Here is a 72,089-nt window from a genome sequence, read left to right as displayed (position 1 = left end):
TTATATTTAAAAAAATGACTATAAAATTTTAAATAATTAAAAACATTAATATATATATATATATATAAAATTATATATTATTTGAGTTTAAATTCAGTTCAACAAACTGGTTCAAATAATATATAATTTTACATATATATTAATATTTTTAATTATTTAAAATTTTATAGTCATTTTTTATATATAATTATTTTCTATAAAAATTTAATAATTCACCATATAAGTTAATAGGAAAAGATATGAATGATGCTCATGCATCATTAATCAAGCTTAATTTTTGTAAGTCAAGTTTGAAATTGGTCTAACTCGATTCACTTCTAGTCTTAATGTACTTAATAAATACACAAATTTGGAGTGATTGTAATCACTTTTAAATAAATTATAAAATTTGAAATCATTTCAAGAGACATTTACAACAAAATTTTATTAATAAAAATAAATATAATAAACTGACTTTATTACAAGGTAAATATTAAAAGATAAAAATTAATTTGTTTCAACAAATAGAATATTATATTTTAATTTCATATTTTATAATTTTTTTGTGATGTGTTAATGAGTAGTAGTCCAACTGTTTGTCTCATTTTAATAAAATATTTATTTATTTAAAAAAGTATTTATTTATTTTTTCTTCAAATACTAGTAGCTAATATCATGATTTAATCAAGTGGGTTAATAAGTCACCAAAAAAAATAATCAAGTGGGTTAATAAGAACTTTAATTACATGTGGGGCCTTCAATTTTAACTCTTATAGACTTGATAGGACTCAATATGCACGAATTATCTCTTTTTGGGTTACACATTAAATTTATTCTCCTTCAGTTGAATGACACGTATATTTATACATGTGTAGAACTATTTTGGCTTCTACACCATAGAATCCACCTTATTTTTAACGGTCTCTGATATGACTTCCATATATTATTGAATAGTTGAACTTGAACCCCAATAGGGGTTCCTCCCCTTCATATATTTTCAGATAATTACAAGCTATAACGCATAAATATTAATAGAAAGGAAGAGTAACGTAGATAAAGTAAACAAAAAACTGATGCTGTATAGTGTATACCCAAAAAATAAAATAAAATAAAATGCAAAACTGATACTGGAAAGCAAACGTAACTGATACATGGATCCTATTTGAATGCTATAACCATAACCCTCAAGAAAATTCAGCTTCTGGAAGGTTTGTTCTTCGTCTTTGAGACAAGTTTGGTGATGAGTATTCTTGATCAACGCCAGATGAGCCAACACTGGATACAGAAGAATTGGAGCGCGTGCTTGATACTCTATCAGAATTTTGCATTTGATTTCTTGATACCGGAGCATTTGCATTTTGTGATTCTGACCCTCCAGGTCTCGAGTTCGCCTGAGCTTCTTCAGCGAGACGTTTAAGAATGTTCATAACTGTCGGCACAAACTTCGACGAAAGGGATAGAAGACCAGGAAGCTGCAAAGAAAACATGGTAACTGACATCATCTCACTAGCTCTCTCTTATGTTACTTACTGCTTTTACAAATCATTTCCAACATTGCAAATTAAGACCAAAATAACCCAGTCAAAAAAAAAAAATTAAGACCAAAAAAAAATTGGGGAACAAAGTTTGCGAGAAAATTCGAAACTCGCAAACACACCCTTCGAACAAAATATTAGAGAGAATAGAGAATCCCAATTCAGGAGAAGAGTTAAAAGAGGAAGTCCAATCATACCGCGCCATGCCGAAATTCGCCAGCTATGTCCATTTGTACCCAAAGGGCCTTCCCGATTAGATAGGCAACAAATATAATCATCAGGTAAAGAGGATTTCTGTTTCACGCGTAAAGTAAGAAAACTATTAAACAGAGGGAAATAGGTTCCAATCCATTCCACAATTATGAAGAGAATTGTCTCGGATAATCAGCTAATTAGATAAACTCTAAGTATGATAACAACAAAGATACGAGCTCAGACTTAGGTGATGACTTACTTTAGGAGCAGCATAAATTCATTAAAACCAAGGATGACCATAGCCATTATTGCCCATGGAGGAGGTAGCCAATTGTTACTCCTCTTGTAGGCCTCCTGAACCCACAGCCAAAACAACCAAAAAAGGATTATAGATGTTACTCCAATAACTAATGCCAATTCAGCTTTATATAGGATTATTCAGTCCAGCAAAAGAAATTGTAGTCCAATATAATTTTGCACACTAAGTAAAAACCATCCCCTCTTTCTCAGTAACTAACACACAGCATGTACTTACCATACAGACCCTAATTTTAGCCAAAACATTAACAATCAGGGAATACTTATAAGCAGACAATTCGATTAAGTTTAAAATTGCAGCAAAGGTTCAGTGAAGAATAGTTTTTTATGCTTTTACCTGAGCTGAAATAGCCTGGGTAACTGTATATTCAGTTTCTCCCTGGAACTGTCTCCACAAGGACTTGCACTGCACCGGAGTGATAAGTGTGTCTTTTGGGTGAACCTACATTTATAATAGATGCTCAGAAATAATAGCTTTCTCTACAACATTAACAGGAATACCACAAATATTCGCATATAGTAGTACCTCCTCCCACGTGCTTGAAGCCAGTGGATCTGTAGGCCCTTCGATTCTATTTTGGGAAGATATTGCACCAGCAGGTCTATCAATGAGAGATGACTGAAGTACATTTTCAATGCGATCTGGCTTCTCATCCTCCAAGCGTATAGCAGCCATATCTGATAGAAGCTTCAGCGACTGATACAAGGCAGTAGAAAAAACATTAAATGGTGCTAAATGAAGTGATTTCTAGCATACTTGCAAGTATAGGCAAGCTGAAAATTTATCATCAAATTGGCTATTAATTACCGCAGAGCGAGCATCCCTAGTAATAGCTCTGATATCTTCTTTCCCAGTCCACACTCTAGGGAGTGAATCAGCATCATGATTGAACACAGTAGAGAATCTGAAAAGTACAACAATACCAGTAAGGTTCCAGATAAATACTATACTACAGGCATCCTACAAAAACAAAAACAAATGGGGACAAAAGACAATAACAACAGGCCTTATCCTGCTAGGTTAGGATTCACTGCAAACGTAATGAGCAAGTTTTATTTTTAATAATTTATCCTAATTTCTTGTCCTGAAAAATTCTGGCACTGACAATAACATCCTCTTGCTTGAAAAATTCTGTCACTCCTATATCATTCAGGGACTTCACAAATACATAGCAAAGCATCATGACTAGTTTCAATCCTTACTACTATCCAATTCCCAAACTCCAAAAATCAATCAATTTAGAAAATAAATCTTGCAAATTGCAATACAGACACATGATTGGTACATAGATTAAAGAATTGACAAGATTTATATTTAGAATATTGTTACCTATCCTTCATGCGAATCAGAATCTTTCCCGACTCTTCTTTTGCTTTATTTTCCACTATTTGTTTTGCATAGTCCCTTAAGCTTTGTTGCATTCTTTCAACTGTTTCTTCGTCCAATTCAAAACCAGAAATACAAGCTGAAAGTTCTGATACGGCAGCTTCAGTCTCACGTTTAAGAAGCTTCCTTATTGAAACCCAAGTGTCTTTTCCACCAGCTTCAAATAATGACTCCACTGGCTCAATCAGGGCCTTAGCCAATTGTTTCTGCCCAAAAAAAGGTCTCCCTTTCAGTGTTTGACAGAGATATGAACATCATCAAATGACTAATCTCTTATGAAGTGATGATACCATTACCTCAAATTTAGTTGTTATTTCTGATAACTTTGTGTCACGCACAGATGAAGCATGTGACTCAATATCGCGATGCAGTTTGTCTCTGACTTTTGATGCACTCCAACTAGCCTGTCTCACAGCAGCATCTGGAAAGTACAAACAAAATTACAAAAGCACCAAATAGAAGTGAGCACTTCACCAGCAATATGAAAGTTTTACATGATTACCAAGAAAAAAAAGATTTCAAGTAAATCCATATGAGAGAATATGTATCTTTAATGTGAGAAAATACGAGCATAAGATGCTAATGTAACTCATTTGAGAAAATAGGAACATAAAAAAGTATTTATCATTAATGATTCATATACGTCCTTGACACAATGACAAGGAAACTGATACCATCCAAATCTTTAAAGAACTTGATATAAATCAAACAAATGTTACTGCTTATTGCTTTTTTCTCCATTTAAAGTACTTGAATTCTCCATATGTGTGGAGTGATGTATTATTAACTATAACGGTGGGAAACATAGCATTTGAGATTTGGCAATAAATTCTAGAACATGCAAATAAAGTTACAGGTGACAATGTATATGCAAAGAAGGCATTCTATCAGACTATTTACCAGCAGATCCTTTTTCAAACTCTAGCATAATAGACTCAGTCCACATGCGAACAGATGAAGCAAATCCTTCTCCGTTGTTCAGTGATTGCTCTAGCTTAGCCTTAAAATCATCTACAGCTTTAGAACGTAGGTGCCCCAGCAATGTTGTATAAGCAGGGTATACAAACTGAAAAGTTGAGAGAAAAAAAAAAAAAAAGATCATATAAATTTTGTGTATCACACACAATATGAACACTCTGTCCACCTTCATAAGCCCTTAACAATTTTTCAGCACAGTCCATCGTTTTCACTAATTTTCTGATCAATAACCAAGTGCACTTGTGTATATTAAAGAATGTTGCTGCATTGTTACTTTTACATGATTGAACTCATTTGCTTAGCTTAAGATTTTAGAATACCGGGTTACAGAATCATTTAGACAACCCATATTGCCAGTATTGAAGTTTAGTCTAAATGAATAGAAAAAAAATTAATAAAGCAATTAAAAGGTAGCAGACAGTCTTACATCCAATGCCTTGGATTCTAATTGCTTTCGTTTTGCATTTCTCACAGATTCATCAAAGAATATTGCCTCCTCATCATATCTGTTGAAATCAGATGTTATCCACATATTAAAAAGAAAGACTGGAACTGTATAAGGTGATTAAATTACCCAAAACAATGATGTCAAATGTAATACAACATCAACTAAATATTTAAGCTTCAATGACAAGCTGAATCCTTCTCTACCCAAGTGGAATGAATCTGCCCCCCTCCCCCCCCCCCCCCCCCAATTTTTTATTCCATTGGAAGTGCTACTATTCGAAAGATTCAAACCTATTAAGCTTTTGAAAATATTGGAAAGACCATAATCCACTTTTTTTATTTTATTCTCTTTTCACATCATTACACCATACAAACTCTGAATAAGGTAAAAGACTATAGCAAAGCAGTGTTACCCCTCTGAGTGATCCAGTAACGAAATGTATCTCAATTTAATTCAAAAAATTATTAAATTTCAATGGTTGTGATTAGCATGTAACATTAGAATCGGTAGGAAAAGCTCTTAATTTAAACAGCAAGTAGCTACTAATCACAAGAATATACTTGAATACTAAACTCCCGGATCTGAAACTTACTGTGAAAGATAGGCATCAATAATGGAGCTCAGCTTTTCCCCAAAACCTCGTACTGGACCTGATTGAACAGCTTCCTCCAATTCCAACCAACCCTGGGCCAAATCATTCACGTTATGACTACTTATTATAAAAACAACTGATTTAACTTGCAATAGAAGGATATGGATAAGCACCTCATCAGAGCGTAAGCAGCTAAGCTTTTCATCAGCAATCTCTTCACAACGCACAGTTGCAACCATTACCTATTTATGGAAAAGAAGCCAAATCAATAAGAAGATCAAACCAATGTCACATCCCAAACATAAGCTAATAACAAACCTTATGAGCCGGAAGATCAAGGTCCTTGTTCTCTCGGATGACTTTCCATATTTGCTGTGCACTAATAGAAAAGGCAGAAGCAGGCACAACACCACGTCGGTCACCAGCAAGACCTCCAGGAGCTATAGAATGGAAGAAACGCTGCCGTAGTTGTGCGACCTGTATGAGTAAGTGTAACACTGTGATCCACGTTGGCCCGCAGAGAAGAAGAAAAACCAAAAATAAAACAGAAAATGTTCAATGCAGAAATGTTTAAACATCATTTATTTGCATAGATATTTATAGGCAAAAATAGTCAAAACCCAGTCTAATGGCAATAAATACTGAACTACTAAAGTACTCCAAAATGACAAACAAACAAGCATGCATAAAATCCTACAGAACTCCTATTTCAGGAAAGGGTACCTCCTCTTTGAACTTTTCTTCCTTGTCTTCATAGCTTGACAAAGCGGTAACCTCCACCTTTATTTGAAGAATCATTAATCAATAATTAGATATATACTTGAATCATTAAAGAGAAGACAGACAGACAGATAGATCCTCTTACATTGAAAAATTCACTGAGAGGAGTATGTTTATGAGCTTGGGGTTTTGGAACTGCATCCCAAATCTGACAAATTCATACCGCGTTAATAATTTCAGATGATGGAAAGAAGAGACAACAAAGGAAAATCCTCGGAAAATAAAAGGAAATAATACCTTTTGAATATCTTCTCTTAGAATAGGCTCCAAATTTTCAAGTGGGGTCTGCATTTACAGCCAAAAGAATGCTAAAATATTAAGTAGAAGTATAAACATACGCAATGGTATATTCCCAAGAAAAGACAAAAGTGTTACCCTTGTTTTATCACGTATAACAAAAAGCAATGTTGTCTTGCGGGGACTGAATAGACGCATCATGACCTACGGATAAAAGAAAGGCCATTATATGAAAATTCATACTCAAATCAACAAGAAGGAAAATCATGGCTGGAAACTACCTGAAAAACTGTTTTTAAAAGTGGTTTATTGGCTGCTTGCTCCCGACCAATATCATGACACCACCTGTGAATAAAATAAAACCTTCAATAAATGTTGAAGGGACTGAAAGTTGTTTTGATATATCTACTACAAGGTTTCATAACCCATGACATTTAAGTTCTTTTTACGACATTTAAGTTCTTTTTACACTAATTTGACCCAAAGGAAGGTAAGAAAGGATTTGGATGGGCTGCTAAGAACATGTCAGTTCTTGATTGATTATTCTAATTTTTTACCACTGGTTTTTTTTTTCCAGTTAATGGAACCACAAAAGGGGTCCAGTTCGCGATTTAATTAGCCAGGCCGTCCAGCTTTAAGGATACTGGTATAGCACCAAGATAACCAAGCAATTTGCAATTCTACCTAGGTATTTATTGAGCAATGTAATTTTCGAAGTCTTCATGAAATTACTGAGTGTAAGTCTGTTTTCCCAACACTCTGATCCGTTTGACCAATTAAATAAAGCAATGATCTATACTAATAACTTACATATTAATCAGAACAATATCTGATATTGCCAAAGCAAAAAGAGCACTCTGTTTCTCAAAAGCAGTATCATCCTGGAAGTTAATTTAAAAAAGAAAAACAAAACAAAACAAATATGAATTAAGATATTATATGTATCAGATGCACATCAATAAAAATGCAGGAAAGATGTCCTCGGTTCAAACCCGGGTTGAGACATCCTCATTTACATTTAAAAACAAAAAAGCAGGAAAGTGAAAGAGATTTGTTAGTAGAGGAAAAGCTAGGGCTCGGAATTTGTGATCATATGCAATTATGCATGGACAAGTGCCAGTTGCATAACAATGCACAGGAAATGGAGAAACAAAAAATATAAACTGACATACCTCGCCCCTCTCCCTTCCATCAGTACCCTCTAAATCCATAGCAATTGTGCAAGGTTCAATCCCCACACACTTTGCTATCCAAATGCCCTTAGTTGTTTGAGATCTGCAAGAATACAGTATTCAATCATTCTTTTAAAATAACCAAGACACAATAGACTGCATTATAGATGATGACAAATGACATCCAGTTTCCATCCTTTCTTTATACTCCCCAGCCCCCAACGCACCCCTATTTTCCTTGTAATGTTCCTTTTACTGTCCACAATACCAAGTCAATAATTTCAGAACCCAACCTTCCTTTGAAAGCATCCATCTCCCTGAAGCTTGTGTGGAAAAGATGGTTCATTAAGGTGCTCTTCCCTGCTCAGATAATTAAGTAAAAGCATAAGATTATATCACAGAAGTCTATTTGGGCATGTGTGTGTGTGTGTTGTTGTGTCTGTATGTGTGTGTGAGAGAGATAAAGAGGGAGTACAGCTAAGAAAATGCACCTAACTTAACACTGGAAAATGAAATATGGAAGATGAGATCACCAGTTAACAATGAAAACATAATAAGAGTTTTTAAGTTGCCTTTGCTGCATTCAAAGAACACAGAACTTACATTATTTTTTCTCCTCATCTGTATACGAGTATATCTAACGAAGTTATTTTTAGATTAAGAGCGAAACTTAATGTCTGACTATAATGTTACAACTTTCCTGTGGGGCAATCTTTCGGAGGTTATTTGGGAGAATTAGGCATGTCCTCTCCTCGAGTGCAGTTTATCATGGTTCACTCTGAAACAAGATTATAGTTTTGGGTCGACCTGAATATTATGCAGTGATATTGGTTGATTCAAATTTATGGTAAAATTGATAAGGCTTATGACTAATGTTCTTTTGTCGGTTTCTCTTTGGTCATCTGCTCACTGCCAGCAAAAGTTAAAGGAAGTAGGGACCCTTAAGGGGATTCTCCCTTCCATTCTTTTCTCTCTAAAATTATAACTTGAAAGCACACATTCATTGCTGAAGAACAGTTGTCAACATGATTTGACTACTTTTCAATATTTTTCAAATAAGTCAACATAGATTTGACAAAGTATATGACTTTATTTGGATTCCCTTAAAGTAAGTAAGTGCCCGTTTAGGAAGTAGCAGAAGCTACATTTTTTTTTCCACCGTCATTCTCACACAATGTTCCATCTGCTGGAAATACGGACCCTCCATCACCATTTTCACGTAATGATTCATCTGCTGGATGTATTGATTCTCCACCACCATTTTCAGACAATGTTCCATTTGAACAACCTATTGCATATATTCGTTTTAGGTATTTTTTTATCATTTTATCACTCTATTTTAATTATTAAATTTGTATTTAACTGTGGTATGAAATTTCAATTTTTTTTTATTTTTTTCACATGTGATTTTATTTTTAGATAGCTTGCTATTATTTTCATAGTTAATTATAGCAAGTTCTTGACCTCAATAAAGCAGAAGGGAGTTCTAATAGGAGTAAAATAAACAGCAACAAAATATACATGAACACACATTTTATATTTATTTTTTATTTTCACCTATCATATCATACACAATATTAGTGATTAGGTTATGTAAAATTAACATTCAATATTGAAAAATATTTGCTATCATCGTTATTTTAATATTCATTCTCTTGTGTAAACAAAAATTCTATTTTTTGAGTTATTTATCCAAAGGCTACAACTTTAAAATAAGTATTTTTATAACTAAAAATTCAAACACAAAATAACTTATAAGCTGCTATTAATAAAAGTTCTTATGCTTTAAACTCTTTTTACAAAAGAACTTAATTAAGTTATCTCAAACTGCGCCTAAGACAAATATGAGCAGTTCATCACAGAGAAAGGCAACTGAACCCATCAATCCAAGCTCACAAGTGATTGAACCCATTGATCTGAGTTCACCAATTTCCAAAACCCACCACAGAGAAGATCATTTGAAAGAACTTCAATAAGCTAAACCCATATCACTAGACCTAAAACACACGGTAGCTCAGAAAACTCAATCAAGCAAACCAGCCATTGATCCAACCTCGATAATATCAAAGTCCCACAAAACACAAAGAGGATCACTTGGAAGGAACTTCAATTCAACGAACCAAACCCAAAAACCACTAGACCTAAACAAAAACAGAGAACTTCACAGAACTCAATCAAACAAATCAATCAGTAACAACCCAAGCTAATTAATTTCCCAGAACCGAACTCAAAAACACTTCAATACAAGTTCAAAGGAACTTTCCCAAGCTAAATCCACATAAAGAAAAGATCTTGGAGAATCAAAATTTCCAAAGAAGCAGTAACCAATTGAAAGAATGAATCACACGATAACGAAATCGAAGAAACATACCGCTACTCTGAGGACCCATGATTGCAACAACGGCATAGGAAAGTCCGCAAGCTGCAAGCTTGACGTTCCTGATGAAGTGATCGAGGCCGGAGACGTTGAAGCCGCCGTCACCGTCGATGAGCTGGGTGGAGCAGCAAGCATCAGTGGCGGCGTCCATGGGATGAGAAGTGAAGGTCGGAGAGAGGATAAAAACAAAATACTCTGATCTGAGAGATGGTTTTGAGATTCTGTGTGTCTTCCCAGAGAGAAAGAGAAAGAGCAAGAAACACGAAGGAGTGTTGTTTGGGGTTTGATTTGAATGAAGAGAGAAGAGAAGAGAGAAACAAGTGGGTCCAACATTCTTCTTCGCCTCTCTTGTTTGTATCGCACGTGCCACTCACTGACGTCCAAATCCCCATACCCAATCAAACCACCTACTCTTTTTTAATTCTCCTTTTCCTTTTACCTTTTTTACTTCCTTATTTTACCATTTACCTTATTGTTTTTTATTAATATAGCAAAAATTATAATAAATCATCTTTTTAGTTAATCAATATTAACCAATTTTAATATTTAAATTTATTATATAGAATTTATAATTAAAATATATAATTTAAAATTTAATACAATTAAAATAATTTAAAAATATTAACCGACATTGATTGGAAAAATTAGTTGTCTATTATTATTCTATACTCTCATTATTCTCAATTTAATTGCATTTATTTAAATTTAAAACTAAACATCTATAGTTTCGAATAATTGGATAAAAAATGCTAGATGGGTAGTAGAATTTTTTTTTTTTTGGTCTGTAGTTAATCATTAACATTTAAAAGTATAAGTTAAAAGTATATTATTAAATTATTATATTAAATAAATTAAATTGATGACTAAAAATAATAAATAAATAAATAAATTTTCCGTTGAGCATTTCTCTAATTGGATTTGGATATGAGACGTGCATGTTCCGGAAAAGATTTGCATCTTTGCGTGGCTTTGCAACCAACAAGTTTTGTAAAATAAGTCTTAATTTTATCCAACACTAGCTTAAAATGACTCATGTTTACGTTGCCTAAAAACAGCTGAAACTGTTTTGTATTGTCGGAGAGATTATACATCTGCTCATATAGTATGGCATCATTTGATGAGTTCGGGACAATAGCTCCTCTTTTAACTTTAACCAATGTTCCATTAACTGAAACTTAGTTTAAGGCAAGGATCTTGAATGGTAGACACTCTCTTCCTAGTTAGCATTTGGAGTATATGTTGGATTATGATACGAATATAGCAAACGAGGAGTACATAAACAAAAGTCAGGCAGGGTTAAAAGGAAAGATTGTAACAAATTATGGACAGGTGGCAGCTGATTCACCTATTTCGGGCAGCAGGAAGAGGAGAAAACAAATAACAAGTGGTTGGAGAATTATAATCATTAGTAAATTGTGGTATGAATTCTCCTTTTCCTATAGCTATTTTCTTTTCCCCTATTCTATCCATTTCCTAATTCATCTCAATTTTTCAATACACCCGTTATTCTTGTCTCAGGTTACTGGTTGTTGGCTGCTTCCTAAGACTAGAGATTTTTGCACTATCTTCTTCTTTCTGCTAGTCATATTCTTCAATTCCTTTATACTCATACCTCTATATTGTGAATTGCTTACTGATACATCCTTAATATATTAATACCACTCTATTCGCTAAACTTCCCAAATGCCTTTTTGGCTCCCCAGAAGTCGATTATTTGGGACATACAATCAGGGGCAGTGGGGTTTACATGGAAACGGCTAAGGTTCAGGCAATTCTGGAATGGCCTCAACCCGCAAGCGTAAAGCAACTTCAGGGGTTTTTAGGCCTTACTGGATATTATCGACGATTTATTAAAGGGTATGTCTCATTAGCAGCTCCTCTCATTGATTACTTAAGAAAGACTCGTTTAATTGGTTGGGGCAAGCTACTCAAGCCTTTCGACAGCTGTAGCATGCTATATGCACCAAACCAATCTTAGCATTGCCCAATTTTAATATTCCTTTTGAAGTGGAGACAGACGCTTCAGGTACTGGTGTTGGGGCTGTTTTGATTCAACAAAAACATCCCATTGCTTATTTTTCCAAGAAACTACCTCCTACTTTACAAAAGCAATCCACTTACATCAGAGAGTTTTACGCCATCACTGAAGCCTTAGCTAAGTTTCGCCATTACTTGCTAGGCAAAAGATTTATTTTGCGCACTGATCACTAAAGCTTGAAAGCGCTCTTAGAACAAGATTTTCATATACCAGAGCAACATAAATGGCTTCATAAATTGCTCGGGTTTGATTTTGAAATCCATTACAAGGCTGGGACTGAAAATGTTACAGCGGATGCACTCTCTCGCAGCTTCTTTGGGGCTTGGTCTGCACCAAGAGTAGAGTGGCTAGACCAACTTCGTGCAAAATTAGTGGCAGATGAGGATCTCCGAGTATTATTGGCAAAGTGTAACTCCAATTCGGTTGAGGATTTGAATTACTCTTGTCAAAATGGCCTCTTGTTGTGGAAGAACCGATTAGTGGTACCTTCCAAAAGCACTTTAATTAGGCAAATCCTCCATGAATACCACGATAGTGTGATTGGTGGTCATGCGAGAATTGCTCAGACTGTGGAACGCATTTGTTCCATTTTCTATTTGCCTCATATGCAAAAGGATATCAGGCAGTATGTCTTATCTTACTGCATTTGTCAACAAGTAAAGGTAGAGAACAAGGCACCAGCTGGTTTGCTCAAGCCATTACCTATCCCTTCACAGGTATGGGAAGATATTGCAACGAATTTCATTGTGTATCTGCCAGTTTCATCCGGCTATTCAGTTATCATGGTGGTTGTCGACCGTTTGACTAAGTACGCTCATTTCCTTCCCTTGAAACAAGATTTTAATAGCAGGACAGTTGCAGAAACTTTTATCAACAATGTGGTTAAGTTGCATGATTTCCCAAAATCTATTGTATTGGATAGGAATCGGGTATTTATCAGCAAATTTTGGCAGCACCTCTTTCGCATCCAAGGTACTAAATTAGCATTGAGCTCAGCTTATAATCCCCAAACTAATGGCCAAAGTGTAGTTTGTAATCGAACCCTGGAGATGTATTTATGTTGTTTTTGTTTGGAGAATCCTAAGCACTGGCTGGAGTTTTTGCCGTGGGCTGAGTTTTGGTATAACTCCTCGTGGCACAGCAATATCAAGATGACTCCCTTCAAAGCTCTTTATGGCAGGGACCCTCCTACTTTGGCTCGTTATGAACTCTCTAGTACTGATAATTCTTCCTTGCAAGAGTGGCTTTAGGACCGTGATCACTTACTCGATCAGCTGAAGTTTAATTTTGAATGCTCCCAACAGTATATGAAACATGTTACTGAAAAACATCGTCGACAAATTGAATTTCAGGAGGGCGATTTGGTGCTTGTGAAGTTACAGCCGTATCGCCAGCATTCCGTGGCACTACGTAAACATCAAAAGCTGGGGTTGCGTTATTTTGGTCCTTTTTTGATCAGCAATAAACTCAGTGATGTGGCCTATAGGGTGGAGTTACCTACGGAAGCGCGTATCCATAATGTCTTCCATGTTTTAGCTCTCAAACGATTTCGGGGAGAGGGTGCTTCCCAGTACTTCCCTCTCCCATTGACCACTACTAATGTGGGACCAGTGTTAGAGCCTTTCAGGATACTTTCTACATGTTCTATTATGAGGGGTGATAGACTAGTGCCACAATGTCAGGTGCAATAGGGTCAAGGCAACTTGACAGAGACAACATGGGAAGATGTTCATCACTTTCACAAGTTGTTTCTGAAATTCAACCTTGAGGACAAGGTTGTTGCTGCTGGGGAGGGTAATGATATGAATATAGCAAACAAGGAGTACATAAACAAAAGTCAGGCAGGGTTGAAAGGAAGGATTATAACAAACCATTGACAGGTGGTAGCTGGTCCACCTATTTCAGGCAGCAGGAAGAGCACCATGGAGAAAACAAATAGCAAGTGGTTGGAGGATTATGATCATTAGTGAGTTGTGGTATGAATTCTCTTTCCCTTGTAGCTATTCTCTTTTCCCCTATTCTATCCCTTTCCTAATTCTTCTCAATTTCTCATTACACCCTTTATTCTTATCTCAGGTTACTAGTTGCTGGCTGCTTCCTAAGGCTAGGGATTTTTGCACTGTCTTCTTCTTTCTGCTAGCCATATTCTTCAATTCCTTTATACTCATACTTTTATATTGTGAATTGCTTACTAATACACATACTTAATATTAATACCACACTACACTTTCTTCAATCTATTGGCTTCCCTCTATCAAATTATTAGAATAACCATAACCATGTTTTTAATAGTGAAACATCTTAAGGGGCGGAAGTGGCTGACCCACCGAACCTGATGGACGAACCACGGGACGACGTCCCCCCGCCGACCCACGGGAAGATAACCAACGCCGTGTACCACCAGTCGACCCGTAACCGACAGTGACCAAAAGAAGATGATCACCAACTCAATAAGGCCAGAACAACCAACAGCCTAAGAGAGAAAGCGATCCAGATAATCTAAAAGCTCTATCAAAGAGTATAAACCCTCGAAGGCCGGGTTGCTTCCAAGGAATGATACCAGCCAGCACATGCAAGCCAAGAGACCTCCAGAAGCCGATCATAGTGAGAGACCAAGAACAAAAGATCACCTGAACGCGCGACACGGGAAACAATGGGACTACAGTATCACCCGAGAGCCAGAGCACTGATGTGATGACAACGATAGAAGGCACCGAAAGGACTCCAAACGGACAAGGAGCAAGCACATGATAATGGAAACCACCTCATTCACCAATAAAATCCTAAAGGCCAAGCTATCAAAGGGTTTCAACAAGCCAACCGACATGAAATGCGACAGAACGAAGGACTCATAGGAACATCTCATGGCCTTTGAGGCCAGGATGAACTTAGAAGGGGCCATCGATGCAATTCAATGTAGGATCTTCCCGGTAACCCTAGCCGGCCCCGCAATCAAATGGTTCAACGCTCTCCCCAATAGCTCGATAGCCAATTTTGACGACGTAACCAAAAAGTTTATGGCACAGTTTACTACCAGGATCACAAAAGCAAAGCACCCAATCAGCCTGCTTGGAGTCACGCAAAAGCAAGACGAACCCATAAGAAAATACCTCGACAGGTTCAACGACGAGTGCCTGACGATCAACGGGTACACAAACTTTGTAGCCAGCCTTTGTCTGACTAACGAGCTCATAAATAAAGATTTTCGAAAGCACCTCATCACCAAATCAGTCTGGACTATGCATGAAATCCAGAATGTTACAAGGAAATATATAAATGACGAAGAGGTAAGGCAAGTCCTGATAGCCAATAAAATGGCAGCAAGACAATACGACACCTCGAAATAATCCACCGCCCAAAGACAACCCGAAGGAGCACTATAAATCTACCACCCCAACCGACCACCCAGGGTGGGGAAGTTCACGAACTACAGCCCGTACAACCCCAATCATGGAGATCTACCACCAAATAGAAGAATGAGGCATCCTCCCGAAGGCTCCACAACTGAAAGAGCAGACAGGCGGTAATAAAAGCATGTACTACAACTATCATAGAGGATATGGACACAAGACTGCTTTGACTTAAAAGATGCTCTCGAACAAACCATCCGAGACGGCAAACCCCCGGAGTTCGCTAAAATCCTTTGAGAACCCCAAAAAATCGAAAGGAAGAGATCGAAGGAATGGGAAGGACGCAATCCCAGGATGATAAGGTAGGCTCAGCAGGAGAGCCCAGAAACCGACCCGACAATCATAGTGAACTTCATCGCTAGGAAAGATGCACCAAACAAATCTAAGTCAGTGCTAAAAAAGGACCTCCAGGTACTGGCGGTAAAGGACAACAACCATCAACAACCCCTTTGCCACCATATTTACCAAGTTCCTTATCATGAAGTTTCAAGTTGACAACGAAACTATCAGAAAGATTTATGGCGACCGAGAAATTACAGTGGAATGCGACAACACCAGCCTAACCCTGTGAAAGTAATCCCGAGCCGCAGCAGGAATCTTTCTCGTCGACTTGGACGCATGCCAAGATTATCAGCTCAGACCAAAACCAGTGGGAGACATGAAAAAGCTATAGATAGGGCAAACCAAAGACGAATTCACATTCCTCAACAAGAATCTACCCTTCAACCTAAAATGCAACCTCGTAGAACTCCTAAAATAAAATAGGGACTTATTCACATTCACCCCAGCTGGCATGCTAGGAATAGACCTAGATCTTATGTCCCACCAGCTAGCCATGGATCCCAAAGCCAAGCCAGTAGTGCAAAGAAGGAAAATGTCTACAGACCAAGCATCCGAGGTTAGGAAGCAAGTCAAAAGCCTGCTTGAAGCAAGATTCATCCGAGAACTACCTTACACAACCTGGCTGGCCAACATCATATTGGTCAAAAAGGCAAACGGCAAATGGCGAATGTGCGTCGACTACGCTGACTTGAACAAAGCCTGTCCAAAGGATGCCTTTCCCTTGCCAAATATCGATGGGCTAGTAGATGCCGCCTCGGAACACCAGTACCTCAGCTTCATGGATGCCTACTTTGTAACGACCCAATTTTCAGTATGTCTAGATCATACTGGAAACTGAGCGCTACCAATTTGTCTTCCTAATTATTATCTATTATTTATTACATGAGCCTGACTCATTGTTAAAAGCGTAGTTTTTTAGCGAGGTATTTTTTTTGAAAATGTTTGGACTAATAAACGGGATCATTCACAATCAATTCTCAAATAATAACAGATACAACAGTTATAAACAACCACACTTATATACATCTCAAACAATTAACAACATTCAGTTATCCAGCCTTTATTAGAGTAAAGATCTTTAGTTAGAACACCCCTAGATATAGCTAGATAATAACTATATATATATATATATATATATATATATATATATATATAAAACATCCCAGGCCCTGACCTGTCCAAGAAGTCCCTAAGCTGGCACCCAAGCTAGCCTAGACTCTATACTCACCTAGTCCCTCTAAACTACTAAAGCGAGGGAAAGTACATTCTAGGTCTTTAAAACTCATGTCAAGTGGAACATCATCAAAAGGCGGAAGATCGTCTACCACTCCTTTGCATGATCATACGTTGTCAAGAGCTTCTCTCTAGTACTTTATTGAGTGCCACATAACAGTAACATCGTACGGAAGACTTAAGCTAGAGTTTGTAGAAAGATGGGGTGTAGACATCGGCTGGTCTCATGGTATATATACATATAAACAGTTATCGGAGTTCACCTTAGACTCAAAAGACTACCTAGAGTGGAATCCTTTATGCAGAATGATCATCAACATACTACAGAAGGGTACTCACGCTTCCATCTGAAGGGGGAAGGGAGAGATAAGGGGTAAGAACTTGGGAGTTTTTAGTAAGGTTGGGGTTATTAGTTAAGTTCATTAATTCTGTGTTGTTTAGCAGACAAATAGCAGAATACAGAGAAGAAGTAAACAAAAGATACAGATAAATAAAGAAATTAAGAAATCAGAAAGCAGAATACAACAAGGAATACAAGAAAATAAAACACAGACACAAAGAATAGAATATAAATAAAGAAATCACACATTCATACAACAATCATAACAGAGAAAATACACAACCAAGTATGATGCATGTCTGTCCTATGCAGGCCATGAGCTCACGTGTCGGTTTACACTCTGCAGCCCGACATTACCTAGGAACTAGTCCTAGATATGGCTTATTCGCTGTAGGTGAACTTTGGCCTACAGAAATAGTACTCCCGTAAGTGAACTTTGGCTCACAGGAATAGTTTAAACACAACACAACAACTTTCTGTAGGTGAACTTCGGCCTACAGAAATACCACCTCTGTAAGTGAACTTCGGCTTACAGAAATAGCGCTCCTGTAAGTGAACTTCGGCTTACCGGTATCACAACTCTCTGTAGGTGAACTTCGACCTACAGGAGCAACACTCTGAGATACACAGTTGATATTCACTGCAGGTGAACTTCGGCCTACAGGAATAACAACTCTCTACTTATTCTGTGAGATCAAACACACAGCTATATAGCTTTTAACTCTTTTCCTTTCTAATATGTTTGCAAGTTTCTAAATCATTTTTCATTACCTGACATACCTCAATACCTTCTCTTATATCTTTTTTTAGGTGTTTAATAAAGAGAATTAAGGAATTCTGGAGTCAACACTACCTTCCTGAGGCTTTTAAGAAAAACTGTCTTTTTTTAATATTTTATTATTATTAATAAAATAATATTATAAATAAAATAATATTTTAATATTTTAATATTAAAATAATAATATTTTATTCAACTTTCAAAAATTACATTTTGATCCCCGAACTTTTTGGAAATTACATTTTAACCCCCTTAACTTTTAATATTTGCACTTTGGCACCTCAACTTTTCATTAATTAACTTTCAACTCCAAACTTTTTAATAATTATAATTTGACCCCAAAATCATAAAAATAAACGTTTTCACATCCTTCCAAAAACTAAAAATATTTTTCCAAAAGTTCATCAGATTTCAGCTTGATTTTCAACCAGATTTTCAATTTTTTCAGTAACTGATTTTTACCTGATTTTGACCAAACCAAAGAGGAACGTTTCAACCATCAAATACACGTCAAACACGCATCAAATATCATGAATTTCATGGCTGGAAAGCCACGTTTTCCAGCAGCAACAACAACTACTTCAGAACCATCAAAAACTTTATTTTTAAGCATTAAACAACAAGATCTCATTATCAAACCAACACACAAACACTCAAAATCAAGCCTCAAGCAACAAGATCTGATTTAGCACTTCAAGAATACAGTTAATCATTGATTAATTTACCAAACCTTACCTCCTTTGTTGCTGCCCAAAAGTTGAACCCAAAACAAGCTTCCAAAAGCACTTTTACGCCTATTTTAACATCAAAAACAACTTTAGAACCATATGAATCATGACGGCTGAAGCTTCATGATGATGAAAAAAAGGTTATTCTCACCTTAAGGCAACTAGAAATCACGTTTTCTTAGAGCCTATGGTGATTGAACAAGAGATCCTAAGAGAAAACATGAAGAAAACATCATCAGCTTGAGTTTCCACCATGGCTGAAAATTCAAGGAGGAGGAGTAGCCATCATACCTTAATTTACTCCATGAAAATTGACATAGAAATGAAGAGGAAGAAGAGGTGAACACTTTGGTTGGATTAGATTTTTGACAGGGGTTTTAGTTTGAGAAAGAACGGAGGTTGAAGCTCAGGTGTTCATGGAAGTTTTCATGGAAGTTCTTCCATTTCTCTCTCAAAAATTTCGAAAATTCTAGCTTGTTTGGAAGAAAAGTTGATGGCAATGATGAGCCTAGGGATTTGTGGGGTTAGGATAAGCATTATCCTAAAATTTGGTGTAAAAATATCTCAAGAAAGGATAATTACTGAAACTAGATGTATTAGAATACAAGTGTTTCTTACTTTTCTCTTAAGAAACCTTTGCTTGGAGAGCAAGAAAGGGAACATGTGGTGGCTAACTCTAGGAGTTCCACGTATCACTGGATGCTGACTCATCAGAATTTAATAATAAAATATCATTCTGAAGATAATTACTAAAACTAGATACATTAGATTACACTACTAAAGGATAAGCACGAGCTTTACTAGTATAAATGATACTAGTAACATGATAATCATGAGGATAAAAGATATATGATGAAGCATTAGCATTGCTAAGTTCATCTAAGAATGCTGGTATTATCCATTACCGGTAGATTTCTAGCTCAGTTATTATATTACCAAATATAGATTAACATTAACCACAACAGAAGAAATAATAATATAATATTCTAAATAAAATAATAACATATGAATATTATATTAATATAATTTTTCTCTCGAAATTCGAGACCGGCTCGTCACATAGAGACTAACCATGGAAATCAGAGTTTTGAAATTCGGACTCGAAGTGGCTCAAAAACGCAACTTTTCACGACGTGCTTACTTAGATTAGGAGAGGTGTCTGGTACAGTCAAGCTGCTGACTCAACAGTTTGATGACACAGCACCTGTGCATCAGAGGTACTTATATGCACTAAAATTCTTAAAAATTCCATAAAAATTCCGTTTGATCCCGAAAAAGCGCCGTTTCTCTGAGGCTAGGCCGTTACATACTTCGGGTACAATCAGATACCCATGCACCGACCAGACGAGGACAAAACCGTGTTTATAACCCCAAAATGCACCTACCAAAGACTCGTCACCAAGATCTTTAAAGACCTCTCAGGGACTAAGCTGGCAGTCTATATCGACGACATGCTAGCCAAGATACAAATAGGCGAGGAGCTCATTGACGACCTCAAGCTCATATTAAACACTCTGAGGAAGCACCAGATGCGCCTCAATCCGACGAAGTGCGCCTTCAAAATGGAGGCCAGAAAATTCTTGGACTTCATGATCACGCAACGGGGAGTAGAAGCGAACCCAAAAAAGTGCAAGGCCATCCTCGAGATGAGCAGCCCTGCAAGCCTCAAAGATGTCCAAAGGCTGATCGGGAGACTCGCCGCCCTCTCACGCTTTCTCAGAGCCTTGGCCGAAAAGACCATCCCCTTCTTCAAGCTCATGAAAAAGGGTATAAGCTTCAAATGGGAACTCGAATGTGAAGAAGCCTTCCAACACTTTAAAAGAGTACTATTGGAACCTCCCATACTCTAAAAACCCATAACAGAAAAGACACTATACCTCTACTTATCCATAACGGAGGAAGTGCTAGTGACGGCACTCATCTGGGAAGATGAACAAAAGATACAGAGCCCCGTATACTTCATAAGTAAGGTTCTCTAAAATGCTGAAACGTGCTACTCCAGACTCGAGAAACTCGCATACACGCTACTCATGGCATCCCGATGCCTTCCACAGTACTTCCAAAGCCACATCATCATGGTCTGGACGGACCAGGCTGTTAGGCAAGTGCTACAGAAGCCAGACCCAGTAGGACGGATGCTCGCTTGGTCGGTCGAGCTATCCCAATACGAGATCAGATTCGAACCCAGAAATGCGATTAAAGCCCAGGCCATGACAGACTTCATAGCCGAAATGATCCGGGGAAGTGAACCCACAGAATTATGGAAACTCCACATTGACAACTCGTCAAACACCAACTTAGGGGGAGTGAGAATAATACTGAAAAATGAGAACATGATCAGTATCGAATAGTCCATTCGATACGAGTTTTTGATCTCTAACAACAAAGCCAAATACGAAGCCCTCCTAGCCGGATTGACACTGGCCAAGGAAGTCGGTGCAAAAACTAGGAAGTTAGCTCCCAAACAAACAGGACCCCTGTTACAATAGTACTTATCCAAAGTCAAAGAACTAATTGCCGAGACGAAGTGAGCATTCGACACATTCCCAAGGAATGGAATGCGAGGGCCGACCTACCCTCTAAACTGGCAAGTACCAAGTTGGTCGCAGCGAACCGATCACTAATCTAGGAAGTCATCAAGACACTGTCCGTCGCGGCCACAACCACGACAAACCTCACCATATTGAATCAACGCTCCTGGATCTTCCTAATCCTTCGATACCTCACCGATAACAGCCTACCTGAGGACCCGAAAGAGGCGAAGCATATAAAGTGGGAAGCCGCAAAGTATACCACAATAGCAGGGCAACTGCAAAAATGGGGATTGTCCCAACCCCTCGTCAAGTGTATCGAACTTGGTGACACGGATTATATACTTCGTGAGATTCACAAAGGATGCTGCGGCCACCACATCAGGGGAAAAACCCTAGCCCAAAAAGTCATCTGTGCCAGGTATTTTTGACCCACCATCATTAGAGATTCCATCAAATTGGTCAAAAGCTGCAGGAAATGCCAAGTTCATGCCAACCTTTACCAAGCAGCCCCCACCAGCTCAGCGTGATAACGGCAAATTGGTCTTTCGGAACTTGGGGAATTGACCTTGTAGGACCTTTTTTCACGGCTCCCGGACAACTTCGATTCTTTATAGTCGCCATCAACTACTACACAAAGTGGATTAAGGCTGATATGCTGGCCACCATCATGGCTACTCAATGCTGAAAATTTTTCTAAAGGCAAGTCATAACTCAGTTTCGAGATCGTAATCTCGGATAACGAAACCCATTTTGCGGACAAATGATTCAAGGAGTTCCTAGAAGGACTCAGCATCTCACAGCGATTCAGCTCGGTAGAACATCCGCAAATCAATGGCCAAGTAAAAGCGGCCAACAAGATCATCATGAAGGGCCTCAAGAAATGATTAGATGAGGTCAAAGGCCTATGGGCCGACGAGCTCGGATCCGTCCTCTAGTCATATCGAACATCCCTTTAAACCGCAACCGGAAAAAAAACCCCTTTCTGTTGACGTACGACCTAGAGGCCGTCATTCCGGTGGAGGTCGGGGATCCCAGCCCACAGAGAACCGTGGGAGGACACGATGAGGACACAGAGCGAGATCTCGCGGACGAAGTCAGGAGCATAGCACACCTACGGGAGCAAGCCCTAAAACAAAGGATAAGTCTAAGATATAATCACAACATGGTGAAACGAGACTTCAAACAAGATGACTTACAAACTTATCAAATAAAATACAAAATAGAAACGAACTACTCCAAGTCCACGATATGGCCATCCTTCACGATCTGAAAGCTCCCATCACGAACACGTCCACGTCCGGAGCCAAAACCTGAACTTGAGCCTTCAAAGCCTCTTTAATAGCTGTGACGGCTACCTGGATATCGGCTAGAAGATCAACATTCCGTTTCTTCGAGCTTTCCACCTCGGCCTTCACCACCTCCGCCTTAGAACGAACAGCAACTGCGTTCTCGTCATCAGCAGCCAACTTCTGTGCCCTAGCCACCTGAATTGATAGCTCGGTCTCCCGCTCTGACAACCTCAGGATCTCGGCACCCGCATCCTTGGCCGCCTTGGCAACCTCAGCCGCCTCCAGCTGCCCCTTTAGAACACCCAAATCCGTCTGAACCTGTCGAAGCTTCCCATCTAGACGGAAAGTTTGCGAAAGCGCAGGCTCGGCTTTTCGGATAATAGTAGCAGATCGGAGAAGAGCACGGTAAAATCCGATTGGAGCAGTGCCAAGATCTAATAACTATATCAGAATATATATTTCATTTTATACCTCCCATTTCATGCTTTAGAAGTTATGAATGAATTTTATCTCATGGATGCTTTTGTTGTGTTTTTATTCGTTGTGATTACATAATTTGCAATTTTGCATGATAATAGTTATTGCTACTCTTTTTTTTTTTTATTTTTTATTTGAGACTGAGTCAATTAGTTTAATTAATGGCTTATCGGCTAAAATAGTGACCTAGGAATTTGGATCCTCTAAAGTTTGAATTTCACTTTAGAGAGTAAAGTATAATCGTCTACCTTTGAATAGTTTATCTTTCATATTTATTTTTGGTTCCACATATAAAATTAATGGTAAGAGATCACATTTTACTCTCTAAAGTGAAATTCAAACTTTAAAAGATTCAAATCCGTGACCTAGTACTATAATCGGTTTAATAATCGATTCGGTTGTGATAACGATGGATACAATAGTACAATACATAGTTATAGCTTATAACTCTGTCCCCTTACTTTTTTTTTAAATTACCAAAAATACCCTTCTCCATCGGCACCCCCACCATCACCTTCACCAGCCATTGCTACCATACGCAACGACTCTAAGAAGTTTTCCCCGCAAAGGTAACACTCCCTCACTTCCCTCTCAAAGTAAATTGTGAAAACCTAACAAACACTGCTGCTTGTGTTGTTCTTCCTTTGATTTTGAACGCTTCTGATGTAGCTTTTTGTTGAGTTCCCTATTCTAGCTGTAGAAGCCTGGAAGGGGATTACTCTATGCTAGCTCTAATCGCAGCGTCCTCTTCTATTCTAACATAATCTAATCCTATATTTGGATATTCCAACTTTGAAATTTCAATTCAAAACGAGATTTGAGTTCTGGGGTGTGATCAGATTGCTTGAAAAATAGTTATGATATGATCTTATTCTGTTGGAATTCTAACTGTTTGCCATTTCCTTAGTCCTGATTTGAGCTACACTAGTTAATAGGTTATTAAATTTAGAATACCTAAGTAAGGAGGAGGTGGCTGAGAGAGGGGAACTTGAATTCAATCTATGGAATATAGGTGAGTAGGTTGGGATAGCTTCAGCCACTCCTTTAATTAGAACTTCCTTCACTTCTTTTGGTACTTCTCATGAGATTTATGTGTGGCTTTTTTTTGTGATAAGTTACTGGTAATATTCTATTCAGTGTTAGAATAATTGATTGTGTTGTAGGTTATATTGTCATACTATTGGCTTACAATATTCCAGAAGATGTTCCTGTCGTCTTGCTATTTTAACTTGATTGCTTATTAAATAATCACTAGCTTGTTCACTGATTCATCTCATTGACTTATTAAATTTTCAGTAGAGGAATTCTCGCTCAGCTTTAACAAAAGATGCAGGACTCCCCTGACTCAAGTCATGGATTCAGGGTGGGCCAACGAGTACATTCATCGGGTGATTCAAGAAGAATTGGTACAGTTAAGTATGTGGGGCCTGTAGAAGGCTATTCAGGCACGTGGGTTGGAGTTGACTGGGATAATGGAGAAGGCAAACATGATGGATCCGTCAATGGTGTCCAATACTTTCATGCAAAGTCTGAAAGATCGGGGTCATTGGTTCGTGCTCCGAATTTGAGCCAAGGGATTTCATTGCTTGAGGCTCTTGAAAAAAGATACCGAAGTAAATCAACTAATGATGAAGAGGGTATGCCTTTTGCTAATATTTAAGTTTTGTTAACATATCCATGCTCTGGTTTCCTAGAGTAGTATGGAATAAAAATGCAATGCTAGTGGTATGATATGAAGCCTTGGGTGAGAAATAAGAAGGCATATATTATTCTTTTCAAACATCTTTTCATTCTAGAATTATTTGCTGACAAATGACAGTTTAATATTTCTTCTGTATATAGTTTCTCACATGCGACTCCCACCAAACATAAAATAATATGTGATAGTACTCGCCCTTTTTTTTGCAGATGAAATGTATGTCCTTTCAACTAGCAACAATCGAGTATCTGTTCAACTTGTGGGTAAAGATAAAATTCAAGATAAACTAAGTCGATTTGAGGAGTTAACCAATGCATCATTGGCGTATATGGGTGTTAGTTTCCCTGGAATTCCAGACCAGATTAATACTACAGTCCCAAGTAAGCTTGACTCTGAACCACTTCTGTTTCATTTCTCATATAAAAAATGAATGAAACATAACCCGATCCATTTTAGAAGTATTCTTTCTTTTTTCACTATTTTCTTTTTTCATGATAAAATTGTAGTAGTGGTGAATTAGTTGCTTTTACCTGAAGTTCTTATTATCTGCTTCTACCTCAAGTTATGACTAGAAACTGCATTTTATCATATAAAGAAGTCCAAAATATCAAACTGCAATATTGATGTCAGGAAACTCTTTTTCTCCCCATTTTTTCCCCAATAGATATGAAAGAACTTGACCTGACTGGGAACCTGCTTTCGGATTGGAAGGTACGTAACCTGGTTTTTTTCCACAATTGTATCTTGACTAAGGCTGTAGCATTGAGTCTGCTAATTTTTAACACACCATTCATATCTTACCCAGAGCTGTTATTCATGAAAATTACACATGGTCTTTTGCTGGTATTTGGCAAACTCAAATATATTTAGTCTGATTCTTGTGTTAAGAAATTTTCTTTATGTTTAAATATTCAGATTGTGGTTAGAAGGTTTGTGACATATGTTATTTTCTTAGCACCACCTCAATTTCTATACTATTAACAGCTCTTAAATGGTGTAATTGTTGCCTTGAGTTGTAAACTTATGACCTCATGCAAACTGCCCAAGTCCCTCACACTAATGGAACTAATTAATGGCTGGTCCTACTATTTGTTTTTATAGTTATTTTCTTTTCATTTCTCACATTTCGTGTTTTGCCTTTTGAGGATCCTGTTGAGAAAAAAGAAGATTTAAAACTGTAAAAACATTGAAATCCTGTTCCTTGCTTCCTTTCTAGTTTCAGTATTTCTTTCACTTTCAGAAAAATAATAAATGGAAACCAAAACAAGCAAGCCCAATTTCCTCTCTTATTGGCGTAGTTTTCCCTCTATTCATCTCTTAGAGAGCTCATTAGTAAGTGATCATATATAAATTTCTTTCTGCTTATTTTGTATAGCGAAATATATTGATTGATAACAATTATTATTCAGTATCTTTTTTATTTGTTTTTGCAGGATGTTGGCAAAATTTGTGGTCAGTTACCTGCTCTGCAGGCTCTCAACTTATCTAACAACTTAATGTCACCATATAAATCAGAACTTCCACCACTAGAAAGCATCCGCATTCTAGTTTTAAATAATACTGGTGTAGATTGGGAGCAGGTTCCTATCTATATCTTTCCCCAACTTATATCTGCTGCTTAAATTCCCATCATGTTAGTTAGGAGCCACTAAATGTTTCCTGTTTAACTGGGCAGGTTGAATTGCTTAGACAATCATTGACAGCTATTGAAGAGCTGCATCTTATCGGAAACAATATAAGCAGAGTACTGGTACATTTTGTTTTTGGTTCGTTATTCTTGTTAAATATCTTAACGGCTGTACACTCAGATATCCTCTCATGAGTACCCATTTCTAAACTATGGAGAGCAGTTTAATAAACATTAGAAATCGAACCATTTCAATCACACTGCAAGATTTCTCTAAAATTCTTAGTCTCAGAATGGAAGCCCATTAAAGGAGGGAATAGCATTGTTGATATATTCTTCTTTCTTTAGCATTTTGTCAGCCTTTATTGCTCATCTCCTCAAAGGTTTGTCGTTTTACATATAGTGGGGCAGTAAGTTTATTATTATTATTGTTGTTGTTGTTGTTGTTGTTGTTGTTGTTGTTGTTGTTGTTGTTGTTGTTTCCCATCTGGTGAACAGTTAATTATGACAATCGCAATAAAAATACTGCGATAGCAATTATAGTCATATTTGAGAATGTGGATGTGTTATTGAATGTAGATTCTATTATCAAGCTTACTCCCTTGGATCTGCTATGCAATTTTTTTTTATTTTATAGTTGATACTTAATTGATGTTGAAGTGTATTAATTTTAATTGTTTTTGGATGGAAATAATAAGCGTAATTTGGTTTTTACTTTAATGTTTAATCTTAAATTGCTCTATGTTTTTCTTTTTGTCATTTGTATGAAGTACACAAAATTTTAAAGCCTTCTATCTTTTTTTCAGCCTATGTCATCCTCCTTTGTTCAAGGATTTAATTCTTTGCGTCTATTGAATTTGGATGATAATTGTATAGCTGAATGGGATGAAGTCATGAAGCTTTCTCAACTAAGATGGTTGGTTATGGCAAAATGTTTTCAATTCTATAATACATGCTTAACTCCAAGTTGGACTGATACCATTTTAACCACATTTGACTTTAGTAATCATTTATTTATTTATCTAACCACTTAATATTTAAGCTAACTACTTATTTTAAGATATTAGCACCAGAATGAAATCTTATGATTAAAGTGAAATGTGGTTAAAGTCATAGGTGGTATCTGTATTACTGGAAGTACAAATAGATTGTATCTTAGACCTGGCAAAAAGTATTTACCTCCTTTGTGATTTATGTATTCTCTTCACTAATCACTACCTCTACTTCTGAGTAGATTTGGTTTTAAGTCTCTTACTGTTCTAAATTTTCATGGTTTGTTATGTTTTGTTTCAGTTTGGAACAGCTTTATTTGAACAAGAATTGTTTGAATTCTATCTTATATCCTGATAATGGCCAGCAGAATGAATTGGAAGCCACAAGCTATTGGCCCTTTCAAAATTTGCGCTGCCTTCTATTAGGTAGTATTTCTCTTGATGATGCTCATCATCCTACACGAAATACAGATTGTAGACATCTATTGACTTTAAATCTCTGATTCCTCGTTCAGGTGATAACAACATCGGTGATCTGGTCTCTGTTGACTCATTAAACTTGTTCCCTAACTTGGTGGTAAGCTTTATACTGTGAAGTTTTATATACCTTGTCCTTCTTAGTTATGCATGGCATGGCATGGCTGCTGTGCTGTATCTATGACAATGAGTCCGGGCCCATTGACTGTTATATCAAATAATTTGTTAGAAATGATGAATTGGAGATGCAATATTTCAAATTATTTTGTAGCTATAATTATTCTGAGTATTTTTTGAGCATGTCTTTCATGTCTGATTGAGTTATTGTGTCTCTTGCTTCTTGTAAACACATTTTTTTGGTGTATATTCCTCTGGAACTGCTTTCTTTACATCACATGGATGGAGTCAGATTACGAATTCATAATTTACCATAACACCAAGACTCACCCTTGAGGCTGAAATTTATTTATAAACAAAAAATGGAAACTAGGAAAGACAGCGACTTAAATTAAAGCTTGCTCTTCTCGAAACTTATCTAACATTCCAAAGCTGAGCAAGTTTGAAGACCCCCCCCCTTTTTTCCCGAAAAAAAAGTTATCTTAAAACAGACAGTTGCAATGATCTATCCTTAACTGCACTCTATTTGTCAGTAATGAATCATTTTATTTTTAATTCTTTATTTGTCTATTATCCTTGCAAGTTTACATTGAAAAAGTAACTAATCTGTCTTTTAAAACTCTTCTTTCTTTTTCCCTGTAGAGACTATTCTTTCCTCTGTTACTCTTTTTCTTCCACCTCTCTCCGACCTTTTACTTGCTTGATTTTCTAGAGTAGTTTGTTACATATGAGAATGTTCTATTCTAATTATTTATTTTCATTTTTATTTTAATCAACATCAAAGGAAACTAGGCTTTCTGAGAACCCAATAGCTGATACTACAAGTGGTGGAGTTCCAAGATTTGTTTTGATTGCTCGTTTAGCAAAAATCAAGGTGTTTAATGGAAGTGAGGTAAGTGATGGATGATCTCTCCTAATCTTTAATACCTTCATGTATCAGATATAACGTATTCATATCTTATTACCTTCCAGGTTACACCTCGTGAAAGGAAGGACTCTGAGATTAGGTGATTATTCTCTAATTACCTTTCTGATATTTATTTACACGTGTTTTTGCAAATGTGCTTACCTTTAGTTTCTGAATTCAATTAAAGGATCACGTCTCATCGTGCTTTGAATGTAAAATGGCATCCTCTTTTTTATATTTTTGAAAACTTTTTAACAGTTATCATGCAGGTATGTTCGACTTGTGATCTCGAGGTTGCATGCTAATGCTGAAGAAATCAAACAGCATCCCAGGTATGAAATTAATTTAGTTTTTGGAAGGTTTGGTCCAGCATTCTTATTGAGTAGTATTTGATAAAATTAATTGAATAAGAGAATTATTCAGCATATTCACACGTGTTGTATATTGATCAATAATTTTGTGAATGTTCTGATGTACTTCATTACAGGTTTTCTGAGCTTAAGAGTTTGTATGGAATTGAGGATGAAAGACCGTCAACTGGAGCTTCAGGCCCACAAACCATAGGCTCAGGGTTCTTGTGTATGAACCTATGGACGTTATCTGTGCATTCAATCCTTTTTTTTAAATAAACAAATAAATTAAAAAATTCCAAACTTGCAATAGCTTTATTAACTTGATATAGGGATATGCAGCTATCACTTTGAAATGTGTTGGAGCATCCATGGGTGAGAAGCAACCATTGACAAAGAAGCTGCCAGCAACGACTACGGTTGAAAATCTATTCTTGTATTAATGTAATGTTCACCCTGTTTAGACCTCACACAGTTTTTCTAATTAATTTATTTTTCTCAGGTTGGTAAGCTGAAATTTCTCTGTGAGAGCTTTTTTAAGCTGAAGTCATTGAAGCTAAAGTTATTTCTTCAAGAAGAGGTTTGTTTTCATTAAAAAAAAATAGCATGTGTTGTTCAAATCACGAATGCTTGATTCAGTTACCCTCGACTTAATCTTGAAAAATCATTTCATTTTCCCTTGATCGAAGCAAAGCTTTTCAAACTAGAATATAGTTTATATTGATGTAGTGCCATGTCTTTGAATTCGCAGGGCTCTCCATTACCTGTGCTGCTCGACAGCGACACATCATCTCTTATGGATCTTGGAATTGGCAATGAATCAATCATCCTTGTAGATGAAGAAAATTGATAGAAAGATCAGAAATTGAAGAGCTTCTCTTGTGCTGAAATTTCTACCCTGTTCTGATTAGCTGCAATTAATTTTAAAAGTTGGCTTGCAAATGAATGTATTTTGAAGTGGTAGATCGATTGAGTGTGGTTACAAGCCAACATAAGTTGAAATCTTGTGTTTTTTTGAGGCACTGCTGAATTGGATGCTCTTTCCCCGTTCATGTCACAAATATTTTCTGTATCCCCAGTTCCATTGCAAACAGATTTGGATCTTGCACGCCAAGAAAGAAGAATGGATTATTTGGAAAGTGAGCTCAAATCTTTTACAAATATGTGTTTAGGAAACATTCATGTTTGCAATGCAGATTGGGATTAGTCCCTCAAAAAGTATTGTTATCTCTGTTTAGTCCTTGCATTAGTTGGCATGGAATATAGGATAAATAGAAGGTTAAATGGAAATTTTGTGATATTTTAAGGGATAGAAAAGAGTTTAGTTTTTAAAATACTAATAGTGTAAAATATTTTATATGATCATTTAATTAGATTTATACGTTTAGATTTAAGTTTGAATTTTTTGTTTTTTGGATGTGGCAATATAAGACTGGGTTGTTTATGTAAATCTTTACTCTGACCGTTTATAAAAATTAAATTAAAAATTATAAAATTTCCAAGTATTAAGCAAAAAAAATTTATTATTACATCGTTTTTATGAAAATATTTTATTTGTACAAAATGTTACGTGCACTCTAAAAATTAATTTTTTTTTTTTTTTTGCTGTGGGTCCTCTTACTGGGAATAATAGTGTTTCTCAAGGGTTCATTTCTGGAATTGTGCTCTATTTGTTATTTAAATTGAGGGAACTTGATTGTGGTGCTTGTTTTGGGTTCTTTCGAGCAGCAGTCCCCTCAAGTATTTGTAATTACACATTTGCCATATGACTCATACTAAGTATAATGTCCATATAGCTAAGTAAAAGGAATCAATCACCACAGACATTGAAAGTGAAAGAGTGTGAGCTACTAAGCTATATATTATTTGGGAAAAAGAAAAAAGAAAAAGACGGAAGCCTTTTCTCCTCTCTCTTTTTTTTACCACTCCAAATTTCCCTATCAGTGATTAATTCACATTATCTCAACAAAATTTTTTCAAATTTGCTTACAAATAAAAAATTTGTTTTAATTATTATCCCTCACAAAAATGTGTCTGAAACTTTTAAAAATAAAAAAGCATTCTATTTCCATAAAAAAAAATAAATTTTAATTTATTTTAAATTTAAATTTATAATTTGGATCAACTAATTATATTAATGAAATGAATTATTTATATGGAAAAGTCTAGGGGACCAGCAGTTTTATTGAATTTTGGCCAGCATGTAACCAGCAGAAGAAGGTGAGCCATTGGATGAAATTTCATACCAATCTCATACTATCAAATCATCATTGATGACTAGTTGATGGCTAACAATTACAAAAATTGCTGCCCCTAGCATTACTCTTATTATATACCTAGTTAGAAATTCATTGTAACTTCTATCAATAACAAAGTCATGAAACACAAATGATTGGTAAGGAAGGAAGAAAAAGAAAAAAAAAAAAACACACAAAACTAGGTATGGCAATTTTTCTGGCGGGGGGCGGGGACAGGAACCCGGGCCCGTTTATTGGCGGAGCGGGTAGAGATTCCTATGGAACCCGTTTAATACCGTTACAAAAATGTCTAAAATACCCTTGACATATATATGTCTGAATTCTGATTCCCCCTCTGTCCCTCTCAGTAACCCTCGCTCTAAGGTTCTCACTCCATCTCTTCTCTCCAGTCCACTTCTCCTTTCACCGCCGTCCGCCACCCTCCTCCCCCCATCGCCGCGCTCCCCCTTCTCACTGCTTCCCCCTCTCACTCTCAAGGTCACCGCAGACGAGGAGAACGTCGCGTCGCGCGCCTCACCCCGACTAGTAGAACGTCTTCGCGTAGAGAGCGTCGCCGTCGTCGTCGTTCAAGAGAGCGTCGCCGTCTTCGTCGTTTTTCATAGCCGTCGTCAGCATCTTCCTTCTGGTAACTCCCTCTCTGTGATTTCTGTGATTTTAATTATTATAACATTGTTGCGATTTCTGTGATTTATGTAATTTGCTCAGCTGTGATTATGTATGATTTTGCTGTGATTTCTGTGATTTTAAATTTGGGATTTCTGGGATTTTAATTATTATAGCATTGTTGTGACTTCTGTGCTTTATGTAATTTGCTGTGATTATGTATGATTTCTGTGATTTGCTGTAATTTCTGCGAAGTATAAAGTTCAATACATCAAATTATCTAACCGTTCTCTACTATAAAGTTCACCGCAGGCGAATTTCCCCACTGAAAAATCTTGCTTCTGTCGCCGTTTTCCCACCTTAAGCCCTCACCAAGACGCCAACTACCTCCTCCTCCTCCTTCTTCTTCTTCTTCTTTCTGGGTTCGTTATTACTTCAAAGAAAGCATAACATGTCATGTTCAGGCATATTTTTTGTAAGTCCTCCTTCTTCATCTTCTTCAATTTCTTCAAACTTTGTTGCCAACATTATCACAAAACCTCACTACTGGGGCCATTTGCCAACCCCCATCACAGAATCGCCCTTTCCTCGCATTCATTGTCATTCAAAGACTCTATCTTTACCCACAAACTCCCCTTCTTCTTCTTCCTCCCTAAAGAGTCGGAAGAGCAAGAAGAAGAAGGGGTATGGCGGTAATTTACCTTCAATTTTGAAATCCTTAGAGTATTCTGTTGATGTTGAAGCGACCCTTGATTCTTTCTCTGAGAATCTTAGTCCTAAAGAGATAACTGTTATACTTAGGGAACAGGGTAGGTGGGAGCGTGTTGTTAAGGTTTTTGAGTGGTTTAAGTCACAGCAAGGGTATGTTCCCAATGTGATTCACTATAATGTTGTGCTTAGAGTTCTTGGTAAGGCTCAGAGATGGGACCAATTGAGGCTTCTCTGGATCGAAATGGCGAAGAACGGGGTTTCGCCTACTAATAACACTTATAGCATGCTTGTTGATGTGTATGGGAAAGCAGGTCTTGTTAGAGAAGCACTTCTGTGGATTAAGCATATGAGGTTGAGGGGTTTTTTTCCTGATGAGGTTACAATGAGTACGATTGTTAAGGTGTTGAAGGATGTGGGAGAGTTTGATAGGGCAGATAGGTTTTACAAGGATTGGTGTGATGGTAGGGTTGAGTTAGATGATCTTGATTTGGATTCTCTATCAGTTACTGCTACGAATGGTTCTAGATCGATGCCTATTAGTTTCAAGCATTTCCTTTCGACCGAGCTGTTTAAGACGGGTGGGAGAAACATTTTGAGTTCATCAAACAAGGAGATTGGTCCCCAGAAACCCCGGTTGACTTCAACTTTCAATACCATGATAGATTTGTATGGCAAGGCCGGACGACTAAAGGATGCTGCCGAAGTCTTTGCTGATATGTTAAGATCCGGAGTGGCAATGGATACAATCACTTTTAATACTATGATCTTTATCTGTGGAAGTCATGGTAATTTGTTGGAAGCTGAATCTCTGCTTAATAAAATGGAAGAAAAGGGTATATCCCCTGATACGAAAACTTACAATATCCTTCTGTCCTTGTATGCTAATTCGGGGAATATTGATGCTGCTCTTTGTTGTTATAGAAGGATTAGGGATGTTGGGCTCTTTCCGGATGATGTAACTCACAGAGCTCTTCTTGGTGCGTTATGCTTAAAGAATATGGTTCAAGCTGTGGAAACTCTGATTGATGAAATGGAGAAATCTTCTGTTTCTGTCGATGAGCACTCTCTTCCTGGTATCATCAAGATGTATGTTAATCAAGGAGCCCTTGACAAAGCAAATGATATGCTTCAGAAATTTCTAATGAACAGTGTACCATCATCAAGTATATGTGCTGCAGTTATGGATGCTTTTGCTGAAAAGGGACATTGGCTTGAAGCCGAGAATGTGTTTTATAGGGAAAGAGGTGTGCCAGGGCAGAGAAGGGATGTCCTAGAATACAATGTCTTGATCAAAGCGTATGGCAAAGGAAAACTTTACAACAAAGCTGTTTCTCTCTTCAGGGGAATGAAGAATCATGGGACTTGGCCTGATGGTTGCACTTATAATTCTCTCATTCAGATGTTATCCGGTGCTGATTTAGTCGATCAGGCAAGAGATCTCATGGTTGAAATGCAAGGGATGGCATTTAAGCCACATTGTCAGACTTTTTCTGCTGTTATTGCATCCTATGCTCGTCTCAGTCAGCTTTCTGATGCTGTCAGTGTGTACCAGGAAATGCTACGAGCGGGAGTAAAACCAAATGAGGTTGTGTATGGATCTTTAATAAACGGATTTGCAGAATACGGTAGTCTTGAGGAGGCACTTAGGTATTTCAACATTATGGAAGAATCCGGATTATCTGCCAATTTAGTTGTGTTGACATCCTTGCTAAAGTCTTATTGTAAGGTTGGGAACTTGGAAGGAGTAAAAGCGATTTATGAACGGATGCAGAGCTTGGAAGGTGGTCTTGATTTAGTCGCGTGCAATAGTATGATCAGTCTCTTTGCAGATCTTGGATTGGTATCCGAAGCCAAGATGGCTTTCGAGAATTTGAGAGAAAAGGGCTGGGCAGACGGGATTTCATACGTGACAATGATGTATCTTTATAAAGATGTGGGAAGGATTGATGAGGCCATTGAGATTGCGGAGGAGATGAGGCTTTTAGGTTTACTGAGGGATTGTGTTTCATATAATAAGGTACTGGTTTGTTACGCCACTCATGGACAGCTTTATGAGTGTGGTGAACTAATACATGAGATGATATCTAAGAAGCTTTTGCCAAATAATGGAACTTTTAAAGTGTTGTTCACTGTATTAAAGAAGGGAGGGTTTCCAATTGAAGCAGTTGTGCAGTTGGAGTCATCTCTGAAGGAGGGGAAGCCTTATGCGCGACAAGCTGCGATCACTGCTTTGTATTCTTTAGTTGGTATGCACAATTTGGCGCTTAAATCCGTTCAGACATTCATAGAATCCGAGGTTGATCTTGACTCCTATGCATATAATGTGGCAATCTATGCATATGGTTCGGCTGGAGAAATCAACAAGGCCTTGAACACATACATGAAAATGCAGGATAAGCATTTGGAGCCGGACATTGTGACTCAGATTAATATGGTAGGTTGTTATGGAAAAGCCGGCATGGTTGAAGGCGTGAAACGGATATTTACCCAACTAAGAGGCGGAGAGATCGAGCCATGCAAGTCTTTGTTCAAGGCTATTATAGATGGTTACAAAGTTTGCAATAGAAAGGACCTAGCTGAGTTAGTTGGCCAAGAGATGAAAATCACATTCAACTTGGAAGAAAATAATGAAGTTGAGAGCAAAATTGAAAGTGAAAATGGAAGTGATTGTGATTGATTTTGATGAAAGCTTCTTTGAGGTCTGTTAAATCCACAGGTGGTTGTATATTAGGGGAGACAAATTTATGTATGTACAATGTAAGTGATCATATATAAATTTCTTTCTGCTTATTTTGTATAGCGAAATATATTGATTGACAACAATTATTACTCAGTATCTTTTTTATTTATGTTTTTGCAGGATGTTGGCAAAATTTGTGAACAGTTACCTGCTTTGCAGGATCTCAACTTATCTAACAACTTAGTGTCACCATATAAATCAGAACTTCCACCACTGGAGAGCATCCGTATTCTAGTTTTAAATGATACTGGTGTAGATTGGCAGGTTCCTTTCTATATCTTTCCCCAGCTTATATTTGCTGCTTAAATTCCCATCATGTTTGTTAGGAGCCACTAAATGTTTCATGTTTAACTGGGCATGTTGAATGGCTTAGACAATCATTGACAGCTATTGAAGAGCTACATCTTATCGGAATCAATATAAGCAGAGTACTGGTACATTTTGTTTTGGTTCATTATTCTTGTTAAATATCTTAACGGCTGTACACTTAGATATCCTCTCATGAGTACCCATTTGTAAACTATGGAGAGCAGTCGAATAAACATTAGAAATCGAACCGTTTTGATCACACTGCAAGATTTCTCTAAAAGCTATGTACTGAGTATTTTTTGAGCGTGTCTTTCATGTCTGATTGAGTTATTGTGTCTCTTGCTTCTTGTAAACACATTTTTTTTTGTGTATATTCCTCTGGAACTGCTTTCTTTACATCACATAGATGTAGTCAGATTATGAATTCATAATTTACCATAACCCCAAGACTGACCCTTGAGGCTGAAATTTATTTATAAACAAAAAATTTTCCATCACATGGATGTAGTCTGATTGAATTATTGTGCATTTGATCCTTTTTTGAAATAAATAAATAAATTGAAAAATCCTAAACTTGCGATATATTTCATTAACTTGATATAGGGATATGCAGCTATCACTTTGAAGTGTGTTGGAGCATCCATGGGTGAGAAGCAACCGTTTACAAAGAAGCTGCCAGCAACAACTACGGTTAAAAATCTATTCTTTTATTAATGTAATGTTCACCCTGTTTAGACCTAACACAGTTTTTCTAATTGACTTGTTTTTCTCAGGTTGGTAAGCTGAAATTTCTGTGAGAGCTTGTTTTAAGCTGAAGTCATTGAAGCTATTCAAGAAGAGGTTTGTTTTCATTTAAAAAAAAAAATAGCACGTGTGTTCAAATCACGATTGCCTGATTCAGTTACCGGCTACTTAATCTTGAAAAATCATTTCATTTTCCCTTGATCGTTGCAAAGCTTTTCAAACTGATATGCTGGAAAACTAGAATATAGTTTGTATTGATGTAGTGCCATGTCTTTGAATTTGCAGGGCTCTCCATTACCTGTGCTGCTCGACAACGACACATCATCTCTTCTGGATCTTGGAATTGGCAATGAATCATTCATCCTTGTAGCGAAGAAAGTTGATAGAAAGATCAGAAATTGAAGAGGTTCTCTTGTGCTGAAATTTCTACCCCGTTCGGATTAGCTGTAATTAATTTTAAAAGTTGGCTTGCAAATGAATGTATTTTGAAGTGGTAGGCCGATTGAGTGTGGTTACAAGCCAACATTAGATGTGTCATGTGTGTTTGAGACCCTGCTGAATTGGATGTTCTTTACCCCTTCATGCCACAAATATTTTCTGATTCCATTGCAAACAGATTTGGACTTGCACGCCAAAAAAGAATAAGGCATTGTTTGGAAAATGAGCTCAAATCTTTTACAGATATGTTGTTTATGAAACATTTATTTTTGCAATGCAGATTCGGATTAGTCCCTCAAAAAGTATTGTTGTTTCTCTTTAGTCCTTGGATTAGTTGGCATGGAATATAGGATAAACAGAAGGGTTAAATGGAAAATTTGTGATATTTTAAGGGATAGAAGAAAGAGTTTAGTTTTCATATACTAACCGTATAAAATATTTTTTAATTATTCAATTAGATTTGTACATTTAGACTTTAGATAACCTTTTAAGTATTAGTTTTTAATTGTTTTTTTAGTTGATTATACGGCTAGTTGTTTATGTAAATGTTTTATTATGACAGTATATAAAAATTAAATTACAAAATTATTAAATTTCCAAATATTTAACAAAAGGAAATTATATTGTTCTATCTAAATGTTTTATTTATGTAAAATGTTATTTGCACACTAAAAATAAACTATTAAATAATTACTACATATTTGTATATTATATCGTTTAATTTATTTTTAATATATATTTTTTATTTTAATATGTATTTTATACTAATAATTAATTTGGTGACTGATATTTTTGTAAACACTTAGCATAGTTGTTTATTCATATTTACGTACTTAATTCCTTTTAAATTGAATAATCATGAATTTTATATTAAATTGTAATTGAGAAAATATAGAAAAATAACACTTTTTTAGAACAACTTCACAATAGGTTAAAAAAAAAGTTAATTTTAATTTTAAAAATTAAATTTTAAATTAATTAGATATAATTTTTTGGATAGTTAATGAGCCTGAATACAACTTATTATTCACATTGTTCGTATCTCTCATTGTTGGCTCATTTTTTTTGTTATGGAAGCTGTGAATGTGTTGTGCTTGGTTATGGACTTTAGAGGTGCTAGACAAATTTATGGACAGCTTTTGCTCAATTTTGATGTGAAGAAATCGGACTATCCGATTTTTTTGGGAAAAAAATTTTGTAAACAAATCGAAGGGTCCGTTTTTCATGGAGGGAAGATTTAAATTTTGATTGAAGCTAATCAGACCGTCCGTTTTGTATATGTAGTAATTTTTTTTATTTTCGGAAAATCAAATCGAACGGTCTGATTTGATTATTATATATTATTTTTGAATGAGCTTACACAAGTCGCTGGGTCGTGTGTAACGCGTAAATAGCTTATCAGATCCAATCTTCTTCATCTTCTTCGACTTGCTCTTCTTCTTTCTTATGGTCTTGTATCTCTCTTGTTGGGTATGAAAAAAAAATTAATAGTAAAGTTTCTGATTCTGTTTAAGTGAGTGAGAGAAATTGATGATAGAGTCCTTTTGAAAGTGTATTATTTTGGTCAGATTTTGTTGCAAATATCTGAAGGAGTAAAATTTATTTGTGAAGATCCCTTAGATATTGTTATTCCCTTTACAATCTCATTTGAAGAGTTCAAAGGTGTGATTTGTGAGAAGATAGATTCGGAGATGTCAAGAAAAATATCATGTATTTTATACAGATATCCCATACCAGTATTTGGTGGATTCGTTCAATTTCAAACCAAATATATAACGGACGAAGCGAGTATGCAAGAGATGTTTTCAATGTATATTGAAAGTCGTGTTCAAATCTCGTTCATCGAGTTGTACATTGAATTCGAACCATCTGAAGCCGACCGAAATATTGTACGGGAAGATTACAATAGTGACAGTGAGGAAGAGTTCGAAAGCAATTACAAAGGTGTTGGTCCAAACGGAGATGAAGATCAAGGTAACGGCACTATGGCTCCGAATCTGATAGACGTGGCAAATGCACTCACAAACGAAGTACCGTTTAAGGAGCCATTTTTCATGTGAGTTTTGGATTTGGAAGTCATGCATGCTCCGGAATTTCCGGAATATATGAGTGTAGGTACGTAATTGCCTATATTTATAAGAAGGATTAAAATTTTGTAATAGTTGATATTGATTGATGGATCAAATAGTTAAATGACTTGTGAAAATATACTCAATTAGCATTTGTAAAAGTGTTTATTTAGTTAAGTTTAAGATAATAATAATTTTAGTTAATTAGTATTTAGGAATTAGTGTTTATTTAGTTTAGTTAATTAGCATTTATTAATTAGTATTTATTTTAGTATTTATTAAGTTATTTAGTTGATTAGTATTTATTTTTAGTTATTTAGTTAGTTTGTATTTATTAATCAGTATTTATTTATGTGTTTATTTTTTTATTTTATTAAGATTGAGATAATAACCTAATGAAAAGTTTATTTATATCATTATCGATGTAGTGAGTACTGATTTACTTTTAATTTCGGTTATTAAATAATCGTGTTTTAAATACTTATGGTGTGGTTGCTGTCGTGGCAGAAATTCCAATTGTCGCAGATGGTGAATTCGCCGTGGAGATGGAATTCAGTTCTAGAAAAGTTGTTATTAAGGCGATGAAAGAGTATACCCTTTGAAAAAGTATAGACTACCGGGTGTATGAGTCGGAGTCATTGACATTTTATACCAAGTGTACACAGTACGGGTCTGGGTGTGATTGACTTATCAGAGTTAGCATGATCAACAGAAAGTACTGTTGGGTTATAAGGAGGTATAACGTCAGTCACACTTGTATCAGAGCCACCATTTCTCAGGATCATTTGAAGCTAGATTCGAATACAATTGCAGAAGCCATAAAGCCGTTGGTTGAGACTGGCCCCTCGTTAAAGGTAAAATCAGTTATTGCAGAAGTGCAGTCAAAATTCAACTATACCGTCAATTATCGGAAAACTTGGGTGGCTAAGCAAAAGTCAATAGAGAAAATATTTGGAGGTTGGGAAGTATCATACGAAGCGTTGCCGATTTGGTTTGAGGTCATGTGTCATAAGGAGCCATCAACTGTCGTACATTTTGAGACTATGCCTGCATATCAAGGCAATGACTTGGTAAGTGATATCCGGGTATTGCATCGAGTCTTCTGGAGCTATTACCCTTGCATTAGAGCATTCAGACATTGTAAGCTAGTTGTCTAGGTGGATGAGACTCACTTGTATGAAAAGTATAAGGGTTGCCTGTTAGAGGCCGTTTCATAGGATGGTAATAACAATATCGTCCCAATTGCATTTGCTATTGTGGAAAGAGAGACTTCTGATGCGTGACACTTTTTTCTTAGTAACCTGCGACAACATGTTGTGACTCGGGATGCTGTGGGACTGATATCGGACCGACACGAATCCATGAATGTAGCTATGGCACGCAGTAACGGAGCTTGATCACCTCCTAGAGCTTTTCACATGTTTTGCATCAGGCATATAGAGTCGAACTTCCTGAGAAAATTCAAGGCACTGTACCTACAAAAGCTTGTCGTGAATATAGGTAACATTAAGTAATTCAAAGTTCGTTATTGACGAAGTTGCAAACAACCTAGTGTTTGTCATCCTTCTTTCTTTCTGTTTGTTATTTGATATTGTGCAGGATATTCGAGGACGGTGCGCGAGTATGAAGTACGTTACCAGCGTTTATGAGAACGGGGCGAGGCCTACACTAACTGGTTAAACCGTATTCCCCGCGAACAGTATGCGTTGACATTCGATGGTGGTTACCGATAGGGTCACATGACGACAAACCTAGTGGAATGCATCAACTCAGTCTTGAAGGGTGCACGAAATCTCCCCATCATTGTGCTTGTGAAAGTAACATTCTACAGACTTAATGAGCTGTTCACCCGAAAAAAAGTCGAGGCGGAGGTTCGGATTAATGCTGACCATATTTTTTCTGAGCTTGTGACCTCAAAATTGCATGCAAATCAACTTGCAGCAGGAAACATCCAGGTTAATTGCTTCAACAGGCAGAATGATGTCTTTGAAGTGCGTGAGATGCCAAATGGACTGGAGTATGCCGTCGACCTCCGTCGCCAACGATGTGACTGTGGTGAGTTCCAGGTGACCCGGATTCTTTGTCGACATGTGTTTGCATGTTGTGCAAATCAACGACTAGATTGGAAAGTGTATGTGCATGACGTTTACAAGATGGACCAAGTTAGACGGGTTTATCGAGCTAAGTTTAGGCCACTCAAAAATCCTACTACCTGGCCTGCTTACAACGGTACTCGATTCGTATCGAATCCGTACCTGAGACGTGTTACCAAAGGTCGCCCCATGATGACGCGCTTCTTGAATGAGATGGACACGCGAATGTTATGTCGTCCTAGGCGATGTAGACAATTTGGGGCTAAGGGACACAATCATAATAGGTGCCGTCAGGCAGGTGGTGCAAGTGCCGACAATAATGCTCAATATAATTATATTTTATGATATTTGAAACATTGTAACTTATATCAATCTACTCTATGAAATATCCAACTTTAGATTTTGTCCATACATTTTACAATATTTGAAACATTATAATTTGTCCAAGTATTCCATCACATGCATAGTAATGATACATATAATAATTAAATGAAACTTAGAAAAGTTAACTCAAAGCATAGAATAGTTAATTGGTACTTAGGAAAGTTAACTCATACATAGAATAGTGAACTGATACTTAGAAAAGTTAACTAATACATAGAGAAAACTAACTACACCATAACTACTTTTTCGTTGCCCACTTTACACCTTTCACAAGATTCTTGCATTTCTTGGCAGCCTTATTGAACACAGACGGAGTGTATCGACTAGCGTTACGACGCGGCGGATCAACCCTAAGATTGTAGCCTTTGCCTATCTCATCTGGAGTACATGACTCACCTATATACACTTTAATTAATTAGACCATCCTAATGAATCAGACCATGCAAGTACATAATATAATCAATCCTTACCAAAATATGACCAAACAAGTATGTAATATAATTATCCTAACCAAGATACCATACATGAATATAATAACATCAATTGACCAAACAAGTAAAGCAATAATAGGACCTGCATCATTACGGGATTCTTCATTCTCGTCCATGTCCTCATCTTCATCCTCCTCGTCGTCCTCGTCATCTGGTTCATCCACTAAATACTCATTAGTCTCATGCTCAAGTGTCTTAGCATTTTCTTCAATCAGAGTCATTGAAACACAGTGAGAGTTTTGACTATTAAGAATTTCTTGACCACCGTCACTCCTACTAGAATCACCAGATACCAACCCTCCAGAAACACCCGAGGAAGTGCGACATGGATGCCTCACGTCGAAGGAATACGTAGCCGCCATGAAATCAGGCTTATGGACATATTGTGCTTGGCCGGCATCTGAAGCCATGAACCCAAGCAATTGGCTAATAGAAGCTCCGTCTCCTGAGTTAAACTGTGGCGTACTCCAATACTACTGATGTATTGGGAATGATGGAGTAAACTGTGTTTGAGGTACATATTGACTTGAGAACTGAGGTGGAAGTAGAGGTGGAGGTGGAGGTGGAGGTGGCGGTGATTGTGGCTCATGTTCTTGATTGTCATCATCCATAACCTGATTACCCTCAACATCCTCTTGAACCACAAGATTCGACAAGTTCAAGTGATTGCCATATTTTGAACGGTACCAGTACATGTAAATATCTAAGGGATGCTGTGGAGCCATGGAAAACTCAGTAAGAACGTGATTATACCTGTTTGTCCACTGCATCACCCAAAATGAATGAGTCGTGGCTGTGGCCCAATTAAGATTCTTAGGACCAGTCAAGACTTCTCCATGTTCCTTGTCTAGATTTGGTTCTTGATGAGGAACACCCTGTACGAAACCGAACTGTCGTCTAAACCTATCAGTTGCATGCCATTCAATACATTCAAAAGACACCAACAGCACCGTAGCACTCTACACAACCGAGTGCATGTAGATGTCTGCAGGAATTATGTCCGGATCAACGCAATCAACAACATATGCAACCCACACAAATTGAAAAAGATAAAGCAAACAAATGATTACAATCCAAATAACAATATCACTAAGCCTGAAACCAATACTACTTTAATGAAAACACATCTGGCCTTCCTGAAGATCATCCAAGGCCTTCCTAAAGTGAGCAAGCTTAAGATATCTATAGACTCGGTCTCCACGCTCCCAGTTACGCCACCTAATATGACTTATTTTATTAACACAATTGGATTCTAAATATGAAGATACGGGGTAAATGTAAGATAATGTTACCTATTTGCAAGTGAAAAGCTGCGGGGTTCCCTAGGAGCTGGAGCTAGATATGGTAGGCGAATCCAAGCCCAACCGAGTAGAAGTGTTAGCGGACCATCGATTTCCTTACAGTCAAAACGTGATGCCCTGCATAACGCCCTGTACAGGTGTGCTAGGCATGCTGATCCCCAACTGCACTGTCCGATACTAGCAAAATCACGGAGCAGAGGTAGAAACTTCCAGTGCACAGATGCCCCAGACTTGTCTCCAAACAAGATCGTACCGATCAACAACATAATGTGGCACTTCACGTACACCGGTATACTATTTTCATCAGTTAACTGTAACCGTGCTTTTAAATCCCATAGCCACGTCAGTTTTATGCATCTTCCTCTACAGTCTGACTTTCTCGGTGCAACCCCAAATTGGTGTAGACACTTTACCTCTAAGGCTTCAAAACTACTCAGAGTCATCCCTGTGACTAGAAGACCGTCTGTCGGAAGACCGAGAATCATAGCCACGTCTTCCAGTGTCACGGCACATTCACCAACCGGAAGGTGAAAGGTATGTGTGTCTGGGTGCCACATTTCGACTAGAGCATTTATCAGTACTTTCTGACATTGGACTACTCCAATTTGGGCCACATGGTAAAAACCAGTAGATCGTAAATGTTCTTCCACCCTCTCATTGTACCGATCCAGAGGGACAGGGTGATCACATATCAACATCCGTGAACTCTACAAAAGGATAGCAAATATTAATTGAAATTTCACAACTATCATAAATAATTTTAAAAAATCTAATTAAAACAAATAATTTTACTGAATCCAATTTACTAAGTAATAATATTTTAACTTCTAAATTTAATTAATATTCCTAGAACTCATTTCTAACTTACTACAAATAATAAGAACTAATAGATACTTCCAATTTCGATCTAACTAATAATGTTCCACGGTAATAATATTAAAACCTCAACTACAATAATATATTTCTGTCAATTAAAAGGCTAACAATAAACAAATAATTATTACCGAAAATACAAAGACATTATATTTTACAGATCCTAATTATTAATCGAAATTATCATTATTCCAAAAAATTATACACCAATTTAGTTGATCTATTCTTACGAAAAATTACTATACTTTATAACATTATAATTTCTAAAATTAATTATAATAGTTAACTAATCAATTATAATTTCTAAAATTATTACAAAAAATTCTAAACAAGTCATTTTTAATACTAATATATTATATTGGGAAAAATTATAAACAAAAATTAATTACATTTAAACACACATATTTCTAACTATGATTTAAACATATATTCCTAAATTTCTAAAATTAATTATAACAGTTAACTACTTAATTATAATTTCTAATATTATTACAAAAAATTCTAAACAAGTATTTTTTTATTACTAATCTATTATATTACAATAAAATCTAAACACGAATTAACTACATTTAAATATAGATATTTCTAACTATTATTTAAACATATATTCCTAAATTTCTAAACTAAATTATAACAGCTAACTACTTAATTATAACTTCTAATATTATTGCAAAAAATTCTAAAAAAAGTATTTTTTATTACTAATCTATTATATTACAAAAAATTTTAAACAAGAATCAACTATATTTACACTTTATTTAAACATATATTTCTAAATTTCTATCAATAAAAATAATAATTAAGTCACATATATCTTCTTCAGTTCTAACAACAATAATTATAATTAAATTTCTAAAAATAATAATTATAATTCTAAAATATAAATAAAATTTAACAAATAAACTTACATAATCAGAATGATTGAGATATTTTACAATGTGAAATTCAAGACGATTAACATTTTTAAATTTTTGTTTCTTTGACATTTTAATTTTTTTTAGTGAAGTAGATGAAGCAGACCGCGTTCAAGGAGGAAGAAAAAGAAGGAATGGATTCTGGGTGGGTATGTATGCAATGAAGGGGGTGTGTTGGGTTAAAGGGACACCGTTTGTGGGGAGTAACACGTATGCGATACGTGGCTGGGGAGGAAGAACTCGGACTGTCCGTTTTGTCACGAGGAACTCGGACCGTCCGATTAGTCAGGAACAACTTGCACCGTCCAATTTCTCATCGCTGACACCACAAGTAGGTAAAGCACGCTTGCTCTCCATATTAGGTCCTATCCCATTCTAATCTCCATAACAAAATTAAAAAGTGCTTATTGTTCAACTAGCGTATTATAAATAATTATTTCTTCATATTTGCAATGTTCAAAAATGGAGTTTTCCATTTTATTAATTTAGAATTGGATTATTAAGTATATCTGGATTTTAAATGTAATTATTTCAATTGAATATCTTGTAGTTTTTGGCTTAATTATTTGCCTACTTTAGCAAGATTAACAAAAATAAATTGATAAATTAATAGAAAATCAATTAATGTTGAATGTGTCTGGGGAAAACAAATAATGTTGAACTTATTTGTACAAACAAATGAACAATTATTTAATTCAGATTAATTTTCAAATAATAACTTCTAAAAAACATTAAACTTGTGGATTTATGGACCAAATTACATAATTTTTCAAATTGAAAAAATAAAATAAAACAAAAGAGTTGTAGACTTGTAGGGACAAAATTGTACCTCTAACTCTCTAAGTCTCCAAACTGTACTAGGTTTTAGGTACATGCTACACAGACCACAGTTCGGTGTATGCTCTCAGCAGTTAGCAGGACTTCAATCCCTGTAGCTGCTGGAATCTCAACTTTCCAAAACTCCAATTTTAAACTTCCAAAGCTTCTACCTTTTTGTTTCTTCACCTTTCCAGAATCAGTTTTTTTTTTTTTTTTTTTTTTTTTTTTTTTTTTTTTTTTTTTTTTTTCTCTCCATTCTCTTATTCTTTTCAGTCACTTCTTCTTCTACCTTGTGAAAAAGGGAAGAAGGAACAGCCACACAAAAAATGTTGTCTTTGAATGTAGTTTCACCTTCATCTTCCAGTGTCACTTTCACCAAACACAATCACAATTCTTCCATAAATGCATCCACCATTTTCAGGTCAAATCTCCTCAGCAAGGTTCAAAGCCACAAGAACCTACCCTGCCTCAGAACCACCACCACTTCCCAGCTCCATGAACAAGGTCACCAAAGTTCCAAGCTTTCTTTCATGCCCACATCTCAGATCCAAGATTCAATTACGAAGTTAGGAACTTTCAACAGGTTCCTCACACACCCTTTTGAGTCCAAAGCAAAACCCATTAACCAAGTTGTGAAAGCAGCTTCTTCTGGTGCCAATCCTGAAGGAGGAGAAGAAAGTGTAGCCCCCAAATCAAAGACCCTAAAGCTTGCACTTGTTTTTGGTCTATGGTACTTCCAAAACATCATCTTCAACATTTACAACAAGAAGGCCTTGAACATTTTCCCATTTCCATGGCTTCTAGCTTCATTCCAGCTATTTGTTGGTTCAATTTGGATGCTAACTCTATGGGCCTTAAAGCTCCAGCCATGTCCAAAAATCTCAAAGCCTTTCATCTTTGCACTTCTTGGACCTGCTTTGTTCCACACAATAGGCCACATCTCAGCTTGTGTCTCATTCTCTAAGGTTGCTGTTTCATTCACTCATGTAATCAAATCAGCAGAACCTGTTTTCTCTGTCATATTCTGTTCTGTTCTTGGTGATAGGTTCCCTATTCAGGTTTGGCTCTCAATTCTACCTATTGTTCTTGGTTGTTCTCTAGCTGCAGTAACTGAAGTGTCTTTCAACTTGCAAGGATTGTGGGGTGCCTTAATTAGCAATGTTGGATTTGTGTTGAGGAATATATATTCTAAGAGAAGTTTGCAGAATTTCAAGGAGGTTGATGGATTGAACTTATATGGTTGGATTACTATAGTTTCATTGTTTTATTTGTTTCCTGTGGCTGTTTTCATTGAAGGGTCTCAATGGATTCCGGGGTATTATAAGGCAATTGAAGCTATTGGAAAACCATCCACATTTTATATTTGGGTTTTGCTTTCTGGTGTGTTCTACCATCTCTATAACCAATCATCTTACCAAGCCTTGGATGAGATTAGTCCTTTAACTTTTTCAGTTGGGAACACAATGAAGAGAGTGGTGGTGATCGTGTCGTCGGTTTTGGTGTTCAGGAATCCGGTTAGACCACTTAATGGCCTAGGATCCGCCATTGCCATTCTCGGAACTTTCCTGTATTCGCAGGCAACTGCGAAGAAACCAAAGAAAATTGAAGGTGAAAAGAGTAGTTAGAGTAAGAAAAAGAAGTGGGGAAAAAAGGTGAAATGTTGTTAGAGGGGAGAAATCTGCTTGGATTATTTGAATATCTTCAGTTAGACCATTTGATTTTTGACATTAATTAAGATCTTCAATTTCTGCTTTCTTTTGAGCTACTGCTATGGTTTTGAAGCACTTTTTTCTTGATTTTAATTTGTTTTCATGAGTATAGTTTCTTCTTGCTTGGTTCACATAAAATAGGTTAGGAAGATATAAGAATTGACCATCATATATTCATTAGTCTCAATGTTACTTGTATGCTGAGTTTCAAGTTGATTCGATTCACTGCTATCTGCAGTAACTGCATAAGTGCATATCATAATTGTTCACTAGAAGAGCATTTTGATTTTCAAATTGCAATGCTTTTGCTGCTTTATGTTGCCATGGCTTTCAAGTAATTTACTACTACTCTCTTGATTATATTGTTGATCATCAGAAGTGAACTAAGGTTCTTTGTTAATTTCAAAATTCTCAAACTAGAGATTCCTTCAGCCAAACAGGTCCAATTGGATTTATTGTTTTCATAATAATATTGCTCTAGAATTTTAAACTAAGCTTTTACATTTTGATTTGTCTCTTCGTTAACAAAATCATACACTGACCTCTCTTGAAATTTTATGTGATATTATGCTCAATAGTGAAAATCTTATGCCCTTGTAATTTGTAAAATGTAATAGTGAACACCCAATAAACAAGGGGGTATTTTCTATAATATGAATTAAAATAATGCTAAATTAACTATCTTTTCTTCCTTTTGTAGTATGCTGATGCTAATAGGAAGTAGAAAAGTATCATTGGCTATGACCTTATTCCAAGTTATTGTTATTGGTTCAAATACACATCATGTTTGCAAAATATCTATAAACACAATGTATTCATGTCATTTTCAATCCCTTATATCTTCCAACTAATTAAGTATATAAATTTGTGGTTTCAGATACCCTAATTTAGAGTTCAAATTCTAATAGATAGATAGATAGATAGATAGATACTAGTTTGGCTAAAATTCTTAAAATAATGAGTAATCTCTTGAGATTATTATTTGAGGTTGTGATTTCAAGTATTTGTAATTACTAATTACACATTTGCCATGTCTCATACTCTTAAGTATAATTTCCATGTAGCTAAGTAAAAGGAATCAACCACCACATGCATTGAAAGTGAAAGAGTGTGAGCTATATTATTTGGGAAAAAGAAAAGAAAAGAAAAAAATGGAGACCTTTTCTCCTCTCTTTTTTTACCACTCCAAATTCCCCCATTAGTGATTAATTCACTATATCTCAACACAATTCTTTCAAATTTGCCTACAAATAAAAAAATTGTTTTAATTATTATCCCTCACAAAGAGTGTGTTTGAAAAACTTTCAAAATTAAAAAAGAATTCTATTTATATTAAAAGTACATTCTAATTTATTTCAAATTCAAATCTATAATTTGAAGCAACTAATTATATTGATAAAATGAATTATTAATTTTTTACTTTTTTGTCATTCTCTCCCTATAACCCTCCAATAATGGCATATAATTCAGTAGATATACATTATATAACTAGTTAGAAATTCATTGTAACTTCTATAATCAATAACAAAGTACCGAAACACAAATGATTGGCAAGGAAAAGAAGAAAAATAAAAAACCACATCCACAAAACACAAAAACCTAGTAGTAATAATCACCAATTCACCATATAAATTACAAATATCATACTCTCAAACAAGTTACCTTTTCTCACCCACCAACAAAACTCCAGTATATATAAACTCATCAAAAGACTATAAAGTTGTTCAACCAAACACACACTTACACAAAATGAAGTTACAAGAAAAATGTTGACCAAAAATACAAAAACAAAAAAAATCATTAACTATGCATTCGGTTTGTATTTTATTTTTGTTGCTATCATTAATATTTTTTATTTATAAAATTTTGTGAAAAGAGAAAAAACATATGAAAACAGAATATATAATTGTATTATTTTCATTGTTTTCTCTTCTTTTTTTTTCACAAAATCTTAAAAATAGAAAACACTAAAAATGTAAACAATAAATAAAAACGCAAACCAAACGCAATATCTCATGATAAATCGTATGTACACGAAACTAATTACCCTAAAAGCAACTCTCGGGTTGAACTGTACCAAATGCAGTTCCACCGGCATTTCTACAAGATGCTTGAGGAACTTGGTTCTTGTAGGTTAGGTTCACATCCTCCAACCTTAACCGTCTGCATGGATGCTTCAAACTACAATCAAATTTCACAGCAACCTGTGTTGCAGATGTTCCATGTATGTCCTTATACGAAATATCGCTGATCCTGATTCCAGAGGCCTACAATAAGAATTACATACACTGAAGGCAATAAGACAAAAGTGTCCCTAGGAATGAATAAGGAGATAGAATGAGAGTGATTACCATTTGAGGGCAGCCAGTGTAATAAGGGCAGTAATGCTGGTCAATGACAATGGGGTTTTGAACATCAGACATAAATGCATGCTCAAAATGTACATTATTCACAAACCCATTGCTGGGTCTCCCCCAAGATTTTATCCTAAAACCGTTCATAGTCTTTGAGAATGTTGCCGTTCTAACCGTCACATTGGTCACACCATCTTCGTTCATGCCCCATCCTAAGCTTCCTATGCTGCACCCCACAAAAACATTCATAATAATAATTCATCAAATAAAATTTAGAGTAAACGAGAAAGAATTTAATTTTGATGTAAGTAGTTTTACAGTGCATCCAATTACATAATTACACGCTTTATATTATCTTATCAGTTCATCCAAATTAAACTCAACCATAAATAGGTTCTAACTTTTTATCTCAAAGATAAATAAATTTTCGATTAATTAAAATTACAAAAATATCCCTCATTTTTAAAATGCGAGAAATCTAAATTTTGAAGATCGATTTGTTCTTGTATATTTTAAAAGGAGAAACTTAAATATTTCATATTTTAGAAAGTCAAAAATATTTTTATATTTCAATTAATAAAAACATATGTGTATTTGAATTAAAAAATTAGAAGTTTATTTATTTCTTAAGTTTATTTTTTATACCACCCTAATAGCTATTTGTTATTAAGACAGTGACACTTCCATTTTTAATAATGTGATATTATCAAAATAGAAGTAATAATTTTAGTTTCTAGTTTTTATGTAAAACAGTTTAAGATTATCTCATAATGTCACTTATATTAGAGAATAATCTTAAAAAAATACAAAAGCAAAGAATGACATACAATACTATATCTAGAAATAATAATATTTCTCCCTTATAAATTATACTAAATTATTACTTACTTTGATAATTTTGAAATTTTTTTATCATCTGATACTATAAAATTACTTTAATGTTAACCAACAGAAATCATTCGCTGAATTCAAACAAAATAAAACAAATGCATTAAATTGAGAAATAAACCTAATTCCATGGCCAGGTCCACATGCAATATCCTCAACCCACAAATTTTTGGTGCCGGGGCCGACGGAGACACAGTCGTCGCCGGTCCGGATTCTTGGGTTGAGAATGGTGATGTCAGAGGAGAACTGGACGTGGATGCCGTCGGTGTTGGGGCTGTTTCCGGGGGCCATGATCTTCACTCCGTGCACTTTGACGTTGTTGCATCCACTGATGATCATGTGAAACAGTTGACTGTTAATTGAGGTCAACCCCGTAACAACAACGTTGTTGGAATTTGTGATTCCAAGTGTCTGCTTCCACAAATAATCATTCACTTAATTTTAAATCAGGATAATAATTATTTTATTATACATAATTTTTTTAAAAACCTTATCAAAATACGAGTGATATCAGTATTCTTTATTAAATTTTTAAATATTCAATATTTTTTCCGAATTCGCTAAGAAAATTATTAGGAAGATAGTATATAAATTGAATAAACCTGAGTTTAATTTTTTATTATTTATTTTGTCATGTGGTGGGAATGGTGGCGATAAAGAATGAAAGGTGCATGGGAGTGATGAGTTTTGAAGCCGTAAATCTGGCAAACAGGATCCACACAAAAATACTACTCTATATAACATAGGAATGCTATATGGCAAAATTTTTCATTCTTAAATAATTAATATGCATAAAACATTAATTAATCAAAGTTTATTTTTAATTTATGAAAGAAAGTCAATAAAAAAATAGTCATTAGTTATATGTTAGCTAAAAATCCGTTAATTAGTCTCCTAGCATGATAATATACAATGATACACTATTTTGTGGACCAACAACATCGTATGAAAACCTTATTGAGTGTCTACCTCGGACACTTGCCAATTTTGCTTCAACAGAGAGAGTGAACGGTTACAAAACGGTTTCATCATCTCTCTTTTCACCTGGATTTAGCTGAAAAGACAGTAATGCCCCTCATTCCCGTAACCCATCACTTACTATTCCATTTTCATTCAAATTTCAATAATAATGTTGATGGAACTTACTATGGCTCCAATTGGGCAAGGTTGGCCAGAACTCTTGCAAGCCCACAAGGAACCGCCACGGGCATCAAGAACGCCACCGTGAATCCTAACGCCGCTGACCTGGTCAAAAGTCAACCAATGCAGTGCTTCTCCGATGGCCCTGTAGTCAGAGGGACCCACCAACGTCGCCCCTCCCATGCTTATGGAGATTACCTTGTTGTTGCATGGCCCTCCGAACCTCGTGGCAGTTCCAAGCAGGAACTGCCCTGGAGGTACTTGGATGCATGCGGGTCGCCAGGACCCGCACGCATTGCTCCACGCACCTAGGAAGGCCAGTGTGGAGTCCTTGAGGCCGGTTGGGTCGGCTCCAAAGTCGACCACATTGTAGGTTGTTGATTTGGCTAAGATTTGTGTGAAGAATAAGGAGCAAAACAATGCATGGCGGAGAAGAAGAGTATGAGGGAGTTGTTTTGCCATTTCGGAAAACGTGATGAATAATAGTAGAATTAATGAATTGAAAAGGATGTAGTGTAGTAGTGTGTGTGTTGAGAGATAATGAGAACAAAAATTAATTAAAAGAAGAGAATGTGTTTATGTGTATGTGAATGTGAATTAATGGTAAGCAGAAAATTGAGAGATATAGTAGGAGTGGTGATGGAGGGTGGAGTCGTGGGGCATGGAACGGTTTCTGACGGTATTTAAAGCTAAGAATTTTGTACTTACTTGTACAATACAAGCTATATCATATCCCTGTTTTTTTTTCTCTCTTTCAAATTTCTTCATCAATTTTGGTACACAATTAAAGAAAAAAAAAAGTTGTTTATTCATCCATGCTTTTGTTTCTGAGAACAGGACACAAGACACTGAGAATAGGATAAAATATTAATGGGTAGAGACACAAAATTTTGTATTCTTGTATTCTATTTGGTGATAAACTATAACAAATTATGAAAATTTAATTTTTTTATTTTTTTCATTAAAAAAATTTGAGATAAAAAATATAATAATAAAAAATATAATTATGAAAAATTAACAAGAATAATAAAAAAAAATAAAAAATAAGTTGTGTCCTTGTTATTGTCTCCGTGTCCTTACTGTTAGGATGAATACAAAATACACTAATTCAATGTCTCTGAACACATTATTGTCTCTGTTCATATCTCCTCTGTCAAACATGATTTTGTGTGTCTGTGTCCCTGTCTCAATTCTATAAACAAACGCAGCCATATATACAATGAACTTCGTATAAAAATATCTAAAATTATCTTTATTAAAAATATAACTATTTATGATATTTTCATCTATTAATTTAAATTTTTTGAACGAATAATTTTAGAACATAGTAATTATTAGTCATAACTATTTATATTGCTTTCACTTGTTAATTTAAATTTTTTGGATTAGTGGTTTGATTATTTTTGTATAAAAATTCAAATATTGACAGTATTATATTCATATCCGATCAATTTGACTGAAAAATATTTAATTTGGCTAAATCATATCCAAAAAAATTTATATTATGTATATACTAAAATTAACTATTAAAATTAGTTATTAGTATAATATATATATATATATATTAATATTAAAAATAAATTAAATTATTAGTAACTAAAATTAGTATATAAATTATATTTTTAGAAGAAAGAAAAAAACGGTTAAGTGGCAAAGAAAAAGGCGCGGCGAAGAGTGGAGTTATGAGCATGTTGGTGTGTTTACGGAAGTGAGCTTTGCGTGCTCCATTTCACAATAAACGTCACTTAATTGCTTTTTTCTTGCTCGTCAAAATTGGTTAACTTTGATTTAATTAGTCACATGCGCCCTACACATTCATTACATAGATATATATAGTTAGGACCTATATATGGATCCATAAGTAATCGTATTAGTATAAATAAGTATATATACACTTATCATATGGTCGCACAGTATATAATTAAAGTTAATTACTAAGGGTATAAATGTAATGAACAATCTAGGGTCAATTATGTAATGTAGTACACTAACATCTTCAGATAAATGCATGGATTTGATCAACTACATATTTAGGGATGTCAATGGGGCGAGAGCGGGGGCGGGGGATGCCTCCCTGCTCCCCATCCCCACCCCCAGATTTACTCCCCGTTCCCGCCCTCATTCCCCGCCGTGGGAGAATATTGTTCCTCATCTTTATTCCCCACAGGGCTCCATTCTCCGCGGGGACCCAATTCCCCATCTATCTGATAGTTCTAACTAATTATTAATTTTTCATATGAATAGAGGTGAAAGTATCCATTCTATACAAAAATAACAAGATTTTATACAAAAAGTCTAAACAACAAGATGGTGACTTCTTTCGAAATGACACAATGGGGAGACGCAATGGCAAGCCAGAGGATAGAGAAGTGGACAAGGTGGGAGACGCGGCAACGGAGAGGAGAATGGACACAACGACAAAGTTACGGAAAGGAATGCCGCAAATAGAGAGCACGATGCGGTGAGGATCATGGCACGGTGAGGTGTGACGATGCGGTGAGAAGGGAGAACAGCGAGAGGGTGGCTGCAGAGAGGTTGGCTGGAGTATGGACAACGTTAGATATTTCTGAATTGAAGAAGAGTTATGCAAATGAGGATTAGGAGTTTTGAGTTTCTATATATATGTGTGTATGTGTGAAATGACTAAAAAACATATATGAAAAATAAACTATTAAGCACAATTCAGTAAATTTATGAACTTCGGGAATTAGCGGGGATGGGGTGGGGATCCCCGCTCGGGTCCCCGCATCTGCCTCGGAGAAATTTTGTCCCCCGTCCTCATCCCCACGAAAAAAATTCTCCACAGTCGGATCCCCATTCGGGACAGTCTCCGCAGGAATCCCCGCGTCTCGGAGAGTTTTGCCATCCCTATACATATTTGTAGCACATAATTAGGTCAAGCAAAGCAATTAATTAAAGGCCCAAATAATTAAGAGGAAATTATTGAGGGTGGTACAAAATTAGAGGGAATCACTAAAATTAATTGAAAAGAAAACGATGGAGCAAATAAAGTTATTGCATTTTGGCTTTATATATATGTTAGTATTGATGAGGAGAAAAAATAAATTACAAATTGGTCGGAGAGCAGACAAAATGGAAAGAATGAGATGGAACCTACAATATCATGCTAGAGAGATCAGATTCTTTATTTGCTTGTAACACGACTACTGTGGGACATGGCACCGTACACAAATATCGCATGCAAATTAAATATTACTAAATAAAATATATGCAAATATAAAAATATTATATGTATAAAAAAATTCACTCAATTTATATTTGAATATAAATGTATGCATTATTTTATTTTTAATATATATTTTATATTTTAATATATATAAATAATTCTTTAAATAAAGAATTTGATTTCATCCATTAAATTCATTCTTTTGGAATACCATTTGCTATATACTGGTTGTAAAAAATTACTTTGGGAAGTAAAATATTCTTTTCATTGTTAAAATTTTTGTTTAAAATTAAAAAAATTACTTTGAAAAGTAAAATATTCTTTTGATTCTTTCTCTTCATTAATTTACTGTACTAAAAAGCTACTTCATAACCATGCAAGACCATTGATAATATGAATCACACTAGAGGTGAATTTTGGTCTGATTGAAATCACAAGAATAAAACTTTGTTTTAGGCCTTCTCATAATTATTCAATTCTTCAATATCTGTGAAAGCACAATTGAGATGACTTGTTTTAGAAATTTCTCTATTTGTTGATGAACAAATGGTACATATGATATCTAGAAAAATTTACAAGTCAAATTTTATATACATCTAAATCCAATTACATCAGTATCCATCTTCAGAAAAAAGTCATAACAAAGATTAGTCAACTAAAACTTAAGAATATAATTATGTTTACATGATCATTCAACAAATGATATAATTAAATTTTCTACAGATAAAAATTTCAAGATATATATGCACTAACAACATCATGGTTGATGAAAAGAATATGCTTCTTGTTCATGATGATGAGCAACTCAAAAGAAACATTCCAAAATTTGTGCAAAAGATCCGATAATTCAAAAAATAAAACACCCGAAATTCTATTAAAAAAATATCTATTTACACAGAAATAAATATCCAAAAAGCCAATTAAATCTTCTAATTTTGCAAGGATGTATAAAAAGTAACTCTGGCCAATGACTAAATCTTTTCTGGCCAATGCGTTGAACTCTTTGAGACGTATGTACCCAACAAAAATAGCACCACCATCCATGACTAGTGTTCAAGCAACAAGTTGCCGCTGCACTTCTACTAATTCAACAAGACCACAATTGCCATGCCTTACCTGAGAATAGTAATACCAGATTGGACAATAGGTTGTTCAAATTGTTGAAAGTTTATTGTAATTTAAACTTCTGTTGTGGCTTAATTGTAATTATTTATAAATTATTAATGACTTAATCTCATCTGTTAATGCTAATGTTTGATGGACACATTAGATTTATAGCTAATAACCCATATAAAGATGGTCCTCTCTCTACTTCTATACACACGATGTTTTTTTTTACCGTTACTACTTACTGAAAATATTGAAAACTGTCATTCTGATGAATGTCTAAAAGAAAGAAAAAGGGAGAGAAATCAATCTTAAAGTCCAATTTTACCATAAACAAAACTTACTATGACGACCAATTCAGGTATGAAAATTACAACTTTTAAGATCCTAATTAATGCTTCCGCTTAAATTAAGTTTACATGTGGTATCAGAGCAATTAAATTTTCGGGCCTGCTACACATACAAGCTTACAAGTTTACAAGTTGGCCCAGCCCAAATACAACTCACGCGCATGAAGAGGGAATGAATGGAGCGTAACATCCACGCGCTCGCCATTCAAACGGTTACGTAGCCTACGAGTAATGGCAGACTCTCCCACTTCTTCCACTTCCCAAAGAAATTCGAAGACAAAGCAACGCTTCCATTTTCGAGCGAAAATCGAAAATCAAAATATAGAACTCGTCGCTAACCTTCGAAACCTCCATCAACACAACATCAAAATCTCCATCAAGAATCCCCAGCGAAAACAAAGCAACAATACTCAAGGTACGTTCCATTACGAACTACATTTTACTTTTCTTCTTCGTTGTAGTTCTAGGGTTTACTGTTATTCTTGCTTCTTTGTTACACTGTTCTTCTACGTTGTTGTTCTACGTTCTCTTGTTGTTCTAGATCTTCTGGTAACTGATTCTTGGGGGTATATTCAGTAGATTGGAGGGGTGTATATTGCTTGACCTTGTGTTGTTGCTTGATATTGAAGCATGTTTGAGTGATACCTTACTGATATACATGCATGTATCTCACTGTTATCAATAGGTGTATCTGACTCATATATATGGGTGTATGTTACTGTTTTCTGACCTTGTGTTGTTGCTTGATATTGAAGCACGTTTGAGTGATACCTGACTGATATACATGCATGTATCTCACTGTTATCAATGGGTGTATCTGACTCATATATATGGGTGTATCTGACTCATATATATGGATGTATGTTACTCTTATCTGACCTTGTGTTGTTGCTTGATATTGAAGCACGTTTGAGTGATACCTGACTGATAGACATGCATGCATCTCACTGTTATCAATGGGTGTATCTGACTCATATATATGGGTGTATGTTACTGTTATCAATGGGTGTATCTCACTGTTATCAATGGGTGTATCTGACTCATATATATGGGTGTATCTTACTGTTATTAATGGGTGTATCTGACTGATATATATTAGTGTATCTTTTTTCATTTCAGATAAAATGGCAGCAAGAAAGCAGACAAAAGACCTTAAGTGTGCCACACATCTCCTCAGTGATAAGTTCAGAAACATGACTAAGGAAAAGAAGGCAATTGTCCGATATCTCGGATTCGGTGGGTTGATGCACATCCCACCACTAAGAGTGGATCACCAACTGTTAAGGCAGCTGGCAAACAACTTCAAAATTGGGGAGAACAAACTGAAAACAGGATATGGTTCTTTCCAAATAACACCAAAAAAAATAGGTCATGCGCTTGGCATCAATGCAACAGGTAACTAGCTCAAAATTATAGGTGTATATTAACTTGATGCTTGGGTGTATATTAAGTTGATGCTTGGGTGTATTTGAACCGGCTTGGATACTTTGTTGTTTTCCTTTTTGTAGGAGAACTATTTCATGACAAATTCATCTATAAGGATCTTTCTGATGATGACAAAATAATTTTTAGAAGATTCCAGGGTAAGACCCTCAAAAATCTTACCGATAAAATGATGGAAATCGGCGTTGGCAACGAACAGGAACGCCTGATGTTCAAGAGGATATTCATCCTCTATATACAGATGGCGTTCCTTCTGCCAACAACGATAAACAAAATATCGCCTGTGCACCTGGCCCCAATTTTTCAGATGGACGGCATCTCAGAGCGAAACTGGGGGGGCATGTTTTGACCTTCATGGCCAAGGGCATCGAAGACTACAAGAAGAAAAAGAAGAAGGCAATTAACGGCTGCCTCTTCGCCCTAATGATAATTTATTTTCATCTTTCAAAAAATAAAGGCAAGAACAGGGCTGAAAGACCACCAAAGCCCTGGATTGCCAACTGGACTAAGGAGCAGTTGGTGCAAAGAATGACAGAAGAAATAGAGGAAATTTTGGTGAGTAAACATAATATGTTGGATGTATTTTATTTACCTGAATGCTGCTAACTCACTAAAATATCTCATGTTTCAGGGGATTGTGAAGATGGAGGAGAAAAGACAAGAAATGAAAAAAATAGAAAAAAAAAAACAAAAAATCAAAAAAACAAAAAAAGGAAGGCGAGTCCAACATCGTCTTCGGACACAGAAACTACTGATAGTGACACTTCTACCTCTGAGTCTGAGACTCAAGAAGACTCAGAGGATTCAGGAAGAAAAAATCCCAGCAAAAAGGGAAAAAAGTAAGTACCATAGTTGGGTGTAATTTCTTTTTCGACTTGGGTGTATTTTGTGGATCACGTTGGGTGTATATTGTTTATTAAGCTGGGTTTGTTTCGTTTTCCCTCGGTGTATATTGTATATTCAGTTGGGTGTATCTTCTACATTCATTTGGGTGTATTTTAGTATGTTCTAAATGATGATTGTTTGCCTTCCAGAATCGACTCAAGAAAAAGAAAGCAGAGGCAGGAGGAGTCAGATTCTGATTCAGAATCTGAATCTGAACCAAGTGATGAGTAATGTCCTGAAATTATTACTCCTTTCGTTTGGCTTAATTATAAAGATTTCATGTATTAACTGAAGTGCCTATTATTAATTTATAGGAGCGAAGAATCATCACCTGCAGAGAAGGAGAAGCAAAAGAAAAAAACAAAAACAACACCAAAAAAGTAAGCACTTCTTTGCATAATATTGTGCGATAAAATTAATTTTTTTATTTCTGATTGGTACTCTTTTTTTTTCACCCAGAACACAACCAAAAAAGAAAAAAGTTGTTGTGGAGGATTCACCTCCTAAAGAAGATCAATACTTTGACGGGTACAGTACCTCATAACCTATATTACCGTCTATCATTGTAATTATTTTTGTTTACATTTTTTTTATGAATGTAGTGAGACATATGAAATATCAAGTGACGAACTGGATGAATGGCTAAGGGAAAATGTTGATAAAGCTGCTGCAGAGGGGTATGTCTTGTTGGGCTGTCTATTTCAGATTCTGGCGTGTTTTGTTTGCTAATAATTGTTTCTTGTTTTGCAGGGAGAACCAAGCTGACCTCCGATCAACAGAAGGTCACTATGTGTCGTCTGAAACGTAAGAAACTTTATTATTTAATAAAATCTTGTTATCGTGATTTGGGTGTATTTTGTGGTACCATTTGGGTGTTGTGTTGATAAAGTTGGGTGTATGTTCTTTATTAAGTTGGGATATTAGGTTTGTTGTGTTGGGTGTATATTGTCCATTCGGTTGGTTGTATCTTGTGCATTCATTTGGGTGTATTTTATACCTTTATCTTATTTTATCTGAATAACATGAAATCTTTTTTAGAATACCGGCTGTGAACTTGGGAAGTGATGATCCTTCTTCTCAAGGACACACAGAACAGAGTAGTGTAAACCAGCCGTCGTAGAGCATGTAATTTCTCTTTCAAATAACCTTTAATTTTGTTCTTCTACTACCCTTCTACTTCTGATTCTGTATATATTTTTTTTAGAAAAAAAGCCCTTTATTATTTTATTCAAGAAAAAAAAGGCAGGAAAAAAAAGCAAAAACTACAAGTATGTAAGTTCTCAAAAAACAAAGCCTGTCTCCTTTTTGAATTGTTCGGGTGTATTTCTTGACTTTCTTTGGGTATATTTTAGGTTGAGTCCGACTGATTCAAATATGATGGTTGTGAGGGAACAGACACCATCGGATACACTTGCAATGTGAGGTTTCAAATAATATTTCAACCTTATAACCTTATTATTTTCAAAGGTGTTGTTAACCTTTTGTTTTTCTTCTTCTTTAGAGTCCCGATCCAGGTTTTTGTGCCGGCATCCCAAACAACCACTGAGACAGATTTTGAACCAACCCCTTTGCTACAGATTGAATGGACTAAAGAAACGTAAGAAATAGTATTGGGTGTATATTTGTTTAGAGTTTGGGTGTATATTTGCTAACAGTTAGGGTGTATATTGTTCCTGATTAGTTTTTTTTCACGCCATGATTAATTTTGTGTAACTGTGCAGCATTCCTGAACCCCCCAAACAACTTCAAGAAACCACACCCATGATTCCCCCAGCTCCAACTAAAATGTACGTTCCTCATACTAAAATCAATCTTTGCTTATCATCCGTATATTCTTATTCTTACTCTTATTCTTATACATGATGATGCAGTCATCCAGTCGCAGAAGACGTTGCTGCCCTGTTGATGATGGCACGGACAGCAACCTATGTTCCTAAAACAGATCCAGGGGTGCCATCATTCAGCCTTGGATTGACTGATTCAAGCCAGGAGGGGGCGTCGACGCAAGAGACAGAAAGGGAAAAATCTGCAGAAGCTGTAAATTTGATAGAACAATTGGATGATTTGGTCCAAAGAATAGCAACCAGCGCGGCAAAGGGGAAAAACACAAGTCCGCAAATTTAGAAGGAGACTGGGGGAGAAAGTTCTGGAAAGTTTGAAACTCCAGGGGGAATAAATCAAATTTCGGATGATATGAAACAAAAGTGCTACATTTGGGTGACAAGACTCAAGGAAGACGCAGATGGCAATACTGACGAGTATGAGGAGATGTGCACTCTGATTGGCCAAGGAGAATACATATTGATGAGAATGCACCTTGCATCCCTCCAGGCAAAAAGTGATATAGAATCTCAGGTAATATTAGAATAACATTAATGTTTTTACACCAAAGTCAACTGCAATGTTTATTAATGTAAAATTGATTTCGGCATATATTTCTAGATTGTATCTGCCATCTGCCTCATCCTCAACCAGAAAAATGAACAGAGATTTCAAGAACAAATATACTGTCTCCCCCCCCGATATTGTGGTAAGTGTTACTTCTACGAACTTTGGGTGTATTTTGTGTATTGTTTTGGGTGTATTTTTTACGTTCGATTGGGTGTAAGTTCTGTATTTTCAGTATTTCATTTCTTGTTTCGTAATTCTTGCAGAGCATGGCACTTTCGGATCACCCAAATGGGGAATTCGTATCACCGAAAATGAAAAAGGAATTCAGGGTGGAAGCCTACCCAAGTTTCATTCCCTTCATAGATAGAAAAAATTGACTTCGCATCCATATGTAAGTTTTCGTTTGCTAAATTTGTTAGTACGCTTAATGCCAAATAAAATAACACAATGTTGACATGTGGCAATCCTTCAGATTTTTGCACCTGTTTGCCACTGGGGGCACTGGTGGTTATGGCTAATAAATACAAGAAAGCGGAAATGTCATATACTTGACCCGCTACACAAAAAAGCTCCGAGCGATGAGAGAAAGCAGATTAATAAATTCACTGTAAGTTGCCTCTGTCTTCTTTAATAGATAGGTCTATTTCTTTGTTGGGTGTATGTTGTCCATTAAGTTGGGTGTATCTCGTGCATTCATTCGGGTGTATTACTGATTTGTTTTGGTATTTAAGGGATACGTATTTTCAAGATTGATAACATATGCCGGCGGGGAACCTCTGCAGAGAGGCGAGAGGGAGAAAGAAATTAAATCATCATATGTTAAAATATCAGGCCAAAAAACAAGGTATAAATTTGTGACTCTGAACATTAAACTTTCCTAAATGAGATTTGTAATTTATTTTTTTCGTTTTCAGCTATGACTGCGCTATCTACGTTATGAAATGGCTTGAGTTAATTGAGCCGGAAAACATCAAAAAGGGGAAGTATGAATGGGATAATTGGAAACAGGTAACTGTATTTAGAACTCTATAACTCTGTATTACTTTACTGAATTAATATTGCTGTTTAAACAGAATATACTTTTTAATTGTAGGAGGAGGTATACCACTATAGAGTGGAGTATGCTTCCCAGATACTATTCAGTGAGATGAATAAACAGAGAGATTGGGCAATTAGAGAGAGTAGTGCTATAAGGCTGTCAAAGCCATCCTCTGTATTATTGAGTCCTTTTTGTCAAATAGATTCTGCTGATATAGAAACTGCGTGATCCAACTGCTGGGTAGTTTGTAAATTGAACAAATGATGTAAATATTTGCCACTTATCAACAACTTCTATTCCATGTATATTTTTTCCCATAGTTAAACTATCTGTGCTGTTAAACTGTCTGAGCTGTATTACAGATGGTAAAATATGAAGGAAAAAATCAAGGCATATATAAACGCAAATTATAAACTGTTACACCCAACGCAAGTCTCATAATACACCCAAGATTGCATAAAATATACACCCAAACTGTATGTGCTGTATTCAAAATGTATGAATTACATGTACTAATATATGAAGAAAAAGATCAAATCAAATATACACCCATAACCTGCGAATTTTTACAGCTCTTGTTATATATGTATCTATATATGTGTCTATATGATAATTGTGAATGAACAAAAATACACCCAAAGTAATAGCGCTTTTACACCCATATTATATAAAACTATACACCCAAAGAGTTATCCCCTGCTGCTGGTACCCTGAACTGATAATTCATAACGTGTCCTTGATATTGGCTGGAATTTGAATGCGCCGCTGATGCAGCATCAAACAGGTTTATCTGAATATAACACTCACACATTAGCTAAACTATTAACGAGAAAAATAAACTCAATCGCCACACATTTAAAGAACATTACTTTTACCTCGCTTAAAACTTTCGTCTTCTTCTTCTTTGTGGCATTTGCAATCTGTTTCTCCAGCTTTGAACCTAGCCTGTTTTTTGGACGTCCTCTTGTTCGAATCCTTGGCGGGCTTTGAAGCTCGTTAACGGATTCCAAGTTGGCGTCTTCGTGGGATAAAGAAGATGTCCCATTCCTTTTGGCTTTTAATGATTCCATCTCGGCCATGACGTTATCGTACGCACGGTGCAGAATTGCAGTCAGCTCCTCCGATTCGGATGCAAATTCGCAAATATTTTGCGAACGAAAAACCAATTGGTCGAACCTCTTGCTTCTTGGCTCCATTAGTGGCTCGTCGTGGCTGCTCTTGATGTGTGTGTGTCACCTCTTTACCTTCTTGCTCCATCGTTCCAGTATATATCTAGGTGACACTTGGCTTACTTGTTCGAAGCTTAACACGCTTAGTGCGTGACGGCACAGTATCCCTCTCGACTCGAATAATAAATATTGGCATTTTACCTCGGCTGCAACTGAGTCGTAAGTAACCACGAACTTGTTGAATAACGAGCTGGAAACTTGTTCTCCGACTTCGTATAATGAATAGCCTAGAGCAGAATTCTTTAATCTGGTGATGCAATTCGCCTTTCCTCTGAATTGCGCTTGGACTTCCCTAAACTTTGCATGAGCGTACGCATCTTGAAACTGAGCTTCAATGGAGGATTTGGTTGCACACGGTATGACCGTATGAAAATCTGCAGCATCTGATTCTCTCTCTGCTTGTTCCCTGCTTCCGAGGCAATTATCGTATTTTTTGACGAACTGAATGAGTGAGCTGTTCCGGGTGATATACTTGTTAAAAAATGAATGCATGCTCTCGCTCCTTTGTGTGCTTCTCATCCCTGCCCAGAAGTGGTGATCCAGATAGATAGGAACCCATATGTGACGGTCTTCGTACAGATCTGCATAATACACCCAAACACATACAATAAATACACCCGAGAGAACATGCAATTTACACCTCTGCTGCAGATTTTAAAAAGACATTAGCTGAAAGCCACTTGTTGTCCTCAAGACCAAAATTCAGCAGAAAATCGTTCCAATTCCTATCGAATGAGTCTTTGCTGTGAGAGTTCCAAACAACTTGGCTCATTTCTTGTTCGATATCGGCATGTCCCTTGTACCCGTTTAATTTGCTTGGAATCTTCTTCATGATGTGCCAAATACACCAACGGTGAATTGTTGTTGGCATACAGGCTTCTAAAGCCCTTTTCATTGATGCGCATTGATCGGTGAGAAACCCTTTCAGAGCGTTTCCTCCCATGCAACGAAGCCAGCATTGAAATAACCATTTGAATGATTCAATTTCTTCGTTCTTCATCAAAGAGCATCCGAGAAGTGTTGACTGACCGTGGTTATTCACCCCGACAAAAGAACCACAGACCAAATTATAACTGAAAAAAATTACCATCGTCCAGAATGCAAAATCATTAGGTACACCCCAACAAATGCTTCGTATACACCCAATGAAACAGCTAATATACACCTCTGTTGCGGATTCGTAAAAATAAATTAATTTAGCATCGTAAACAGGGGCAGTTTGTTACCTGTTTGTATTGTAGGTGGTGTCGAATGAAATGACGTCTCCGAAATACTCAAAGGCAGCTCTGCTTCTTGCATCGGCCCAAAAAACCAGCTTAATCGATTGATCCTCCTCGAGTTCGAGCTCAAAGAAGAAATTCGGATTCTTCTCTTTCATTCTTAAGAAATATTTCCCGAATTCCTTTGCATCTTCTTGTTGGGAAACATTCCGCACTTCCCTGGTAATGTAATTCCTCACGTCCTTTTCGATAAAATTTAACTCGCGGTGACCCCCGGCAGCCGCAACAAATGATTGGTAGGTTTTGCTTGGTCTGATACCGGCCTCCTCGTTATTCTCTATCGTACGACGAATGGACATGCTTAGTTTCCTGTGCTGTTTGAGCATCTCTGCTTTGCTTGGATAGCAGGGGTGTGAATGATCCAGCACAACCTTTGAAATGATCCAAGCACCGACATCCTTCAATGTGTGTATATAAATTCTTGCAGGACAGTTTAGACCGACTGTCGGATTGGTCTTCTCGGTAGGAGATATTTTAGATTTCCATTTTCCCTCTCTGCTACATGTAATCAGCTGATTCCTAATCTCGTTTCCCTTCCTATTTGTGCACCGAACTCTTGTAGAGAAACCTGCAGCCTTGGCGTAGTTCCTGTAAAATTTTCCAGCATCTTCGAGGGTGGTAAAGGTCATTCCAACCTTCAGAACAAGCTCGTCATCAACAACTGAGAGAGGCTGCACAATACACCATGTCAGAAACTGTGAATACACCCATAGATATGATTCAAATACACCCATAAATATGATTCAAATACACCCAATCATGTCTGATATGACACCAGAACCGCAACAACTCAACTAAAATGACAATAAAAGCCATAAACTGTAAATACACAGGCTGCAGAATACACCATGTCAAAAACTAAAAACACACCCAATCATGTCTGATATAATACACCTGAACAACAACTCAATTAAAATAACAAAAAACCAGTAAAGTGTAAATACACCCACACTTCTACCAAAAATACACCCAAAAAAAGACCTGATCTACACCCGAGCGTCTGCTATAAATTTCAGATAATTAATCAAAACTAATACATTACATTCAATCCACAGATTATGACAGTCAATGTTCACTAATTATTCCCCTACACATTGCTATAGAAATTACTGCAACAAAATTCATAGTAATCCTATGTAAATCAAACCTCAGGAACTTCGTCAGATTCAAATTCATAATCAACTTCGCCCTGATTCAACTGACAATCTGAGGTTGAATCATCCATTATCTTCAAAAACGAATTCAAACTTTGATTTCAGAAATCGAATAGAAAACGAAGATGCAGTTACAGAGAGAGAAACTAACGTAAATGACAAAGAACATACCAGTGAGAAAGGAGTAGAGAAGAACGATCGAGAAGAAGGAGGAAGAGGCGCGAGAAGAAGAACGACCAAATCTAAAAATAAGGAGAACGAAAAAGGAAAGAGATCTTTTAAATTTGGTAGTAAGATATACGCGGGATCTGATCTTTATATAGCGCGTGTAACTGACGTACGACTTGCAGCGCGTTTTAGTGGAGCGGGGGTTAATGAACTTGTAATAGTATACAAGCCCTAATCGCTTGTATACTGAGCTTTTCCGTTAAATTTTAAGTGATTTTCTCTGATCTAATTATGATGTCCACCATGTTTCTGATTAATTATTTATAGTAGGATTTTAATTAAGTCGGTTTCAAATTTTATGCCATCAAAACTGTATATTAGTGTATATTTGTGGTTGTATATGTTCTATATGTTTTCTTCCGAATATTTTAATTTGGCCATAAATTATACTCATGTATAAATTTAATCTTGAGTTTATATTTAGTGTTGATGACAATTATGAATTTATTTTGAGTACGCAGTGTACTCTAGTTTTATGAAAAATCTATAAATATTTTATTTATAGTATTAAGTTTATTTCGACTATTTACTACTTGTGTACACCAAAGTGACCAAGTTATAACGTAAAATGCCTAGTTAATAATGTGTTAATTAATTGTAGAATTAGATTTACTCAAAGAAAAATATCTTCTATTATTAATAGACTTGAAAGAGAAAATTTATTATTCTTGAGTCAGATATATGTATTGTCCAAAGATGATATATGTATTGGCAGGAAATTTTAATTTTCAAGTATGATAAATATGGCATTTATTTGTATGTTAGTATATTATAGAATTTTACCCAAAGGTGAACTATAATATGCTTTAATTTATTATGTTTTGTAATATGAGTAAATGATAGAAATTAATATTAATATGAGCGTTGTATGATTAGATGACAGGTATTTCAATTCATTCGCAAGCTTTATCTGTTACCATGTTTAATGGCTTAAACTTCTCTAAATGGAGTGAACAGATGAAGTTTCATTTAGATCTTTTGGATCTTGACTTGTCACTTTTGGAAGAGAAACCCATGGTCATTGATGATAATGATGAGGATGAGAAGTATATATTTAAGACATAGAACGTTCTAACAGGCTAAATCTTATGTTTATGCGAATGACTACTGCAAGTAATACTAAGACTACCCTTCCACAAACAGAAAGTGCTAAAGAATATATTGCGTTTGTGGAAGACCGCTTCTATTCTGCTAATAAGTCACTCGTTGGTACATTAATGTCACAGCTCACGCCCATGAAGTTTGATGGGTCTAAGAGCATGCAAGAGCATACTATTGAGATGACTAATATTGCTATAAAATTAAAGTCACTGGTATAACAATTAATGACTCCTTTATGATGGGCAGTTCATTCTAAACTCACTATCTTCTTAGTACAGTGCTTTTCAAATTGATTATAATGTCATGAAGAAAAAATAGAACGTTAATGAATTAATTGAAAAGCTCATACAGGAAGAAAATAGACTTAAAAATTGTGGTGGTGTCAACTTGGTTCAAGGAGTTGGCAAATCAGAAAAGAAATTAAAGACAAAGCCCAAAAATTTTAAAAAGAAAGGACATGCCAATGCAAAAAAGTGTCATTTCTGTAAGAAGGAAGGACATATCCAAAAGGATTGTCCTAAACATAAGGCATGGTTCGAAAAGAAAGGTACATTTGAAACACATGTATGTACTTATGAATCAAAGATATTCTCCATAATTCTTGGTGGCTTGATTCTGGCGCTACAACTCATGTATCTAATGTAATACAGGGATTCCTTACGATCCAAACCACAAGCCAAAATAAGATGTTCCTTTACACAGAAAATCGTGTGAAACCACCAATTGAAGGAATAGAAACTTATCGTTTGGTGTTTGATACAAGCTTTCATTTAGATTTACTCAAGACTCTTTATGTACATTCAATGTCTAGGAATTTAATTTCTGTTTTAAAGTTGGACAATTGTAATTTTTCTTTTAATGGTAGACATGGTTGTTTTAATTTATTTAAAAAATCTAATATTGTTGGTTATGATGTTCTAATTGATGACTTATATATATATATATATATATATATATATATATATATATATATATATATATATATATATATATATATATATATTAAAACTTCTTGATCAATTTTCTGAATCCTTGCTTATTGAGTACCAGAATGACATAGTTAGGCCAAATACGCCTAAAAAAAGTTCTGCATTCTTGTGGCATAAACGCTTGAGTCACATATCCAAGAAAATAATGGAAAGATTAGTAAAGAATGAGATTTTACAAAATCTAAATTTTATTGATCTTGGTTTATGTGTGGATTGTATTAAGGAAAAACAAAACAAAACAAAACAAGAAAGGTGCTACAAGAAGTAGTCAGTTTCTTGAAATTATACACACTGATGTATGTGGACCTTTTGATGCTCCATCTATAGGTAGAGAAAAATATTTCATCACTTTTATTTATGACTTTTTACGTTATGGATATGTCTATTTGTTTAAAAAAAAATCTCAAGCAGTTGATGTTATTGAGATTTATATTAAAGAAGTTAAAAGACAATTAGACAAAAAAGTGAAAGTTGTTAGGTCAGATAGAGGTGGTGAATATTATGAAAAACATAATGAAATAGAACAATGTCCTGGTCCATTATTTGCAAAACTTCTAGAAAGACAAGGCATATGTGCACAATATATAATGCCATACACACTGCAACAAAATGGTGTGGTAGAAAGGCGTAATCGAACGTTAATGGATATGGTTAGAAGTATGATGAGTAATTCTTCTTTATCCAAATTCTTGTGGATGTATGCATTAAAGACTGCTGTGTATTTGCTAAATAGAATTTCTAGTAAAGTTGTTCCAAAGACTCCTTTTGAGTTATGGACTAATAGAAAACATAGTTTACGGCATTTGCATGTTTGGGGTTGTTCAGCAAAAGCAAGAATATTTAATCCACAAAAAAAGAAATTAGATTCTCGAACAGTGAGTGACTATTTTATTGGTTATTCAGAGAAGTCTAAAGGGTATATTTTTTTATTGTCTTGTAGAAACTGATAATGCCAAATTCTTTGAAAATAGTGAAGTTAGTAGAAGTGAAAATCATCAAAATGTAGAAATAAAGGAAATTAAAGTTAATGTTTCTATACATGTTAGTGTTCCTTTATCCATACCTACTCAAAGAGTTGTTCCAACTATTGTTAAAGATATTAGTAGTGATGAACAAAATTTAAGTGATAATACTCCCAATGAAAAAACTAACTCACAAATATCAGAAAGAAATGAGTCTCTAGAAATACCATTGAGGAGACCTCAAAGGGAAAGAAAGTCAGATATTCCAAACTATTATGAGACTTATTTACAAGAAGAAGATATTGGAATATCTAAAGATCCAGTTTCATTTACACAAGCCATAAATAGTGATGATTTAAAAAAATGGATTGACGTCATAAAAGAAGAGTTAAAATCCATGAAAGATAACAGAGTTTGGGATATTGTTGAATTGCCAGAAGGTGCTAAATGTATTGGTTGTAAATGGGTCTTCAAAATTAAGCGAGACTCAAAAGGCAATGTTGAACGATATAAAGCTCGACTTGTTGCTAAGAGATTTATTCAAAAGAATGGTGTTGATTATAAAGAAACATTTTCATCTGTTTCTAAGAAAGATTCATTACGTATCATTATGGCACTTATAGCTCATTATGACTTAGAGTTACATCAAATGGATGTAAAAACTGCCTTTCTGAATGGTGATCTTGATGAAGAAGTTTATATGGATCAACCTCAAGGTTTTCCAAATGAAGGAAAAGTTCGTATGGTGTGTAAACTTAAGAAATTAATATATGGACGAAACAAGCCTCACGACAATGGTATATTAAGTTTAATAATACCATTTTTTCTTTCGGAATTGAAGAAAATGTTGTTGATGTATGTATATACCGAAAGGTCAGTGGGAGTAAGTTCATCTTTTTAGTCTTATATGTTGATGATATTTTGCTTGCAACAAATAATTTGAAAATGTTACGTGAGACTAAAGAATATCTTTCTAGAAAATGAAAGATATTGGGGGGGTCCTATGTGATAGAAATTGAAATTTTCCGTGATAAATCATAAGGATTGATAGGATTGTCTCAGAAGGCCTATATAAATAAAATTTTAGAGACATTCAATATAAAAAAGTGTTCTGTAGGAATTGCACCAATTCAAAAAGGGGACAAATTTAGTCTTATGCAATGCCCAAAAAATGATATAGAACAGAAGCAAATGGAAGTGATTCCATATAGTTCTGTAGTGAAAAGCCTTATGTATGTACAAACCTACATAAGACTGGACATTAGCTTTGCAGTAGGAATGCTAGGAAGGTATCAAAGTAATCCTGGAATGGATCATTGGAAAGTTGTAAAGAAGATTTTAAGGTATTTTCAAGGTACAAAGAATTATACCCTCATGTACAAAAGGTCTACCCAATTAGAAGTAATTGGTTATTCATATTCAGATTTTGGTGGATGTGCTGACACAAGAAAGTCTACATTTGGCTACTTATTCTTATTTGGAGAAGCTGTCATATCATGGAAAAGCTCGCAGCAAAGTGTTGTGGCAACATCTACTATGGAAGCAGAATTTGTAGCATGTTTTGAAGCTACAAATCGAGCTTTATAGCTGCGAAATTTCATTTCAGGACTTGGCATTGTTGACTCAATTGCTAGGACATTGAAAATTTATTGTGATAATTCTACAGCAGTATTTTTCTCCAAAAATATAGATATTCTAAAGGTGCCAAGCATATAGAAATAAAGTACTTTGGCGTTAAGGAGGAAGTTCGGAAACAAAGAGTATCCATAGATCATGTTAGAACAGAACTTATGATTTCTGATCCATTGACTAAAGTATTGCAACCAAAGACATTTAAGGAACATGTACATAGAATGGGTCTTGGTTCTTCTGATTGATGCTAACACTCTGAGCTCACTATGTTTATTTATGTGTTTTCTGAACATTGATAGTTTGTTGTTTCTAGTTAAAGTAATATTATTTTATGAGTTATAACATAATGATCTAGGGGACCGATATAAAATTTGTGTTAATTATGTAGCTTGTGTAGTAAGATGCTAATGGTTGTAGTATATGGAAGAAAATGTGTTTCATATTAAATGACTACCATAACTCACACAAAGTGTTTTACCATATTAAAGTAATTATGTAACGTGTGAAAATATGATTACACTTAGGCCAAGTGGGAGAATGTTGGAAGTTTATTGTAATTTAAACTTTTATTGTGGCCTAATTGTAATTATTTATAAATTATTAATGACTTAATCTCTTCCGTTAATACTAATGTTTTATGGACGTATTAGATTAAAGGTAATAACACATATAAAGATGGTCCTCTCTCTGCCTCTATACACGATGTTTTTTTACAGTGTCTACTTACTGAAAATACTGAAAACTGCCATCCTGATGAACGTCTGAAAGAAAGGAAAAGGGAGAGAAACCAATCTTGAAGTCTAATTCTACCATAACCAAAACTTACTATGACAACCAATTCAGGTATGAAAATTACAACTTTTAAGATCCTAATTAATGCTTCCGCTTAAATTAAGTTTACATAAATGTCCAAAAGAACAAATCAAGTTGTTGATCAA

The 72,089-nt window shown here is 35.7% G+C and overlaps 5 protein-coding genes across 15 annotated transcripts; 3 read left to right on the top strand and 2 right to left on the bottom strand.

Moving 5' to 3' along the window:
- Positions 1-887: 887 nt before the first annotated feature.
- Positions 888-10,320, bottom strand: LOC112796137 (protein ROOT HAIR DEFECTIVE 3 homolog 2). Its single transcript, XM_025838462.3, has 22 exons — positions 9,993-10,320; positions 7,915-7,981; positions 7,622-7,724; positions 7,260-7,330; positions 6,731-6,794; positions 6,588-6,653; positions 6,450-6,497; positions 6,298-6,360; positions 6,156-6,212; positions 5,751-5,909; positions 5,606-5,674; positions 5,433-5,524; positions 4,820-4,898; positions 4,315-4,480; positions 3,711-3,835; positions 3,358-3,620; positions 2,836-2,932; positions 2,554-2,724; positions 2,365-2,469; positions 1,969-2,063; positions 1,712-1,808; positions 888-1,451 (listed from the first exon to the last, which is right to left on the bottom strand). The coding sequence occupies exons 1-22, from the start codon at positions 10,147-10,149 to the stop codon at positions 1,164-1,166; spliced, it is 2,502 nt and encodes an 833-aa protein (XP_025694247.1). The 5' UTR covers positions 10,150-10,320; the 3' UTR covers positions 888-1,163.
- Positions 10,321-23,584: 13,264 nt separating this feature from the next.
- On the top strand, positions 23,585-30,730 carry LOC112796135 (tubulin-folding cofactor E). 2 transcript variants are annotated; one of them, XM_025838461.3, is made up of 16 exons: positions 23,585-23,736; positions 24,464-24,804; positions 25,076-25,246; positions 25,531-25,577; positions 26,300-26,446; positions 26,542-26,616; positions 27,300-27,409; positions 27,787-27,911; positions 28,001-28,062; positions 28,864-28,971; positions 29,052-29,086; positions 29,256-29,318; positions 29,474-29,565; positions 29,679-29,755; positions 29,839-29,916; positions 30,088-30,730. In XM_025838461.3, exons 2-16 carry the CDS (start codon positions 24,495-24,497, stop codon positions 30,184-30,186), a joined length of 1,599 nt encoding a protein of 532 aa, XP_025694246.1. In that variant the 5' UTR covers positions 23,585-23,736; positions 24,464-24,494; the 3' UTR covers positions 30,187-30,730. The 2 variants fall into 2 exon arrangements, with proteins under 2 accessions (XP_025694246.1, XP_072091106.1); XM_072235005.1 differs by having other exon boundaries at positions 23,731-24,179.
- Positions 30,731-31,795: 1,065 nt separating this feature from the next.
- Positions 31,796-37,441, top strand: LOC112796134 (pentatricopeptide repeat-containing protein At1g73710). 10 transcript variants are annotated; one of them, XM_025838459.3, is made up of 7 exons: positions 31,796-32,219; positions 32,500-35,665; positions 35,769-35,912; positions 36,022-36,082; positions 36,571-36,647; positions 36,731-36,797; positions 36,987-37,441. In XM_025838459.3, exon 2 carries the CDS (start codon positions 32,649-32,651, stop codon positions 35,583-35,585), a length of 2,937 nt encoding a protein of 978 aa, XP_025694244.1. In that variant the 5' UTR covers positions 31,796-32,219; positions 32,500-32,648; the 3' UTR covers positions 35,586-35,665; positions 35,769-35,912; positions 36,022-36,082; positions 36,571-36,647; positions 36,731-36,797; positions 36,987-37,441. The 10 variants fall into 10 exon arrangements, 8 of the variants coding, with proteins under 8 accessions (XP_025694244.1, XP_025694241.1, XP_025694245.1 ...); XM_025838456.3 differs by having other exon boundaries at positions 36,561-36,647; XR_011880906.1 differs by having other exon boundaries at positions 31,931-32,219; positions 32,500-32,672.
- An 8,695-nt stretch (positions 37,442-46,136) lies between these two features.
- Positions 46,137-47,848, top strand: LOC112796133 (xylulose 5-phosphate/phosphate translocator, chloroplastic). Its single transcript, XM_029297763.2, has one exon. It carries the CDS (start codon positions 46,410-46,412, stop codon positions 47,706-47,708), a length of 1,299 nt encoding a protein of 432 aa, XP_029153596.1. The 5' UTR covers positions 46,137-46,409; the 3' UTR covers positions 47,709-47,848.
- A 1,531-nt stretch (positions 47,849-49,379) lies between these two features.
- Positions 49,380-52,991, bottom strand: LOC112796132 (polygalacturonase). Its single transcript, XM_025838455.3, has 4 exons — positions 52,181-52,991; positions 51,156-51,445; positions 50,144-50,372; positions 49,380-50,059 (listed from the first exon to the last, which is right to left on the bottom strand). The coding sequence occupies exons 1-4, from the start codon at positions 52,634-52,636 to the stop codon at positions 49,841-49,843; spliced, it is 1,194 nt and encodes a 397-aa protein (XP_025694240.1). The 5' UTR covers positions 52,637-52,991; the 3' UTR covers positions 49,380-49,840.
- Between the last annotated feature and the right edge of the window lie 19,098 nt (positions 52,992-72,089).

The sequence above is a fragment of the Arachis hypogaea genome, chromosome 4 (genome assembly GCF_003086295.3).
Source record: "Arachis hypogaea cultivar Tifrunner chromosome 4, arahy.Tifrunner.gnm2.J5K5, whole genome shotgun sequence".
NCBI lineage: Eukaryota > Viridiplantae > Streptophyta > Magnoliopsida > Fabales > Fabaceae > Arachis > Arachis hypogaea.
The sequence above is the reverse complement of the archived record's forward strand: the minus strand, read 5'-3'. Positions and strand labels throughout refer to the sequence as shown.

Coding starts and splice junctions, on each gene's coding strand:
- LOC112796137 (XM_025838462.3), bottom strand. CDS start 10,149: ATGGACGCCGCCACTGATGCTTGCTGCTCCACCCAGCTCATCGACGGT. Junction 5,675..5,750: donor TTGATCTTCCGGCTCATAAG/GTTTGTTATTAG, acceptor TTCCATAAATAG/GTAATGGTTGCAACTGTGCG. Junction 2,064..2,364: donor CCCAGGCTATTTCAGCTCAG/GTAAAAGCATAA, acceptor CTGTGGGTTCAG/GAGGCCTACAAGAGGAGTAA.
- LOC112796135 (XM_025838461.3), top strand. CDS start 24,495: ATGCAGGACTCCCCTGACTCAAGTCATGGATTCAGGGTGGGCCAACGA. Junction 24,805..25,075: donor ATCAACTAATGATGAAGAGG/GTATGCCTTTTG, acceptor TTTTTTTTGCAG/ATGAAATGTATGTCCTTTCA. Junction 26,447..26,541: donor CTGGTGTAGATTGGGAGCAG/GTTCCTATCTAT, acceptor TTAACTGGGCAG/GTTGAATTGCTTAGACAATC.
- LOC112796134 (XM_025838460.3), top strand. CDS start 32,649: ATGTCATGTTCAGGCATATTTTTTGTAAGTCCTCCTTCTTCATCTTCT.
- LOC112796133 (XM_029297763.2), top strand. CDS start 46,410: ATGTTGTCTTTGAATGTAGTTTCACCTTCATCTTCCAGTGTCACTTTC.
- LOC112796132 (XM_025838455.3), bottom strand. CDS start 52,636: ATGGCAAAACAACTCCCTCATACTCTTCTTCTCCGCCATGCATTGTTT. Junction 51,446..52,180: donor CTTGCCCAATTGGAGCCATA/GTAAGTTCCATC, acceptor TTGTGGAAGCAG/ACACTTGGAATCACAAATTC. Junction 50,373..51,155: donor GGACCTGGCCATGGAATTAG/GTTTATTTCTCA, acceptor TGTGGGGTGCAG/CATAGGAAGCTTAGGATGGG.